At 34.7% G+C, this 68,629-nt stretch overlaps 2 protein-coding genes across 2 annotated transcripts in view; both read right to left on the reverse strand.

Annotated features, from left to right (window-relative positions):
- Window positions 1-6,862, reverse strand: part of LOC123548689 (protein unc-93 homolog A-like) — an 8,678-nt gene extending 1,816 nt beyond the window's left edge. The window contains exons 1-7 of the mRNA XM_045336168.2: window positions 6,342-6,862; window positions 5,987-6,121; window positions 5,265-5,416; window positions 4,730-4,957; window positions 2,763-2,898; window positions 1,206-1,337; window positions 1-735 (exon numbers count right to left, since the gene is read on the reverse strand). The exon at window positions 1-735 is cut by the window's left edge and continues 1,816 nt beyond it. Of these exons, the coding sequence (XP_045192103.2) occupies window positions 476-735; window positions 1,206-1,337; window positions 2,763-2,898; window positions 4,730-4,957; window positions 5,265-5,416; window positions 5,987-6,121; window positions 6,342-6,501 (1,203 nt within the window). The 5' untranslated portion in view covers window positions 6,502-6,862 and the 3' untranslated portion in view covers window positions 1-475. The remainder of the gene's footprint in view (window positions 736-1,205; window positions 1,338-2,762; window positions 2,899-4,729; window positions 4,958-5,264; window positions 5,417-5,986; window positions 6,122-6,341) is intronic.
- Window positions 6,863-22,170: 15,308 nt separating this feature from the next.
- Window positions 22,171-44,407, reverse strand: LOC123550436 (neuroendocrine convertase 2-like). The gene is made up of 13 exons (XM_053546882.1): window positions 44,378-44,407; window positions 43,892-44,002; window positions 43,619-43,753; window positions 34,337-34,431; window positions 32,977-33,065; window positions 31,928-32,118; window positions 30,793-30,993; window positions 29,371-29,471; window positions 28,222-28,328; window positions 24,620-24,773; window positions 23,937-24,244; window positions 23,326-23,483; window positions 22,171-22,254 (listed from the first exon to the last, which is right to left on the reverse strand). The coding sequence occupies exons 1-13, from the start codon at window positions 44,405-44,407 to the stop codon at window positions 22,171-22,173; spliced, it is 1,764 nt and encodes a 587-aa protein (XP_053402857.1).
- Window positions 44,408-68,629: the final 24,222 nt, after the last annotated feature.

The following is a 68,629-nucleotide window of genomic DNA, read 5'->3' on the forward strand; positions in this document are numbered from 1 at the left end:
GAATCTAGGAACATGGATTACGTTAACTCTGCCATTATAAAATTTAAAATACTGTTTTAAATCGGTGGCAGATCCAAAAACAAAATAAACAAATAAAATCATACTGGGTAAGTCAGAAATAAAACGTGTAAACTCTACTTAGAGGCACTAACAATATTTCTAATATCTACAAATGGCAAATATCTTTACAGTAAGACAAATTAGAAATATAAATAAAACATATCTACATTTCTTAATTTGTGTAGAGGCTACAACATGTAAACTGTATCCTGATATCAGATGGAGCAAAATTACCACGATGTCTCTCTAAGAAAGTATAGAATTTTCTTAGATATTATTCCCTATATTATATTCTTTTCTGTGATTAGCCTTACAACACGCTGATGACCGGAGTATATTTATAACAACACTGAATTTAAGCATAGTACACCACATAGCGCAAACGGCACTGTTGTGAAAAGAAAGTATTTCAGACTTATGTCGTAAGTGCAATCAAATTTTCTCCAACCTTTTCCTTTTCCTTTGCATTTTGTCTAAGGTCTCTTTTATGTTTTATATCAAGTGCTATCAAAGTTAAAACGGAGAGCACTAACACACCAATAAGTATATAAATCTTGAATTGCGAACACAACCAGCTACTGTATCCAAACGATATTGCCCATCCTATCGAGGTTAGAAGTCTGTAACTTGACAATGCAATATCTCTAGTCTTATCAAAATAAAGATTGTGCAGGGCTGAAATATATGTAATAAGACACTTACAGAAATACCTAATATCAAATATTCAGACGATGTCTACTGAACAAAGGATGCTGGTATGTACTTCGTTTTGAACTGAAATTTCTACCCAACTTTAATGTAACAGAAAAACAAGAGACAAATAACTATTCACTATTTTCTCCCACAAATTTAAATAGAAGATGCATTTTAACAAAAGGTGGTTTCTCTAGATCCTTAAAACCAAAGTAAGAAGTCTAGCTCTAGTTGTTACTGAGTATTACTACAAATACGGTAGAATACGTATTTACCGATTTAATAGTCAAAATATCAAAAATACATGCCTAGTTGCTGGTTATTTTTGTATTACTTATTAATAGGATTATACTGGTTACTATTCAATGAGTATAAGAAAATGTAAACATTTTGACTATCATCTAAATTACTTTCCCCTAAAAGATTATTTTAAATACAAATGGTGTACATACCTGAAATAACCGGTTCGTTTGCTGCTCCAGCCAAGCCAGACAAGGCTGCAAGTACAAACACTACTGCATACTGAGTTGGAAGTGGATTCCATAGCAGTAAGGTTATGTAACAAGACAGCTGTATGACTGATCCTTCAACAGTAACAGAATCGCTTTAATGATATTCTTAATATTCATGATTAGAGCTCATAGGGTTTTATAGCCTCATGTGACGATATTATTATGCAGTTAAACAACAAAAAGCGTTATATAAACTTTAACCTACCGTATAATGGAACATATGTTGATGTAAAATAGATACATACATACAGTGTTAATATCTAATGGCTATCGCTTCTTACAAAGACCTAACATCAAACGTCGTGGCATAGGAAATGATGTCCAACTGACGAAAAAAGTAAAAACTATTTATATTGTATTTTATGTTTCAAAAACTTAGGCATATTAATCTCATATGTGACACAAAGATTCTGATAAATATCAATATATTTAAACACGGTAATTAGGGGACCTTGTATTTGCTTTTATTTACCCAATAAATTTATTGTTGGGGATGTGATGGGTTTTTTGTCTATGTTTGTGGGACATTTCCAACTTAGTGTTCCGGGAACACCGTTTGAAAATCCTTCCATAGCTTTATCCTGTGAAATATTACTTGGAAATATACTAGATTTAAAGACAGGAAGGGGAGACAATTTTAATGATGACGTCTGATGTCTGAATCTACTCTTAGCCTTTATTTCTTATTAATGTATTTGTTGAAATGGCTGTTCTATATACATACATACAAAAACGTGATACATCTTTCAAACGACATAACATAAACAAATGACATATCAATGATTATTATTCCAATAATTAGTATAATTAACTAAATTTCAATTAATAATCATTGATGTGTTTAACGTGACGTCATGACGTCACATATGACGTCATTGATGATGTAGTCAAATTCCATCAAAATCCAAGATGGCCGCTGAGGCAGAAGTCATAAAATTATATTATGAGTTGAAATCGCCTACATTAGTTAACAAAACATTAATTAAACATTACCTTGGCATGTAGCCATTAACCAGACTACAGATCAACAGATTGGTCAGGAAATTTGAGAAGCATGGATCAGTAAAATCAGTGTTGATACCTACAAGGCGGTAATCGCTAATTTCAGAACCAGAATTTTTATGGTAAAATCGCAAAAAGGGGGACATATAGAACATCTTATGTGAAAAACATGGTGACTGAGATATATACATCCAAAGTATTGTGATAAATTCTGTGATAAATTCTGTGATAAATTCTCTTCTTTGTAAGAAAATATTAGTTTAATATATTGGTTAACAATAAAGTTATACAAGCTCAAAGATGTATCATGTTTTTTGGGACACCCGGTACATACATATATACATACATACGCACGTACATACGCACGTACATACATACATACGCACGCACGCACGTATATTCACGCACACAAACACACGCACGCACGCACGCACGCACGCACGCACACACACATACACACACACTTTCTACGATTATGTGTAGATCAATACTTACCGAAAGTATAAATTGCAATATGTCCTGTATATTGATTAAGCTTCCCATAGACAGCGCTAAACAAAGACTGACTGACTCCATAGCTTATCATTACAAGTCCAACATTATGTATTCCGTAAGGGCAACTGGTGTATGCCTGAAATGTAATAAAATCTGTTAAAAGATCCTTTGGAAGCATAGAATGCAATCAAACAGAATAATCGGTTTGATTGAGTCTGTTCATGAGAGGTAATAAAATGTGCAACACCTCTCACGCCCCCCTAGCACCGGCTTAAGCGGAACTCTGTTACACATATATTGAAAAGATTCCATGATCCCAAAGGAACAGAAAATAGAACAACACTGTTTCCAAGTACGGGGAGACTTTTTACAGCCACCACACGACACTCAAAGATTGCTATTGTGATAGTTAATAAATTGGTTAAAATATCCTTTGGAACCATAAATGCAACCAAACACAATTATAGCAGATTCAGTTTGGTTGAAACGATGAAGATAAAATATTATGAAAGACTTGAGTTAATTTTGTTCCTGTTACTAAATAATATGTACATCACCCCTCATACGCCTTACACAGGTTTACGCGTTACTTTGTTATACAAATACATCTAATGGACTCCATGATCCCAACGGATCGGGAAACATAACGACCTTAAGTCCTGGTACATGAAAACCTGGCATTTTGGACTGCTGTTTTGATAGCTATAAATCCATAAGAGCGTCACGTTGCTAAGAAGTGAATGTTTGTTTACTATTAATCAAGTACGATACGTGCAGTTTTCGTATGCAAATATAAGCGAAAATGATATAAATATTGTCAAGCTAAGTAACGGAATATAACCTGCGGCGAAACTGATCTCAACATTTTCCATTACTCATATCACCCTCAGTGGCATGTGATATTTATTCGTTCTCACCGAATAAAGTTGTAGCTGATACGTCATGTCTCAATCTTCTCAAAGTATTCATCTCTTTGTTTTAATTTATTTATTACATCCTGAAAAAACGGAGATCAGTAGATGTTTTACTGGGTAACATTGAAAATGTAAGCAACGTTAATGTGACAGGTAACAGTTACAATCGCCCAATTATATCCATCGAAGATTAAGATGTTCATTTTGTTTGAACAGCGAAAGGAAAGACGCCAAAGTTAGACAACGCTGCTTAATGATAAAGGACCGCTGTTTTGATGACGTCCGCGAGTAGTCAGAGAGAACGCTCCTTACCTGACGTCGCAGTTGTTCCGTCTGATGAGCAGAATGGCCGGGAAGCTGATTGTAATGTTAGATGCAACAAAATGTATGCAATTTATAATATAAACTTGTGTAGAGATCGAAAGGAAATATAATGTAAATATAGGAAATGAATTAATTTTTCGAAGTTCATGTAGCGCGATTCATGTTTAATCTGCCGATCCTATTCTGTCGTTCATTTCGCATGAACACCAAAACAAATTTCATTTCTTAAATAAGACATATCATATGGCAAATTATCAAATGAAATGCTGACGGAAAATCAAAGCTGGTCAATTGCTAAAACAAAACAAAATGTACACGTTTAAAAATTGAAATTTGTTCATGCGAAATGGACGACAGAATAGGATCAGCAAATCCATGAATCGCGCTGTTTCTGAATAAGACTGATAGGTTGTGTTTTCCAATGAGCATATACAAATTAAACATTTCATTGCTATTCATTAAACGTTAATCAAAGTCTTTGGTATGCAAGGTGGCACATTATCAAGTAAAAATAGCCAGTTAAAATGCGGAGTTCATATCAATAACGAAATATGACAAATTGATTTAAATATGATATATACGTAATATTTAGTGAGCAATTCTTTTTAGCAAAGATAATACTGTTTGGAAAGATCATAAACAACCTGTTATAATTTTGTTGTGATTGTAAAACGCTTTGAAACTATTGTACACTACATGCAACAATTTGCAAAACCTTTGAAAACATACACTGGTAAAGTCTCCTACGACAAAACCATTTGCCAGGCCACTAAATACTGATGATACAACTAGTAGCTGTTGTTCCTTTGAGGTAATCAAGTGAACGGCCACTCTCCGGAATTGCTTACAGATGGAAGAAGATGTATTGATCTCAGAGCCTATGTTTGCTACAAAGGAGATCATCAAAAGTATCGCAACGGCTGTTACTCCTGAACAGAATCCGGTAAATACGTAAACCTACAATAAATTATATTCAACATCAAACCATCAATTACCATGTACGTTTTTTTTATTTAAGATTATACATGAATTTTGAGAGTATTCATGCCACAAATAAGAATAAATTATACTAATGATGTCTTATGAAATGTAGCTAATACAATAAATGATTTAAAAATCATTAAAGGTAAAAGCAGAAGACGCACTGAACGAAACCAGCGCAAGTCTACATCGTCAAAACTTGGCTACATGAAAATCTGTATAAATATAAGTTTTATCACTAAGCATAATCTAAAAACATTACACAAATACATAAATACAGCACCTGTTTTGGCGTTGGCGGTACAATCAAAGACATGTTGAGATCTCTATAAGGACAGTAATTTGGTCCACAAAATTTTTCCAAGTCCTCCGAGGTATTATTTGAATCTTTGTGTCGAAACACAATCGACGAAAATAGGTTTCCCCATATATTACCTATATGTAGAAGCGATAACGTGTCGTATTACATATAGCACAAAAGACAAAACAGTTTATATCCTAGCTCAAAAAACTTATCACACACAAAAAGAACTGCGTGTTCTAGATCCGTGAATAAAAACAAAACAATTCACTTGATCATACATTTTCAAATAAAGACGTTTGCTTTGCAGTTTACCGAATATTTCCAGCGGAAAGCGTGCCTAGTGCTGCGATGTTAGACCGTTTGTTTTTTGCGACTTCATGTTAGTTGATATCTTTGTGTGTGTTTCGGACATCTATATCTTCAAACGTATGTATGCAAAATTGTATGAAGTAAAACAACACAAAAGAAGCAGAAAGCAAATAATATATAATATCGCGGTTGAGTTATCCCCATTTAGGAATGAAATAGTGTTTAAAGTTTGACTTCATCGTACATTGAGCATGTCCATCTATGTTATACTTAAATGTAAACTACTACACCGCAATTTATTTCATAAATGAATCCCACCGAATTGAAACAACAGTCACGGATACTTCAGTAAAGACCTTGTCCCAAATAATCAAATACTATTGTATACTTACTAGAAAATATAAACGCATAAACAATGCCTAAGAATAATGTTACTCTATCTTGAATGACTGTGTCAGTGATGTAAGCATATCTTTTTGCGATGCCGATCACATACGCTGGCATTGCAAGCCAAAAATGGGAAGCTCCTAAGAAAGAAAAGTACAGTATTGGGCTTTAATAATAGCAGTAGATACCATTAATAATAAACTCATCCGAAGCTTAATCAAAGTCAACAATGTTAAGTAAATTAAAGTTATTCTAAATGAAAGCTTTTAAAATGAATATCGATTACGAACTATATACATAAAACTCCCTTTGCAGGGCCAGACTCTGCCTCTATTGATCTTAACATTCTTACATGCTTACCAATGCCAATAATTAGAGACGCTGGAATGACCGTGTACCAAGATGAATAGAATCCTGTTGCCATGTAAATTATGTATGTACACATTGAAAAAATCATGATCCACTTTGCAGAAATTGTTTGCACTGTAATTGGTGCTATAAACAAACTCGTTAGCATCATAACAGTATACAACGATGCAAGGCCAGTTGTGCCAAGTCCTTCCGCTCTATTTAATGAACTTTGTAAATTAGCAAATGAATAGAAAGCACTGAATTGTTACATACTTGCTACACTTACAACAAGTACATTTTTTAATATTACTGCTTTGGACATTTCACCTAAATGTTCATCATGTTTGACACTTGTTCTATCTGTTTCTTTACTTTCTTCTTTTATCATTTTATCCTTAGAATCTTCATATTCCTCCATATTGAAATTATATGTTTCTGTTTAGTTAAATCCACCTTTTATTCACAAGATGAAATATAATTACACAAACCAGTGACTCACCAGCTGTTATACCGTTAGACAAAATAACATACGTCTTCTGTTCACAGCTAGTTCGAAGTGACAGTTTCTTGCACTAGAGAAACAGAATAATACTGCGTTTTCATCATGTACTTTGCACTCAAAGGTCAAAGGATTAAAGAGAACTTATGAGAAAAAGGTATGGATGCACACATTTTAGCTCGGCTATTTGATTAATTCTTTTCTTCAAAACTATAAAGACAAATGCTTTCAATCTTAAAGTAAGTTTTATGCATCGTCCGATAACCCCAAAGGAAAAGTAATATAATTTTTGACATAAAAATATTGGTTAAAGGTTTTATGTAGGCTAGTTTCGCAACAACAACTAAGCCGAATCTTAGTACATAAAACGACTTGAAAAGCTCTAAGAACTGCTAATTGCCGCTCTGGACTACATTTAAGACTTTGGTGTTTCTCCATTGGATCTTTAAGCCTACACGGAAAAGGGACGTGCATTCGATTTAAGCAACTTTAAAGGTCATATGTAATAACGTATGTTTGTTGTTAAACACCAACACGTGTTTATTATAAAGGATATTGTCAAGCTTATAAATATGTAGCGTAATATTTCAGTTTGCAGTGACGTCAATTGAGATATTAGAAACCATTTGTACACTCATCCGTTATTTTAACTTTTACTACCCTGGCAGTAAGTTTTGTAGGAGGAGCCTATCAAATAACAACGCTACTCTAGGCTGTCTGTTGGCTAAAAATAGCTCACTTTAAATGATTCACAGGCAAATGTAAACAATGGTCAGTTGAAGAAGAAATTTGAACTAGTTTGCTTGTTTTGATTGTTAAAAACTATTATTATCCATATTGTGCATCCATATCAGTATCAATCCTATGAAAAATTGAGTCAAGACTAGCATTCCTGATTTTTAATCTTGTTTATATAAATTTAACAATGAAACTCAAAATCAAACATTCATTTAACTAAAATTCTGTCATTGCTGGCTGGTCCATTAATTGAGATAACCTAGCAATAAATGTAGAAATAATAAACTATTTAAGTCTGGGATGCAGAACAATACACACAAATTAGCAAGTGCTGCTGTGATAAGGACTAATAAAAATGATAAGCTATTTGAAATAATATTTATCACTGTATGTCTGTAATTAGTAGTTCCCTATTTCTTTAAAACATTTTTTATGATATGACATATAAAAATATAACTGTAGAAATGACTATGATATTCTATTTGGTTTAAAAATTCAAAATTACTTTCTGGAGAAGTTTTGCAATGCACTCTAGCTAGGTGTTAATTCCATTGATACATATGAAGCCTTCTGATGATCAGGTTTGTTGATAAAATTAACCACGTGGGAATTGTTTACATTCTCTGTTCCTCTAGGGTTCATGACCTCAGTAGCTCCTCCCGGCAAATTCAAATTTTTGGCAGTTAGGTTTAAATAATTTTTTGAAACTATACTTCAACATTTTTTGTTTTAAAAAATAAAAACACCAATTGATAAAGAATATTTCAATGTGTATTTATGCAATTTTTCATAACTTTTTATTCAGTGGTTTATTTAAAATTTTGAAAAAGGGCTCTCTGATGTGAAACATGCATAATTTATATAAAAACCTGCCCCGGCACCATCTTGTGGCTTTTATATGGCAGTTGGGGGTTTAAGATGATTAGTAGCTAGTGGAGAGAGATGCAACGTAACAGTACAGTTACAAAGAAGATAAAACTTTAATACTCACATTAAAGTTTGTATGAAATAAGAATATGTTATAGTTCTGATGTAGCATATTTTAAACACGGAAGTAAATCTACTTTTGGTAATTTAACTTCATATTTACAACTAGAAATGTTATCAATTTGAAGTTGTAAAAACGATTTTCTTATAAAGATAGCTTAAGTAAGCAAACTCCTTAAATTATAATAAATATGAACTAAAGCTGCAGTCATTCATCTATCAAGTAAACAAACCATAAATGATAGGAATGATAAACTATTCGTTATATGAGTGCTACAAAGCTACCTATTGAGTTACGAGTTCAATAAACAAAATTCACGGACAGTAATAAAACTTGAAGGAATTCAACCAACCTGTTTCAAACCTTTTTTTCATCATCAAATTCCTGATCAATCTTGTAAGAACAAAATGACTGCAAATAGTTAATGAATTTCTATTACGCATTTATTAAGTAAGATGTATGTGTATTTATCATGCCCTTTGTTTATGTATCCAAAAGGGTTCAGATTGATATGGGACTATTCCTTATATTGCCTTTGGCACCATTGTGTATAAAATGATAAGGGGAAACTTGTTCTCTCCTGGGGTTTGAAAGACACACGCAGACAGCAAATGTAATAATTTTACAAGAGACAACGAAGATTTCAAGTTTTCTCTTCAAATCTATTATGCCTTTGCGCATTCATTTCATAACAATTCGATAATTACAAAGAAATTGATCAAATGCAGAATGATCATATTTCAACACAACATGCAAATAGTTAACCTGAAAGACATAAGCAGACAGCAAAAGTAATAATTTTACAACAGACAACGAAGATTTCAAGTTTCCACTGCAAAATCTATTCTGGCTGTGCACATGCGTGACGGATATCGACGGTGGTGTCAGTTCATTCAAATTGAGACCCGTCACCATGGTTAAACTACATGTTAGTTAATGTTATCAGAAAATGATATTTATACGGATGTAAAATGAATATGAAATGGAATTATAGGAATGATATATAGGAAAAATGGAAAATGCGTGATGGTAATTCATATAGGATATATACAGACAAATAACCCTGCGACATATGTGTCTGCATAATAGTGTTACGCTTTAGATATTTTTAACGTATTCATACAAAATTAACAGGGTTTATTGTGCAATCTTATTTAGATAATGTCATCGTATAAAACTACTAGATAAAACAAAATTATAAATCTAATCACTATTGACCATGCATGATAACATGTAACTAAAATGCATTAAATCAGGCCATTGACATTGATTAAGAAATAGCAGAATATAACAAAACTACCAAATTTTGAAAAGGTGCATGCTCTCAATACTGCTTCATTTGAATGGAAGTGGTAACTGATATCAAAGAAGTATAAAGTACACCGAATGGCAACGCGTACGCTCTTATCGCCGCGTTATCTTATTGAAGCATTTGTTGATTTGATCATCACTCATGATCAAATCAACAGACGCTTATTAAAATATGACAGACTTCCAATCATAAATTCATTCCTCCCCCGTATAGAACATACTAATAACATTTAATTTAAATATCAGCATTACCGTTATAAACAAACGATCTGATAGAAAGGTTTTCATGAAACAAATTTCTATCCTTCTGCTGTTTGTTTCATACACCGTTAAAACGAGATCTCATTTAGTTCCCACGTAATGTTTGCGGGATTTGCTCTATATGCCGTTCAAGTTGCCGATCTATTTACTTTTTAGCTCTTTGATGATTTAGGTCAGACACTGCTATTAATTTTCCCATAGGCTTACATTGTAAGAAAAGACAGTGTAGGACCCTCTTAAAACTTTCGTTGGCACATAAGGTGTCATTTTTCCTATCAAATAGCCTTCCAGACACAAAAAAATACCATTTTCATATGAGCATGGAGGATCCATTTTTTCCTATTTCCATTCATAGACAACCACCTTCAACTGTGCATGGAATTTAGTGGTGAATTTCCAACTAGTACTTACTTCACTAAATTGCTAATTCCAGAATTAAATATATAGCCAGGCAGCTATAAAATACCTCAAATTGCACAGAAAACATTACATTTCAAGATTTTAAAGATATTTTCATGATCAAAGGCACCACCTTTTTAACCAATCAGCTGATGTCTCATTGACTCTTACGGGTTTCCCTACACACTTTTCAGCCAATCCGAAGCCTTGTTTCTAATAGCATTATCTGACCTAAAGACAACGTTTATCATTTCATTAGTACAAATATATATTATTCAATAAATATAACCTATTGCGAATATAAATATGCATTTTGTTATTCCTTTCACCCTAAATTAAGCCCACAGTTTCAATTTTACTATAAGACATGTAATGCCTGTATTTGCAAGATTTCGCAAAGAAATAATGTCTGAAGAGGTAAAAATCAGCAATAGTAAAAGTCAAATAATTTTTCTTTCTTTAAAAAAAATCCAATCACTTTTGACATATATATATGTTGGTAACTCCCAAATATATATGCAACAAAAAATTCCAATTTATCATTATAGTGACAGTTACAGGGTACTTTGTTGTACCCAACCCACCCATTTCAGGGTAAAGAAAAAAGAAAATTCAGTAATATTTGTTCATTTCTGGAGCCTGAATGTCATCTATACTATATTTTTCTGTTGAATGAGTTGAAACATTAACTATACATGCATGGTGATTTATGTAAAAATTGACCCTGCTTTAAGACCCCTTTAAGAGCTAATTAGTTGCCCTGCAGCCTCCTGCTGATGTGCCATAAGAGAGTTACTGGTCATATATACAATGATAGACACACCTGCATGGCCCTTATATACATAAAAGTTATGCCAAAATACTGCTACAATTTTGATGAAGTGTTGTCACTAGTGTTCTTTTACAAAATTTAAGACTAAAACATTTTTCTCTTCATAAATTGGAACTAAACTTGGAGCTAAACTTTTAAAAAATATAATAAAAATGCCGAAAGGTGAACGAAAACGGTGGCGGAATAAATTCAAAATGGGAAATAATTTGTCTCCAAGGTGCGGTGGTGCCTATTCAAATCAGGAAAAACGAGTTTTCGTTAGACTTGATGAAAAGATGACGCAGCTAGTCAAAGAAGATCCTGTGCCTGCGGAAGCTTTACCGCAAACTGAAAGCCATGAAAGTCAGAAAGCGAAGTATGTACTTCTACGTAGCAAGGCGAGAAAAGCTCCCGACAGTAAATCTAATGCGGAATACAGGTTAGAATATTTTAAATATGTATGCAAAGTAAAGAATCAAACTTTTTTCAAATTTTAGGTCTGTTTTTTGTTAATTTTAACATAAATATGCAATTTTTCCTTCAAAAAAGCACAATTTCAAAGTCATGTCCCCTGTAAACCCTTAAAAAATAATATATAATTATCAAACTTCTCATCTATTATGCATTACAGTACTCTTAAAAGGATATCTAATATACTGAAAGGAATATAAAATGATTTTAAACTTCTCAAAATTATAACAGTTCAAGGGAGACAATTCAAACAACCTTTATAATATTTATGTACTGTCCAGAAATACCAAATTTTAAGTTTTTTATGTTTCTGCTTTTACTAAAATGTTTCAGCTGTCACTAAATTTCTGTTTTTCAGAGAAAATGAAGACTGTTACAAGCTTCTGCACACTGGTAAGCTGTGGGAAATGCGAAACACTGCCATGTGGGACCATAGGCAAAGAAACCCAGAATGACAAGGCAACTTTGGATATGAACCTACATCATCACAGCAGTGGGGCTTTGGCTGGAGGGAATGTGTATACTGTTACCAATGCCGGTACAAGTACCCGCGCTTTAAGCTTTATAAAGAAATTAAAAGTAAAAAGCGGGGACCAAAATCTGCAACAGTGAATCGCGGCATAACAGTAGCTATGACACAAACACCTATTGCAACCAGCAGTATAAGGAAAATTTGCCTCATAGGCAACATACCGGCTCCCTCTGCGAATTGTTTACAAGAAAATGCAAATAAAGTAAACAACATTGTAGTTAATGAAAACCAAAAAGACATAAAAAGAATACGCAGTGAACTACAAGAAATAAATAAGTACCGAAACAGGCCGGCAAATAAAATCAACATCCAAGCCGATGGGATGTACAATAACAATTTATATGGTGGGGTGGGACGGACACCATTTCAGCCAGCAACACAAGCTACTTATACAATTGCAGAGACAATAACAAAAAAAAGCAAATAATTGCTGCAGAAGCAGTGAATAAATTATGTTCAAAGCATGGATTCCATACAAGTTCTGATGATGAATGTGACATGAAATGTGCACCCTGTCCTGCCACTGCTAGTATTGAGACTACCATAGGTGATAAGCACAGATGGGTAAGAAGCTGTCTAGAAGATTTGCATGAAGATGGCCTTGAAGTCAGCTTCTTGACCACTGATGTAGATACTTGAGCCTACCGGGCAGCAGTCGATCTGTACAACGAAAAAATCACGATTGCAGAGCCGTGCCATCAGTTCGATACCTGGCATCTTGCGGAAAATCACAGAAAGCAAATGCGTACCTGCCCAAGGATTTTAAGCATGATGCCTGGGCATGATTCCGCATACAAAAACTATCTTCGCGGCAGGTTTTCCCTTGATTTGAGCAAAAGATGTACTGCAGAATTTGACCCGTTTTCTTAAGGGAGCACGGTGATATTACTAAAATTATTGACAAAATGAAATACTGTGTTAATGCTATCAGGCGGTGTTATGCAGGGGACCACTGAGGCTGCAAAATGCATTTTTTAAACTGCAAAGGTCTACCAAACAATAACTGGTTATTAAACAGCCCATTTCTCACTGAAAATTTCAGAATCAGTTTAAGTAAGCCTGAAAATCATGACACAATGTTAGACTGGATTGAATTCCGCCTTGGTGAAGACATGCTATTGAAAAACAGACTGAATTCTAACACACAAAAGGTGGAAGGTACAAATAGAGCTATTAAAAGAAGCCTACCCAAAAATGTCACATTTACTAGAAATTTCCCAGGCAGACTAAACAGTGCTATCCACTCAGTAAATAATGGACCAGGTCAATCGGTTATAAAACTCTGTCGGGCTGCGGACTGTCCAATTCCAGCAAGCTGTCGTGTGGCTTCACAGCTACAAACTGAACAGCGAAAAGCTGAAACAAAAACAAAGAAGGGAAATGACTTTAAATTTCAAGCACAAAAGGAGGGAAAGAAGGGCAATAATGTATAAATTACATGAAAAATCCAGGGAAAAAAATAAGTACGTGAAATCACAATTACTTAAAGATAGGATGGCTGAGTTGACTAAAAGACGACGACAACTACAAAATTTGCAGAAACCTACCACACCAGTGCCTAGAACCAGCGATCACGAACAATACACACGCCCCTTTCACGCCAAGCGGGTAACTAAACAAGGCGGAGCATGCTGGCATGGAAAAACCTGAGCCCCGAAACAGTGGATTCTGCTCATATTGATGTCGTGCGTTTCCAGTACTAGATGTTGAACATTTACGCAAAGTTTATTATTGCAAAGATGGCTAACATCCAAGGCGGAACCATCCGGACCGTGCCTTAAGATTTCATGATTTAACAATTTCTTATTTAGCATATAAGCCACTCTATGTGCTCTTTCTTCACTACATGTTCCATCTGGCCATTTTACTCTTTTTCTCCCATAGCCATATCTATCAACACCCCCACCCACATTACACACTGATTTTGGTCATTCTGAGCTGTATTTTGAACACTTTTCATAAAATTAAGATGACATTTCTGCCAAAATTTCTCTATTTCAGACATCTTTCCTTCTAAACTATGTTTACTGTTCAAAACATATCAAAACAACAGCTTTTACTTACATCAGAGGCACGAGACAATTCCCACCATTTCAGTCTTTAGGTCAGACACTGCTATTAATTTTCCCATAGGCTTACATTGTACGAAAAGACAGTGTAGGACCCTCTTAAAACTTTCGTTGCCACATAAGGTGTCATTTTTCCTATCAAATAACCTTCCAGACACAAAAAAAATACCATTTTCATATGGGCATGCAGGATCCATTCTTTTCTATTTCCATTCATAGACCGCCACCCTCAATTGTGCATGGAATTTAGTGGTGAATTTCCAACTAGTACTTACTTCACTAAATTGCTAATTTCAGAATTAAATATATAGTCAGGCAGCTATAAAATACCTCAAATTGCACAGAAAACATTACATTTCAAGATTTTAAAGATATTTTCATGATCAAAGGCACCACCTTTTTAACCAATCAGCTGATGTCTCATTGACTCTTACGGGTTTCCCTACACACTTTTCAGCCAATCCGAAGCCTTGTTTCTAATAGCATTATCTGACCTAAAGATAACTTTTATCATTTCATTAGTACAATATATTATATTATTCAATATATATAACCTATTGCGAATATAAATATGCATTTTGTTATTATTTTCACCCTAAATTAAGCCCACAGTTTCAATTTTACTATAAGACATGTAATGCCTGTATTTGCAAGATTTCGCAAAGAAATAATGTCTGAAGAGGTAAAAATCAGCAAAAGTAAAAGTCAAATAATGTTTCTGTCTTTAAAAAAATCCAATCACTTTTGACATATATATATGTTGGTAACTCCCAAATATATAGGCAACAAAACATTCCAATTTATCATTATAGTGACAGTTACAGGGTACTTTTTTGTACCCGACCCACCCATTTCAGGGTAAAAAAAAAGAAGAAAATTCAGTAATATTTGTTCATTTCTTGAGCCTGAATGCCATGTATACTATATTTTTCTGCTGAATGAGTACTTACTTCACTAAATTGCTAATTCCAGAATTAAATATATAACCAGGCAGCTATAAAATACCTCAAATTGCACAGAAAACATTACATTTCAAGATTTTAAAGATATTTTCATGATCAAAGGCAGCACCTTTTTAACCAATCAGCTGATGTCTCATTGACTCTTACGGGTTTCCCTACACACTTTTCAGCCAATCCGAAGCCTTGTTTCTAATAGCATTATCTGACCTTGATATGTAATAACCTGGTAAATGTCTGGTCATCTCCATCTGAGACCGGAAACGAAATCAGGGTTGACATTAAATAAAGGAAGATAGTTCAAACAATTAGACAGGTGGATTACGGTCCATGCAAATTGTACTTCTTCTAAATGTCTTCTATCATTGTGTGTAATTTACATACATTCTCTACAGTAGTTTTAGAGTTATGTCCTGGTCAATAATATTCAATTAAGGGAGGTAATTCAAAAAAGGAGTAAGGATAGAGATACGGTTAATGCACATTACACATCAACATGTCATGCTGATCATTGGTGTCACTTTTTTAATTAAATCCATGTATGACAAATTAACAGATCGGACAGAAAGTCCAAATAGGCATTCAGTAAAGGGAGATAATGCAAAATATAAGCGGGATTGATACAAGATTCTTACACTCGACACATCATCATGTCAAATCATTTATAGACCGGACAAGAAATCGAGATGGACATTCAATAAACGGATATAGTTTAAAAACTAAGACAGGTAGATTATGGTCCATTTACACTGCTCTTTCTCTATCATTGTGTGCAGATTGCGTCCCTGTAGTAGTTCAAGAGTTATGCCCTGAACAGGAACATTCAATTAATGGAGATATGGTTCTTGCACATGACACATTATCATTTCATCATTGGTGCCCCATAAACGACAAAGTTACAGACCAGACACCATCAATAATGTATTTTCAGATTTATGAAAACAATTGATAGATCTAGCATTTAAGTAACAAGACGATATATGGGGTTGAGATTATAAAAATGATGCTGTGAAATCTGGACGTCATAAGTTTTGGCATATTAGCTTATGAAATAATTATTGTGGTACAGTAGTTTGATCATTTAAAGTATAATTTCACAATACATGTATCTTTTTTTCTATCCAATAACTACAAAATAGAATTATCCAGCGTTTGACATATATGTTCTAGTTATATCTGGTAATTGGGCAAGATTATGCCCACTTGTAACTTATTTTAGCTATGAATGTTTGATTGACATTTTGCATACATGCAGGTTTTTCAAACATTACAAAGCCAAATGCTTTCAAACTTCATATATGTCTTTGGCCTTATGAAGTAGCCGCAAAGAGTAAATTACTCAACTTTAGCTTTTATTTGATTGAAATTATGCCCCATTTACATAAAAGTTTTGGCTAAGTTTTACATCTAAGCAGGAAAAAGGCGAATGCTTTCAAATTCGGACCAGGTCGTTGACATTATAAGAAGCCCTCACAGGGCACGTTACATCACTAATAACTTTTATTTTGTTAAATTGGTCAACATAGAAAGTTTGTGGAGGGATTTGCTTGTAAGCATGTATCTCAGTAACTGTTTGCCAAAGTTCTTCAAATATCTTTAGCATCATAAGATTGCAAGTTTTAAAACTGGGTTACAGGTTGACTGAATTATGCCACTTGTTCTCTTACAGAGTTGTACATGAAAGCAGGTTTAAAAAGGAACTTTTGTATTGAATGACTTGAACTTACCATTCTGAGTCAGGTTTTATAATTATCTTAAACTTATATTATTTTGACTGGCGTCCATACGCCGCTTTTCTTGGAATTACACACTATTATCACTAACGGTCCCATGTGCACCGTCATATGAACACATCTGCGGATATCTCTGAATTGTTTTTGATACTTGCAGCATGTGTAAATGTTGATTTCTGCTCAAACCGGGACTAGAGGCCATTGACGGCAGCATGCATTTCCACTACCGTCCATAAACCGGCTCAATCAAACCGAGCCTGCAACTTTTTCATTTTTGTCATTTTGACCTGTGGAGTTTCCACTTTTTCTATTTTACAATTTACAGTTTACAGAATTGTGTCCCTTTTACAACTTGGACTTTTGTGTGTAAGCTAGTATTATGTGGAAGGGCTTCAAATAGGCGATTGCACTGTCATTAGCCAGTTTTCGCTTTTCATGTTTTAAAAATGATCAAAATTTGCTCAAGGGACATTATCTTATTTATATTGTCTCGTCCCATAGTTAAGGAAGGTGCAAGACTGATTTACAAAAAAGTGTTGGAACCCTCACCTTTCTTTACTAAAGTTGTTTACAGTTCCAATGTACATTTCCTTTTTATTGTAAGTGTAGTATCTTTTTCCTTGTTTCTTTGTCAGATATATACATTCACTGTTTTTCACATGTATGCATATGTTGAAGCAAACATTTTCTTTCAGTTTCATTGATGTGTTTCCGTATACTTTTAACATATGGGTAGATTAACATAATGAATTACATCAATTTAACGGTTACGATTACCACTGCGTCAGTTATGTATTGTTAATGTTGACACTTTAGTGTCTGGGCGGGCGGGCGGTGGGATGGGGAGCGGTTGCGGGATGTCCAACATTTCATTACCCATCACAAACAGACACAATTAATAGTATATTTTGCTGGGTTGCGTTGTATATGTTTCCAAAGGATCGTCTTATAGATTTTGCTGCCATTCAGGGATCCAGAATACACATGCAGCGTATTTCAAAATAATAATGAATTTGCAACTTCCCCGATCCTACAGAAACAACAGTTATTGTCCAGTCAGTATCTCCTATCATCGTATGGATATTGCTTGTGCCAGTAATGAGGTACTGTGCTGGTTTAAAATTATCGAAAACTTATCTTTTGATAAAATTCCAAACTGATGATTCATCTCTTGATTTAAAATGTTGTGAAATATGTTAGAAAAATTATCAAAAGAAGATACATAGCAAAAATCGTAAATCACTGTATATGTATGGCGAATAGCTCCTACACAGTAAGACGCTAAGCGTTCCTTTTTGATGTTTCGAAGACTTATAAAATGTAAAATTTCCCTAAAGCCTTAAAAAAACGGACGGAGGGAATGGAAATATGTCTTGCAACTTGCTTAGTCTTGTCCTTAATGGTAGAACCTTTTCCAGAGGGCAGTTAATTTAAACTGTCTATCGTGTTGAAAATAAGATGTGAGACTGGCAACGCGCTCGATTTGATTGAGCCTGTTCATGGACGGTAGTAGAAGTGCAAGCTACCGTCTACGCCCTCTAGCCCCGGGTTGAGCAGAACTCAACATTTACACATGTTATAAGTACCAGAATATAATTTAGAGACATCCGCAGATGTATTCATACGGCGGTGCATATGGAACCTTCTATGATGCACAGAGTGCCATTCCATGAAAGGTGGCGTATAGTCCCCAGATAAAATAATGGCTGTGTCCTAAACAAGAAAACAATGGACAGAACTAAACAAACTGGAATTTAGAGAGGGGACCTGTGGTTATGGAGCCTGCATATCACAGAAACTGCTAAAAGACAACATTAAAAAGCAGGCACCATATCCAAGGGGTGATTAAACAATACCTAAAGGTTTTAAAGCTTGAGTATTGGAACCACCCAGGCCGAAATGATCGGGCTGAAAAATTAAGCAGTATACTAACACAACATAAATGCCGTGCTGAACGATCTGAAGAGATCAAAATATAACAGCTCTGATTAAGCCCCCTCCTTCGTACAGGAATTGATTACATGTTATGTTGCATATATTGTCTTAATTTTCATACCGGTATTTAACATCCCAACATCTTACGCCCCTTTTCTTTTTACTATGAGTAAGATTTAATATCCGCAATATATTGGCACGTGTACGTGTATGTGTGCGTGTGTGTTGGTCTTGTGCGCGACCATACTTCCGCACCGCTGTTTATTGTGAACCTGGGAGGCGGCGGTATTTGGAGTTTAGCTCCCCCTTCTTTATATGCATCCTTGTTTTTCCCTTGCCCAGGCATCCACTCCAATACCCCATACCCATTTTGGTATCTTGCATATAATTCAAATGGTCTTGTGGTCAGATTTGAAGCAACCGGTCTGCCATATTTTCTACTAATGTTTCTATTTGTGGCGGGCCTACAATGCGATTTATGGCTTTGGCTGTGTTTGCTGTGCTCTAAGCTTCCGAAAAATCTACCCTCATCTTTTAATTTATATGGTGATACTTTCATCGGTTATGTCAAAACCACTGAAATATTGAAGCAAACCCGCCAAGAAATGATTTCATGCGTGCTGTTTCAAGAGTCACTACTGCATATAGCAGTTCAAATTGCGCTAGAGAATTCTCAATTCTCGATGTCGTGACGGGAATTACTGGGAGATTGAAAAACTTGGTAAATGTATTTTGTAAATACCAAAAAGCTGTACACTGTATAATGAGTCCGACAAGGCTGTCCTTTGTCTCATTATATAATCGTTTTAGCTATTGAACTACCCTCCATAGTCATAAGAAAATATAGAAATATTACAGGTTCTGATATATTTGATACGGAAGTAAAAACATCATCTTTGCAGAAGACGGTTCCAATAGCTGTTTTATAGAAATGGTATATTCATTTGTACACTTTTCGTTTATCACAGACCTTAAACTTAACTATAACAAGTTACATTTCCTAGGATAGTCTCACTCCGAAACTTACACGACTTAGTATAGAAATATATAAACATTTCATGGACCACAAAATGTACATTTAGTAAACTGGGAGTTATTTTTCATTCAAAGGTGAAATACTTGAAATAAATTATCCCCAGGTACCCACTCGTTAAGAAATAATGCACAGAGGGGCACCTGAGGTCTTCCTCCGCCATCAAAGCTCGAATGTCGCCATATGACCTTTGTTTCGGTGCGACGTTAAATCCAATAATTTATATAAAAATAAAATAAAATAAAAAATATAATGACAGATAATCCCAATTTCAAACGAATGGAATTAGATGGAAATTTAATGGTATTGAAATCACTTATACTTTTCAGAGTTCTGAAAATTATGAATTTATATGGAACTCAAAAAAGGGAAAAAGTTAAAAGGGATATATTTATAAAATAATTTGAAAACAAGGGCTTGAATAATATTGATTAGCCAAAACTTTAACTAAAAAACTGAATTAAAAGAATATCAAGCGAATGAAATTGTGGAAGGAAGTAATAACGAAGGACATACAACATTTAGGAGGAACATCACTAAATGCAATATAAATTCAAAAGATATATTGAAATTCAAGCTTAAAAACAAATTCATAAATAACATATTTGATGCATTTTGCAAACTGAAAAAATAAAACATAAACAAAGAAAAGGAGAATCATTCAAAATGTAAACCTAAATCCCAATTAAATGGGAGAAACATTCAAGAGTAAATATTTTAACTGGCATGAAATATAAGATAATTAATTAAAGAATGCGTTTGTTAGCTGTAAAGATAACAGAACAGAACAAAACAGAATGTTTATTAAATAACGTATACAACACTGTGTACATAGTTATTGGTAAACAATTTTACAGCTTACATGGCTGGTCACATAAAGGTTGTTATAATTCATTCTACTGAAAAAGTGTAAAAAAGAAAATAAATACAGGTAGATAAGGTACTGTTAACAGGAGAATGAGATTACACATGTACATTGATGAAAATAAAGGAAAATAATGATATTACTATGATATTACTGTTAGCAACATAGACATACATTGAAACATGTATGCTTCAAATAAGCTACCAAAATAAGCCTTACACAAAATTAAGAATCAGTAAGTGTACATTGTACATGTTACACATGCACATAAAGGTAAAAATGCGGGAAAATAAGGCTTAATTGTTAGCAACATGAATATATCTAAAGTTATCAAAATATGTCTTACACAAATTAAACAACCAAAAAGTGACATTGTACATGTTCTGCATTTAAAGACATATTATGTTAGCATCATCAATATACAATATAATTAAGGAATTAAGGTGTATCAAAACGTGTTTTGAGTTGACATTAGATTATTTCTTCGTGTTGAGGCAAGTTTTAAGAATTTAGCGAGTCTGATTATGGGGGATTTTTTATCACATTTAAGTACGTCCACAAATTTGAACATGCTCGGATATACTCGATAATATTTTTCTATATGTTCTCGGAGAAGATTTCACATTTGAGCACAAAATGAAATTCGTCTTCTATATCGTTAGTATTGCATAAAACATATATACGTTCATTTCTTGGGAAAATCATGTAGGCATAATTCATTATAGATCCAACAAAAGTATCAAATAGTTGTAGTGCGATACGCGTGTTTACTTCGTATTTTTAAACATTTATAAGCAACAGGTTCACTGCGCGTAGAGCTTTACCAACGATATACTGATTACTCTTCAAATTTGCGTAACCGTTTTTGCACAAAAATATTGAAACAAGCAAACTTCTTTTAAATTGCAGGTTAAAGTGACGTTTATACAATGGAAATAGGGAGTATAGAACTTATGTTTTGGAGATACGTGACAATTACATATATGGAGTGCTTGAATTCTGGGTATCATTATATGCAAACAAATAACAGAAATAATAAATATTCAATGATAAATTTAAAACATATAAACCAATCACAGTCCTTAGGCAGATTCTGACTTTTCAATTATGAAATATTTACAAGTCAAAGGAAAAGTATTATACCCGTTTTAAGAAATGGTATCTATATCATAGTCTTAAGCGTCATTTTGTAAAGTATAGATCTTATTGCCGGACAATCACATACAAACATCACTCACTCTTTTCGTGGACTTGTCATAGCAGTCACTGCTCGTAGCTGCACCAGGTTAAAAACTGATTCATCCCAACAGGTTATCCTCTTTAAGACATTAAATACTATGTAAGAATATGTTAATTACCTATAAAAGTATACATAAATTTTAAAATACGATTGAACAAAGTATGTTGTCAAGTCTATATCGCCTTGAAAGAAAAACTCTATTGACTTAACATCACAGAAAAGCTGAAAACAGATCATTCTTGACGTTAAAATTCTAGTAACAGCTCAAATATGAAATTGCACTGGCCGAAAATTGCACAAACATTCTAAATGTTAAATGTAAATCTTACTGGGTTTGAACTTAGGAATCATTCATACAAAAAATGTTTAAAGTGATCCGAAGGCTTATAACGTACCTTAAAATACCTACGATTAATGTACTTTAAGGCAATAGTCGTTTGAAAATTTTGTCCGATGACTGGTCTATACTCATTCATGTAACTAACTATGATCACACAATAAGTTCAATGGTTTTGAACGAAATAATTATTCCGTGATAGCTGCAAATTGACGTCCAGTCAATATCTGAAAATTAGCTTACAGCAGCGAATTTTGATTTGCGCTTCAACAAGTACTCGATAAACATTGATAGGAAATCATATATTATCCTTGAAGGCATTGTGACGTTTAAACCTGATTATCGCTAAACAGTCTTAAACGTGATGTTCAATATACACGCAAACCGTGATCTGTTTCCGGTAAAGTATTAGCATCCTAGTATTTGCGGGAAGATATATATATATATATATATACCAAGCAAACATTTATTACTTCCGTTGTGATGTATTTATAGTTTTTCTGTTCATTAAGTATTGCCTGACTGAACAACAGAAATATACAAAACAATAAATGCTTTTTTAAAGACATCAATACAACAATATATAAATAAACAAATACATATGTATATATAGAACTGGTTAAAAATTTGGCGTATTCTATATCTAATGCACCTGTAAAAAAATAATTGTTATGACAAAATTGGGGTTACAGCAAATCATAAAAATAGTGACATATCACAAAAGCATTCCAGAATATGAGCAATCCATTTAATGTATATTGTGATAAAAGTCGATTCGCATAATTTTTTGCTTTCTTCTTCCCACTTTTTACTTCATGTGATTTCATCGTTGTTGACGTTTGACTAACACTGTTTCTGTTTTTCTGAGTTGTCGTAGTTTGCTGTGTGGGTAATACACATTTCCATGTTCTTTTACTTTCGTCGAAGGCTCCGTACACAGTCAAAGAGACCAATTCGAGTTGGTATTCATCTGCAATGAAAAACTATAATTTATCATTTGTATGTTTCCTAAATATGATATAACCTATCACTATATTTATATTATTTCAATCTAATAGATGTATTATTACTCCTATATATCTCTCCTATCCTTTGTTATAAGCATACTAGCATCATTGATAACATTCATGTGCTGGCAAAGCAATACCTGTTAAAACACTGATAGTTATTAAAGAAGACGAAATGTGCAATATTTGACTAAAGCTATGAAATCTTGTAGAAATGCATGGCAGTATGTAGTACATGTAGTGGCATCGATCTGCAATTGAGCTATTGTTTTCTTTCAAATACGTCAGTGTTGTTCAAAATAGCACAAATAATAACAATCATTGTCATGAAACAAATCAAAACCTTAACTGTAGTAAAGATTCCATATTACTTTTTAAAGTTTTATCAACACTTTTATATATGTTAAAGTACAAACTTTGAGAACAGTACGTGCCTGTAGTATGTGCAAGTTGTATTCGAACCTTCCAACGCCCAAAGGGGTTTTCTCCCCAAAAATGTACACTTGTCAAGTTTCTAGGAGTGGTATCCTTACTGAAACTATCAGCATCTCCATTATCCACAACGATAGAGACTGTATTGCTTGGAGAAATGATTTTCAATATCATGTTTCTTTGAGTTACAATAACATGACTAATGTACAAGACAACATGTTCTATTGTATTAACATGCGGCTGGCATCTATTCTCTTCCATCTTGAATTCTATTTCATACGTAATTCTCTCTCTGAAATAAATATTGAATTTAGTTTCTGTCATACAGTTTTAACATTTATACATAAGGTTTTCCAACAAATTGTGAATCCTTCCGTATAAAGGCCTATAATCTAATGTTGTTTGTAGGTATAGTACAAATTTTTATCTTTTTACATTGCTATTTTCCTTATCTGTGTTGTTTAGTTTCTTGATATGACTGATAATTAAAAATGTAATGAATAAAGAAAAACACTTTAAATTTGAAAAGCAGCATTTGAAAAAGTCTTTCTTAACATTTAAGCGAAATTATACCTGACAACTTATACATATGTCACTATCGATTTAGATAAATATGTTTAAAACAAAATGCAATATTTTGGAAACATTTTTTGAATATATTCATTACGTTTTCGAGTCATACTGATGTTTGTCTATCCGCTTTAAACTGATGTTTTTGTAACGTAACGTGCTGCTGTAAATGTTTCCAACGAGAGGCCATGTTTTTGAAAGGGATACCATTTTGTCAGCATCAATTAATCCGAACCCAAGAAAAGGGTTAACTGAAAATAAAGAAAATCTTTCTCTGAAATTAATTAGTTTAAAATACTTATTTCTATTTTAATCCTGTCAAGACAATAACTGTTTCATTTCGAAGGTGTTTGGAAATATACGATAAAATGTATATCATAGCATATTATCACGTGGCTCACATGACCCAGAGCTATAAATTTCATTTCCTGAGAACAAGTCTGGTATAGATGTTTACCAGAAACCAGGTCTTAAGCACTTTCAAAGATAAAGCTCACAGTAAGAAAAAATGCGAAACTGGCGCTTGCGATTCAGCAAGTAGGCATAGAAACGTATCAAGGGTTGTAACTACATTGACAACAGGGATTATAGATTTGTAGTACGGCATTTGAACCTAGTTTCTTTCTCAGTCAGTAAATCAGTAATGTCCATCACGATCTAAAAGTTCACTAATCCTTTTGGAAGTAAGTCTGTTCTTAGATATTCGTGACAAGGTTGATCCCAGACAGATTCCTATGCGCAGCAGAGGGGTAAATTATCTGCAGAACGGACAGATACAATTAAATTCTGTTCCCAAGTCCATTCATTAATTCCTGTTATCTGATTTATAAAGCAGTAGCACATCGCTACCAACTATCAAATGGAAACATTAAGTAGGTTTAATTAAGACCAGCCTTCAATGAATATTCATGTGCATACTTTTAGGAAAAACAAAAGTCGCTGTACTTTTCGGCAGTATTTTATTTGATAACATCTTTTTCCAGAGGAAACTGAAATCACTGTGCTAAATGTTGATATGACTTATGAATCTCGAATGCATTAATATTGTCTGTTTGTGATAAAAGTAAAAATATTTTGGGGAAATGATATATGATAATACTTTTATATGTTACTTTTCGCAAAATCTGGTCAGGGCACGGACTAGTACATGCCAGTTGAAACGAAGAATGAATCTATATTGTTTTGTAAAGATAATTTGTTAGGAGCTACAGAAAAATAAGAAATGCTGAAATAAGTAACTGAAAATTAAGAAAAACATGACTCAATTAAATTATAACAGTTCAACTCTTTGAAAGAGATTTAGATTCATACATACGCAAATGTATATCAAGATAGTATGAAATACGTAAAGAGGATCTTTTGAAAACAAAATGACATTTTGAAGTTTAATCTTTATTAACGAGTCGTTAACCAGAAATCTATCAATATTTTGTTATGTTATAATTTATGTTGCTCTACATGTGATAACAAAAAATATTCATTACTCACGATTATTCGATAACTAAACAGTGGGAATGAAATATCATCTCGACACACTAATGAGAACGGGATATTATCTCGTGGCCACGAGTTATTCATCTCTTGAACACGAAAAATAAAAACACACTTTTCACCTCGGTGCTTCCGTTTTCTTGTACATTTGTTCTTTTTCGAACTGAAGTGCACCTGCTAATATAATTTAGAGAACAAGAGATCACAGAGTGATCTTGGCGCCCACCAATGTACCAATTTTGAGTGTTCCAAATTTCAAGACTTAATGACTAGCTCAAGGTTAAATTTCATTTCCATACACAACATTGTGCATGTGGTCCAAATTTGAAAGCTGTAGCTTGAGAAATGTGAAGGTAGGTCACTAGATCAATTTCACAAACAAAGTTCTTTGTACACAAAACTATATGCATGTGCATCAAGTTTGAAGGCTGTAGTTTGAGAAATGTGAAAGTAGGTCACTAGGTCAATCTTAAGGTCAAAGTTTATTTCGGTACACAAAACTATGCAAGTGGTCCAAATTTGAAGGCTGTAGCTTGAGAAATGTGAAAGTTGGTCACTAGGTCAAAATCAAGGTCAAATTTTATTTCAGAACACAGAACTATGCATGTGGTCCAAATTTGAAGCCTGTACCTTCAAAAATGTGAAAGTAGGTCACCAGGTCAATGTCAAGGTCAAAGTTTGTTTCGGTACACATTCCTATGCATGTGTTCTAAATTTGAAGCCTGTAGCTACAGAAATGTGAAAGTAGGTCATTAGGTCAATCTTAAGGTCAAAGTTCATTTCGGTACACAAAACTATGCAAGTTGTCCAAATTTGAAGGCTGTAGCTCGAGAAATGTGAAAGTAGGTCACTAGGTCAAAATCAAGGTCAAATTTTATTTTAGAACACAGAACTATGCATGTGGTCCAAATTTGAAGCCTGTACCTTCAAAACTGTGGAAGTAGGTCACAAGGTCAATCTTAAGGTCAAAGTTCATTTCTGTACACAAAACTATGCATGTGGTCTAAATTTGAAGGCTGTAGCTTGAGAAATGTGAAACTAGGTCATTAGGTCAAAATCAAGGTCAAATTTCATTTCAGAACACGAAACTATGCATGTGGTCCAAATTTGAAGCCTGTACCTTCAAAAATGTAAAAGTAGGTCACTAGGTCAATGTCAAGATCAAAGTTTTTTTCAGTGCACAAAACTATGCATGTGGTCCAAAATTGAAGGCTGTAGCTACAGAAATATGAAAGTAGGTCACTAGGTCAAAATCAAGGTCAACTCATGTCAAGGTTCATCTTGCCACTCAAAACCATACACGTGGTCCAAATCTGAATGTTGTAGTTTATTGACAAGACTTTAAAAGCTTTTCCCTATACAAGTCTATATGAACTATATGACCCCCAAGGCGGGGCCATATTTGACCCTAGGGGGATAATTTGAACAAACTTGGTAGAGAACCGCTAGATGATGCTACATTACAAATGCCAAAGCCCTAGGCTTTGTGGTTTGGACCAGAAGATTTTCAAAGTTTTTCCCTATATAAGTCTATGTAAATCATGTGACCCCCGGGGCGGGGCCATATTTGACCCTAGGGGGATAATTTGAACAATCTTAGTAGAAGACCATTAGATGATATCACATACAAAATATCAAAGCCCTAGGCCCTGTGGTTTTGAACAAGAGATTTTTCAAAGTTTTTCCCTATATAAGTCTATATAAACCATGTGACCCCAGAGGCGGGGCCATATTAGACTCAAGGGTAATAATTTGAATCATCTTGGTAGAGGACCACTAGATGATGCTTCATATCAAATATCAAAGCCCTAGGCTCTGTGGTTTTGGACAAGAAGATTTTCAAAGTTTTTCCCTATATAAATCTATGTAAATTATAGAAATAAACAAAGGGCCATAACTTATTCAAAAGTTGTTGAACCAGTCTGATTTTCAGGGGGACACAACAAGGGTACCAATACATCATTCTGACAAAGTTTGGTCAAAATCCCCATGGTAGTTTCTGAGGAGATGCGATAACCAGAAATTGTTAACGGAAGGACGGACGGAATGACGGACGGACGGACGGACGGAAGGACGACGGACCACGGACGCAGATTGATTTGAATAGCCTACCATCTGATGATGGTGGGCTAATGATACAAGAGAGAGAGAGAGAGAGAGAGAGGGAGAGACAGAACATTTTCGAATAATAAAATCTGAATGACTTACATAGTTTCCCAGCTGCATTTTCTTTGAGTTCATTTGTTTTTGCCAGTTGTTGCTGATCCGATGATTCGACGAGTAAATATTGAATGTCCCTCACCGATAAAAGTGGCCTAAGAATATTATAAAATATTTCAACATTTAAATATATTTTCTGTCTTTCTTTATTTGTTCGCTTAAGGATTCTGTGTTCTTGGCACGTAGCTTTTTCTATTTGATATTTATTTGGTTTTTATCAATGCAATTGTTGATTTCATTGCTATATCCTGAATCTCTTGTAAAAGACCTATTATATCTGCTTTTTAATACTTCTTATCCGCAGAGGTCAACAATATATGAAATAAATGTTACACTTGCATTAACAATGATTGGTACTTTTAAATGTTGTTACAGATCGCGGGGTAGCGGGGTCGCGAGTTCGATCCCCGGGCGGGCGTATGTTCTCCGTGACGATTTAATAAAAGACACTGTGCTGAAATAATTCGTCCTCCACCTCTGATAATTCATGTGGGGAAGTTGGCAGTTACTTGTGGAGAACAGGTTAGCACTGGGTCAGAATTCAGGAACACTGGTTAGGTTAACTGCCCGCCGTTGCATAACTGAAACACTGTTAAAAAACTGCGTTAAACCCAAAACAAACATGATCTATCTGGACAAGACAACTATTCTATTGATCATAATTGTAAAATATATGCATTTAATTATTCAAATGTAGGTGATGTCATGTGTCGTAATTTGTTTCGTTATTTATTTTTAAATGTACCAAATCACATTTAAGATATTGATTTTGATGCATTGCAAAAATTTTCAAGAAAATTTGTGTGCAATGGTATCGTCATGGAAAGCTGATTCTAATGCAAAAATAGTTTAGACAAAAACATCTATCAATTCTCGTATGAATGTCTATAAATCCAGTATACACATATCTTTTCTTCATTTAACTTAACAGAAGAGCATTTACCAAGCGAATCTATGTTAACAATTTATAACATTTACTTTATCAGATATCGGATCTAGGTATATTTAGTTCTGGCATACAAGATGTTTGGCTGAGATTTTTTTTCAAAGATTTGAAAAACCCATTTATAGTCTCAGAAGCATCACTAGCAGTCTGTATATTTTTAACACTTGAACACTGGAAGGGATTGATACTACCTTGCTTGTAAGGCAAGCGCAATTATTGCTGAAACTTCTGCAACAGCGGCTGAAACGCCTTTGAATGATCTGATACATCTATTGTTGAATGAAGATGTCAGCTGAAATATGTAATGAAAAGACCTTACTAAAAGTATTTCCCGTGCTTTGATTTTGCTATTGGATATCCATATATACATGCAACGGTAACGAGTAAAAATAAACAGTTGGAAGCCTGGCCATAGATTCATTCAGTGTAATTATATTTTCTGGTATTTCTGGATCATTCAAGGTCATTCAATAACTCTGCTAAGCCGGTGCTAGATGTTGCATTTTTCATTACCTCTCATCAAAACTTTGTTTTAGTTAATTTAATGTAGTCAGGTAGAGTATAAAAGTGAACATACACTGCCTAGCTATAGAAACTGCTGTGTGGTAAAGTTACGCCTGAAGTTCCGTTAAGAAGGTAACTCGTGAGCAAACAATGACCAAGTTCCTTAAACGTGTTTCTGACCTAAATTCCTCGTCGACAGAAAATTAGCACTATCATTAATACCGCTTTGTATAATTGTGTAATTACCTCCTGTAATAAAATGCTAATAGAGCGGAGAAAATTTTATTTGAATATAATTTCTAGTCTTATATTTTCATTTGATATATATTAAGATATTTCAATAATCGGAATCTTACTGAGGTAAGTTTTAAACCCGAATGTAGCTTCCTAATTCATTTATTTCTAGTCTATCTTGGTTTCTTAAGCAAGATAGGCAAAGGAGTTTACAATCTTGTATTTGATATGGTGCCTGCTTGTAAGTTTGTAGCTCAGATCCCCTTTCTAAATTTCAGTTTGCTTAGTTCTGTCCATTGTTTTCTCGTTTAGGGCAACCCCGTTATTTTTAACTGGGGACCATACGCCGCTTTTCATGGAATTACACGCTACTAAGTGTATCTTTGAAGGTTCCATGTGCACCGCCGTATGAATATTTTTGCGGATGTTTCTAAATTGTTTTTTTGTACTTGTATCATGTATAAATGTTCTGCTCAACCCGGTGCTAGAGGGCGTGGACGGTAGCATGCCCTTTCACTGGCTCAATCAAACTGAGCCTGCAACATTTTTGTTTTTGTCGTGTTGAGCGCCCTGTGGAGTTTCCACCTTTTTTAGTTTTTTCCAACAAACTCAGCTAATAAATACAAATTGTCAGTGCAGATATTCGTTAAATATAGTACCATTTCCTTAATAAAGTTCACTTATCAAATTCAAACCTATGTTAATATAAATATATTTTGGTTTGGCAACCAGGATAGAAAAATCAAATTCAAAAATATCTCCTGTAGAAATAGAAAACAATGACTGAAAATGATCAGTTGTCAAACTTTAAAACAAAATCATTGCTTGACCAAAATCGGATTAACCACCTGCCGCAATGGCGTGTAAACACTTACCATGTAGTTTGTGTTTAGTCTATTTCCTTCTCCAAGACCTGAAGTCAACACACATGCACTGACTTGCGGTCTTCTTGGCAATACGCCATTGACACCAACACTGTTAACAGTGATAGTGTGTATGTTGTTTGCAAGACCACTGCCAGATACACCATCCGACCCATCAGGTACAACATAAATTGCCCCAAGTTTGTTTCGGCCCTGAAATAATGGTTACATACACATTAGTAAACAATTTGGTCTATGTAACAGTATCATGCTCACGTAAACTGTAATATACTGGTAATTAATTTCATCTCTTATTGAATCAATTTCATTCTTTTTTATATAGTTAAGAATATGTTAAAGCAGGTTAATCACGTTGTCTATTTAGAACGGTTCAGTCAAATAGCACGCCTGGTAATCAGTTTTACGTTCAAACCATTTTAGGTACATATCTTATTTCCAAATGCATTGTATACTTTACAGCTATCTCACGCCTACTCGATGTGCTTCTTAATATCAGTTAAAATGTAAATGTTTGACAACGAAAGTGCTTTTTTGACAAAACGGACACATTTACCGCTAAATCAGTTTGCTGGAAAACACCGCCATGACCACAAATCAACAATAAATCAGCAAATTTTAAGTTCTATGTAAAGATAAATCATATCTATATCGCCTACCATTCCCCGATTGTTTTGATATTTGATACAATGCTTGTAAAAATACAAAAAATATGATGACACTCGTCTTTGTTTACGTTCTTTTATCGCGACATGCACTGGCTCGGAAGTTGCGACAGAGCGATTTGCCGTATTCCTCTGAAAGAGGTAGCTCTGTTGTTTACCAGGCGTGCATAGTTACACTAAAATAGAAAATCTGGTTTGTCTTTCATTCATTTGCCCCATTCAAAACCTAAACATTTATAGTAACAAATAGAGAATTGTCGACGTTCTGAATACTATGAAAATGATTTTCATACCTTTTAGAAAATTTAATGCAACGCGTTTGTTGTACAGAATATTTCTGGATTTCTAAGCTGCGTGCTCATTTCTTCAAATTAACGTGTTTGCTATTCGCCCGAAATAATCATTAGGTCAAAAGACTAAGGAAATTTGTATATATGTCTTCACCAACACAACCTACAACCTACCTTTGTTACTCCGTACAGGATAGCCTCTCTTATCGCCATGTCGAGTGGTTCAAACTTTTCAGGTGGCGACCAGCTGTTTGAGTAAACATGAATATGCTGTAAACCATACGCAAGAGCCCTTCCAATAATATCAGATATAGTGTTTGCCTTAAATTTATGGTATTTATGCTCCACCGAAATAATCTTCAAAGCTTAAATACAAATACTGAGTATTATTATTTTGAAGACGTGTGAAATTCATGTAATAAGAAACTTGCATTTAAGTTAAGGCTTGAAAAAAAAACACAATGATAATAAGTATGTTATTCCACGTTAGATTCGATGTGATACACCAATATCTTGTTATTATAAAATAATTATTCCGGGTTATCGCTTGTAGGCGAAAATATACATCATCTTGTAATTCACATGCAATAGAGCTTGGTGTAATTGAATTTGTTCCTGCTATTTGGCTTCTGAAATTCATCAGTGCTGGATTTAACTATTTTATTGATATCAATGTTGTCAGCATAAGGATGCTAGACTTCAAAGTTATTATCTATTTTTTCATTAATGTAAACTAAATCATAAATCACGCACTTAGTTGTGAAATTTTATATAATCAATTTTTCCTTTGTAAAGTTATTTCCTATATCTATTACGTCAACAAGTCCTAAAATATATCCAGCCAATTATGTTGGATGTTTCAAAACTCGAAGAATACATCCGCAATGTGTAATTGGTACCAGGTCTTAACAGGAATAAAAAATAAACCATATGCAACTTTTTCGCGGATAGATTAGGTGTTGAAATGTTCAACATTCTCACATTCGTAGGAAAACCATGAGCGAAGTCATATTAGTCATAAATATCAAATGATCTCCAGGTCTTGCCCGGAAATTGACGGAAAATATTTACATCCTTAGGCAATAAACTTACTGAAAAAAGTAAATGTATGTGGAGTTATTTATCGCCATCAGTCAGCCATTGAAAACACTGTTATGAAAGAATCAGTAAAGCAAGTTTAACAATAGTTCTAAATGTCTGTCTATGATTGTAACCATACTCACGAACAACTTTTGCTTCATATGCAATACCAGCACCGCACACACCATTCCCTTTTTCAGCAGCTATTATACTAGCACATCTATTTCCGTGGCTGCAATACAGTTTTTTATATGAAACAGCGGATTTACTGATAACTTCACAGTTTTAAAATTTGAGATTTTCAAATATAACTTTAATGTTTTTGTACGAGGTAGAATATTAATAAATAATGATCGGGATTCTTTTCAAAAGTATACTGAAAGAAATACATACTGTGGTGGAACCTCATATTTAACAAAATAGCCTCCGTGGCCGAGTGGTTAAGGCCGCTGACTTCAAATCACTTGCCCCTCATTGATGTGGGTTCGAGCCTCACTCGGGGCGTTGAATTCTTCATGTGAGGAAGCCATCCAGCTTGCTTACGGAAGATCGGTGGTTCTACCCAGGTGACCCCTCGTGATGAAATAATGCACGGAGGGGCACCTGGGGTCTTCCTCCAGCATTAAAGCTGGAAAGTCTCCATATGACCTATCATGTGTCGGTGCGACGTTAGACCGCCCCCCCCCCCCACACCAAAAAAAACTATGTAATACCTATTAAGTGTTTATTTCACATCTATACGAATTTAACCAATTGGTTATGTTTCTTCCAAATTGATGATGTATTAGAAACCAGTATTGTAATGTGTGGTTTAAAAACCATTCCTTTACAGTCTTTTAAGAATATACAGCGATATCCGAAACGTGCAATCCAAACACACCATATACTAGTGTCGAACCGAAACACCGTAGGACATCCTCATACTATGTCTCAAAACAACTAATTTTATAATAACTGTTAAACAACCTCATACTATATGTCTAACAATTAATCCTTTTGTCAACACTGTTAATCAACCTCATAGTATATGTCTTAAAACAAATCCTTTTGTCATAACCGTTAGACAACCTCATGCTATACGTCTCAAAACAAAGTCAAATTTCCCATATTTGTTCTTTAAGGTATGATTCTACTGACTGGCAATGTCACAAATCAACTTGAATGTTTGCGTCTACAATAAAATAGAGAAAAGTGGAAACTTTACAGGTCGCTGAACACGACAAAAACGAAAATGTTGCAGGCTCGGTTTGATTAAGCCTGTTCATAATCATGTTCTTAAATTATAAAAGACCTTACATTTTTTTCCGTAGTGATTCGATTTTGAAAATACTTTCTTGGACAATGGCTTTCAAATAATATTCAATTTATGGTTATTAAGCATTTTCGTCTCAAGTGTAAGGCCATTGCTTTCAAAATAATGGTACAGCATTCTCTTTTATCCCCTTAATATGAGAAATAAGTTTATAATTATTATCATATTTATATGAATTAACATTTACTTACTCGACAAACCGCAAGGAGTCGGTCCTATAGCTAGGGAAGTTTTCTGGGGTCACATTGGTTGTATTATCTATGAAGTTGAACGCCAGCACCTTGTTCTGAAATAAACTCAAATATAAATATCTAAAGAAATTGCAATGACGATGAAATAATGACAAGATTATATTTATATTGAAACATCATCTAATATGAATTGTTTCTGATCTAGCAATTTTCATGTAGGTATAAACCGCATTTGTTATGTTTACGTTTTTTGTATTTAGTTTGTTTTGATCTCTTGAATTAATCGTCGTATTGCAACAGCGTATGAGTTCCCTTAACACGTGTTCCTGAATTCCTTTTCAAAATGAACATGTCCGCCACAAGAAACTGACGCCTTCCGAAACATGTATCAGAGATTGCGGTCTGAACCGGTCATAATTTCGATAAAAAGTTATGTACTGTCGGGTTAAGTCCTTAAGATCCATATTTTGAAATAATAATGTGTTGTACTAGTTTTCTTAAAGCAATGACTACACTTGAGAAGAAATTTGATATCGATAATACTAAGTCAGACTCACCTAAGTTTGGACATATGAGGATGTAAATTTTCAAATATGGCGTTACTGTCAACAGAAAGTTAATATCTCTTGATGGGGCGTCCACTCAAAAGCGATTTAGGTGTTTGCGCACAGTTGGCGACGTCTGATATATTTATTGTTGAATATCAGACATGAAAGAATAAAACAAACTTCCTTTACGCTATTTTAAGTGAACCTTCAATCTTGGTAAAAAGTCATGTAAGTACAATGCAGTTAGTGTTTTGAAACTGTACTGTCTCGATCCATGCCATCCTCACTCGTTTGATTCTCTCTACTTCTTTCAAAATAGTACTGGTAGACATGATAGTTTAGAAATGACTTGTTGAAGGGCTATTGATTTATTCATGCTTAAGTGAGTCAGTTATTTTCATTAGAGCGGTATGAAACATACAGGCGGTTTTCCCGCTAAAAAGCACGAATACCAACAATTCTGATTCCATTGTGCGATGAGGGAAAGAGATAGTTATATTGAAAATGCTGCAAACAACGCGATGACAGCAATGGTGTTACCGTTCATAATGATTAACTTCGCATATACTACAAGTCGAACATGTAGTAATTGCAGCAAGCTTTACAATATTTTGTAAATAAACGACCAATTAAATACTGGTACATTTACCAATTTCATTCAAATAAACTCGGCATATATGACAAAATTATTGTATTGTTATTTGTTGCTTGTTTACTTCAATTTTATCCATGAGATTAGGCTCGCACCATGGAAAACTAATTGACTTTACCTAATTAGATTTCTCATTGAGCTTCAGTAAACATTAAGCTTTGCGTATTAGCTCACACATCGTGCTATCCGTGACCTCACACTCACTCGAGATATTTTAGCCATGCCATAAATTGTATGATATAATTCAAATTTGTTGGTATCATTGTTGTAAAGCAGGCTGGAGTTAGATATTTTTAAAACTGAAGAATGATTGCAGGTTTTGTATGGTTTTTCTTGAATTATGCATTTGAGAAACACAGTAATTAAAAGAATCTTTCATTTGCATAGTTCACTCATCTTACTGTCACATATCAACTAGATCAATTTTTCGGATGATAGATTTTCTATATGAAACTTCTGATTAAAGAAATTTAAAACAGTGAATAATTAGCGACGTGATTCTTTCGTGCACAGTTTACCTTTTTTTTCTTGTCATAATTTTTCTAATTTTGTGTCTGTTTCTGACAGATAGATAGATAGATACCGTTTATTCCTCCATTATTGAAGAGCATAACATATTTACAGTATGACAACAACAAACATATAAACAAAGACAAAAATAAACAAGATAATATTAAGCATTTAAACACATACATGTAATAAATGAGTATTCTTAAATAATATGCTATTAAAATGCTTAGATAGCGAGATATCTTACATCAGGAAAAGATTGTACGCTCAGCAATTACATCTCACTGTTAATGCAAATCTAAAGCTAAGTCAGAAGAGAAGTCTTTATTATGAAATAGTGTTATTCATTATTAATGCTTATTACTGTGCGATTTCAATTCATTGATAAATAGAATATCAACAATTTTATAAGCAAAATTAAATTGATGTATCCTGGGTTGCCCCCAATGTATGAAAGAATGTGCCCGGTCTTGCGATTAAAATCGAAAGGGGAAAAAAACGAAATGCAAAACTCCGGAACAGAATCCAAATATAGGGACAAAACAGTTGTTTTATCAATCAGACCAAAATATAGATAGTCTAGGAATCGAAAACGAAAGTGCTAGACCACCGGCAATGTGGAGATTGATTCAATAAAAAAGTCTATATTCAATATTCATAATTAAACAGATCAGAATTGTTTCATGGTCACGTGATAAACACATACAGTGTTTAAATAAAAAAGAGGCATATAACAAATTGTAGTCATAGTTTGCGAATGGAGAAACATGTTGTTCTATAATAACTGCACGACATGATAATCATAGATTATACGTTGTTGATATTTTACAAGTTATACAGAACAATACAACCCACTGACAAACTTTTTACAAATATCTTATACATGCATTAAGACTAACCACTAAAGACATTTGCAAACAGTCATAAATATATAACAATATTGGCCGAGGTATACAAGTGAAATGTGAATTGAATAAAATGTAAAATGAACCGTATGTACCACATATGCGGAAGTGCCAAGCCGCCAAGAGAGGGTCGCATCAGACCATCTTCATGGCAGCACACTCTGTGTTGCGCAATGACCAACGCACGAGTGCACCCTACCCCACGGCGGTGTCCACCGCAGGTGTCGGTTCCCCATGTTTGACAAAAGCAATTAAACAAATGACTTAAATGCAAAATATACATATTTCTTTTTTAAACATTATTGACAAAATGAACATGTAACTTCATAATTCGAACTTGGATCAGTAGAGCTTTTTGAAATTCAAAACATAATATATATATTATATATATTATAGGCATGTATTATCTAGATGCGGAAACTATTTTCAATCGTGAATATAACTCAGCCGACCAATGCGTTAATGCTCACAAAGTCGAAACTAAACAACTTTTACTTACCAAGTAAAACGAGTGTATACATAATAGCATATTACGAGCGTAAAAGATATGACCTCACGAGATGCTGTACACAACACAAATCTCGAGATTCACAAACTCCAAACTTTCCAAAATTCAATTCAAGTAACGTTACCTCTTATATTACATTAATGCCAATGAGACAGACGGCATAGCACTCAAGAGTAGGGTCCTTCCGTAACGTCAAACCCTCCTCTATCTTATTACTCTATAGAGAGACTTTGCCACTCTGTAATTGTGTAGAACCAGCCCGTCATTATCCACCGCTAGCTCGACTATACACCAACACTGGGCCTCCGGGGATAATGCGAGAAGACTTTTAAAAACGTCAATGCCGCAAACCTCAATAATAGAGTCCCAAACACACGTGAGGTTCTTATCGTTTGCTGCGCAAAAACACATCAAATGTATTATTTGATTGTAACACAATAGTCCACATCTTTTACACTTTACAACGTAGGATGAGGAAAGAAAATGTCCTACTGTATCCATCAGAAATGAGCATATATATGCCGTTTTCGGATTGTTTTTTGACACGGACCACAGTGTCGCCGGATTGTTACATTTGATGACTTTATTCAGCTCTTGTTTTGAAGAAACCAATTTCTCAACACGTTCTGTGTTCGCCTTGTGAGTAATCACCGCTTGTAATGTTGCTTTCCAAGAATATTTCGATGGAAAGATACCTGACTCTTTATACAATTCTAAAGTGCCTTCCAAATTGTATTATCGAAGAAGTCTGTATGCATCAGGTATGAATCCACATCTCTGATTGTCAAACAGAAGAAATTTTGTTAATCTGTTAATATAAATGTGTTTTGCCAGATAATTACATGGTAGACGACATAACTGACCAAAGAACTGCAGTTTTCTATAATCTATGATATTCTCAATACTGTCAAGATTTATGGCACTTAATGCAAAGTCTGTAACTGTATTACGTCTGAATTTTTGCATGAACTTTACACAAAACCTATGAGCTTTTTCTAGGCTAAGAATATCTGATGACGAATACATGTTCCATAATTCGCAACCGTAAAGAGCTTTAGGTAACACGATTGCACAGTAGATAGTTCTTGAAGTAATTGGGTTCAATTGCATGGGATGTATACCGCTATTTACAATGTTCAAAACTGTCCCTCTTAACTTGTTACCGGAATCATAAATTTGTTTTTGTGTCGACAAATGCTTATCACATTCAACATCCAGATGTGTGTAATATTCAGTCTCGTTTATGATTTCCTGTCCCATGTTAAACACACAATTTACAGCCTCTCTAGGATCTTTTTCGTTAAAAACAATAACTCCACATTTTTTAGCATTGTACCTGTATCTCCATTGGCGTGAGTATTCATAGCATATTTCTAGCATTTTGTCCATGCCGTATTTTGAAAAGGAAACAAGGACCATATCATCTGCTACAGTTGGAGAGCATACGTTCATATTGTACATGCAAAACCCATGTCCACATTCTTCTAATTGTTTAATTAAACTGTTGATGAAAACGAGATAAAATAGCGGTGAGCTTTTTCCTCCCTGTCTTGTTCCTTGCAAAATCGGAAAGCTGCTCGAGGTTAAGCCTTGGTATCTGACACAACTGGTAGCGTTTCTGTACAATTCACGTATCGCAATTAGCGTCGTATGGTCAATGTTACTTTCCATCAGTTTATAGAATAAGCCTTTGTGCCATACGTTATCGAACGCTTGCTTTCCGTCCAGGAAGCACACATAGAGTTTCGAGGAATTTTCACGGGCAAAGTAGATACTCTCACGTAGAACAAATGACGTCATTAAACATCCTAACTGCTCCTGGAATCCTCCCTGTTGAGCACTTAAAGTATCAAGCAATACATCTTTACATCTTGACAGCAATACTAATTCATAAACTTTAAGTATCACAGATGACAAAGTTATTGCGCGGTAGTTGTTTGGGTCGTCTTTTCTTTTGTTTCCGCCTTTATGTAAAGTGATGATAATACCACGCTTTAAATTATCCGGAATATAACCAAGACGAAGCATGAATGTATAAATATTAGCCAAGATATTTGACGTCATGTCCTTTGCAAAAAGTAAATGTTCATAAACGATATAATCTTCACCACAGGCTTTCCCCTTTGGTAATGATGCAATAGCACCGGACACATCTTCTGGTAACACCCTTACACTTTCATCTGTTGCAATGTTAGAAAATGTTTCCTCAACCACAATGGACACCATCTGTTTGAAAGTTTCATCATAATCGGCAGATTCGTTAGGTGAGTATAGGGATTTAAAATATAAACCCCAGTGTTCCGTAAGTCGTTCACGATCACGTACTACCTCATTTTCAAATCTAATTCCGGAACTCATTTTACACTGTGACTTTCTTTTCCTTGAATTTACAAGTTTCCAGAACTGATTGGAATCTAATTCGGCTGTCCTGTCCAATTCTTGGTTCATTTCCATTTGATACTCTTCAGTACACTTTCTTAGCATTCGTCTGAATATACACTTTGCAGATTTATAGTTAACATAGCTTACATTATCAGCATTACGTGGTCGTCCTTCGCGGCACCAGATTTCACGCATCAACATCATTTTCTTATGATAATTTGACAACTCTTCGTTCCAGAACGGCTTTAAGTGTTTTTTAAAACATTTCTTAGGTATTGCTTGACATGCATTTTCCAAAAGTTTTATTGAGAATAATGTACACGTTTGATCGACGCCTTCCCTGTCAAGGTCACAATGTGCTAAATTCATAAAGTCTACGTCAGAGAACAGCAAAGACTGATACTGCTCAATGTGATCGTATGTTGCCTTTTTCCAGTTAACATTAAACATATTACAGTTGTTCTCTACATAACAATGTTGGTCAATGTACAGATTTAAGGAAGTGATGATAGGCCTATGCCTAGACACATTTAAACAATCATCATCTACAATTTCACAGTATGATATAAGATCTAACATTTCAATCGGCATACATATTTAGTCTATTAGTTTGTGGTAACGGTCATCATATGACACATACGAATTATTGGCACCTAAACAATTTGAAAGCGTGTTTACAGCACATAAATTACAGTCATTCAAAAAGCGCAACATTAATGCTTGACGATTAGTCATTTGCACTACTTTCCATTGCGTGTTATAGTCTCCAATAAATATGGTTGTACTCCACTGCGAGTACATATTATACAAGTCATATAATTTGTCAATATAATTAGAAAACGCTAGCATTGAATGATTCGTACATGGCAGATATATTTGGAATATAAATATATATTGGTTAGGTGCTATCTGCATTTGAATACCTACTATTCGGTCATCATCAATACAAAGAGGAGTAACAATATTGTTAAATCGTCTATGCCATACAATTGCAACACCACCTTTACCATGCCTTAACCTGGTATAATTTCCATCATTGTTGCAAACTGCATGATAATTGTAATCCTTTTCAATACTGTCGATAAAATGCATATTATGGGGCATTAACCAATGCTCTGAAATACCACATAAGTCAATGTGTCTATGTATAAGTATGCCCGCAAGATAAGAAGCGCTTGACATCAAACCCGTTACATTCCATGTCATTATATTTAATTCCATATTAAATAGGATATTACATGATTTACTGTTATACAGAATAGTACAGATAATTGACAATTTTGCACACTTAATCTAACTGTTCAGACAGTAAGTTGAAACGATTTCCGTGCACAGACATGTCCCTTTGGTGATAGGGTACTCTCCACTCGTTTCCTTGTGTGTGAATGTCACACGCGTCTGAAATATTGACACGTGCTTTCAAACTGCCAGATCTACGACGAGCATCTCGGGACATCCATGGAAAGCACTTGATGTGAGAAGGCCAGAAACCTTCACTTGTAACAAGATTAACGTATTCATCATTCGCAATATTCAGACTAACAAGAAGTTTATTGCGAGAATTCCGCATGGGAAACGTGCGTATTGTAAATACTTTTGGACCACACCCGGGATCAATCTCCCGGAAACGGAAACCACCCTTAGAAACAAATGTATTCAGTCTGCTAACGTTTAGAGTATCTTTGAATCCTATGACACACAAACTCTTTGTGCGTTTCCGTGTTGGAAAATGGAATGCATCATTAGATTTGCCCCCCCCCCCCCTTGTTTCCCTCGTTTCTGTGTGTAATTCTTACTGTTATTGGCTTAAATTCTGGCACATTAGTTATCATTATTGGCTCGTTTACATTGCCGGAACTGTGATGACCTTTCATTATAGGATCATCCGCTGAGTCTGAATTAGAGAGCACAGAGGGAGTCGTTGCTGGGACGTTCTGGGATTCTGTTGTAAGTTGTAAAGGTTCTCGGGGCGTATTAACTGGTAACAAGGTAGGGTGGTCTTGTGTTCTAGAACTAGGTTGCACATTGTTGGCCCACTGTACAAATGATTTATCCTCCTCAGTTTCCGGATCACGTGCGATTCCGAGGCTACACTGCATTGTGAAATTATCAGGTTCGGATGTATTAGATAAGGCAGGGGATTTTTGATTAACATTTTCCGATTGTTGGTCGCCATAATTTATCTGATATTTCGAAATGGACACCAGTTCATTTGTGTCTATAAAGTGTTCCAATCCGTATAGACGGTCATCTATTGTTTGCAAGTGTTGCTCGATTTCCTGGGTACGCTTACCGTCAGACGTCTTAAAATCAAACTCGTGAATGCACCTGCGTACACTCTGTCCACATTGAAGAACGTCTATTTTGATGCTTTTCATAGACGCTTTAACATAGTCCATTTGACATGTTCTTAATTTATCACTGGCATGTAATGATTCTTTAAGCAGGTGAAACCCGGCCTGTAACGTCGATACAGTGTCCTTCAGCAAAGCCAATTCATTCGCACACTGACACGAAACAGGAGTACGGTTAGGCACTGTATTTCCCCGTGCGGGTCTGGGCGTTACGACGGAAGGAGCTCGAGGTTTTGACGCACTTATCATATCACGTAACAATCCATAGTCTTCACCTTCGGCCACTGCAATGATGTTATAAATGTCTTGAGCAAGTTTGCTCGCCACAGGATCGCCTTTTCGCGTAAAAACACGACGTTTGAGTTCAGCGTTAAGACCGAAGGGGAACTCCTCGCTCTCCTGCTTTATAATCTCAAAATATTGCATCCGAACTCTTTCTAAGTCCGGTTCGCTTGAAGCATATTCCCGTAACACTTGAGCGATAAACATATCTTTAGGAATGCCCCGATACAAAGTTACAAGTTTATGGAATTCACTGATATCATCAGAATCATTTTTTTCAGCCGGCTGTTCAGGGAACGGAATGACAGGGTACTCGGGTATGTAGGGTTGGTCCGCTGTTACGGGTGAATTTGATATGAAAGGAACTTTTACTTCTGTCTCTTCATTCATCATTACAGGTTCAAACTCAATGTTTATGTTATTGTCAATGCTCGTTGCCATTTTGGATTAGAAGATCAACACAAAGATTAACACAAGTCAGGTAGCTCGTAGCCGGAGGCACGAAGGTTTTTATAGAGCTGAACAAAGGATTACCTTGTATTGTTCTCCGTTTTTTGTTAATTACGTCCAATATACACTTATTCACATAAAATCAACTTTACTATCCAGTCTAGCAAAAGTTTATCTCCAGTTTGATATGAAAAACACCACTTTTGTTTAACCAGAATTAGTAAAAAATTCAGTTTTTATGAGAGGTCAGTTACTCGACGTCTGACCATTTTTCACACTACCTATTAACACGGACGAAAAATACAATACCTAAATGTGAAATACAAAATAAGTATGAAAATTTCCCGAGGAATGTGTGTGCTTTTTAGAAACTTAATACATGAACTTTCCCGTAAATCTCTAAACTAGAAAGTAAACGGCTATGGCGACTAGAAATAAACAAAGGCGAATTTACATAAAGAAAACAAAATTCAGTTGCACGAGAAAACTGAACGACTGATGCAAAAATCCTTGATATTCCCGACGGGGAGTTTTTTTTTTTAAATTCAAAACAAAGCGTTTTTGTCCTTTAATCTCGTTCCATATTTTCATATCAGCTCAAAGTTAGGGTCCAAAATGAGATGAGGCAGACGAAAGTATGTTAGTTCCATTTTTCCATATTCTAATAACTAAGAAGAAAAATGACATTTACTATATTTTTGCTGAGGTCTCCGATGTTTGTATTAATGCCAACATCTAACACCGCAGCATTTATATCCTTCCCGCTGTATCCACGATTCCAGACATTCTCGACATTCATTCCAAAATAGGTCTCATTTTCCTTGTTCTGTAGTAAAATTGAAATTAAAATAAAATAATATATGTAATGATATATGCGGGCAATTCTAATTGTTTTGATTAGTTTTAATCATACAATCGTTAACTTAATATTCAAGTTAAGTCAGTTGTGTATTTAACTACTTGCCGAAACCTCTTCATCAGTTCCATTGTCAGGTCCCGCAACAACTGGCATTACATCTACGTGATCCACGGGAATGTAGTTGATACATTCCTTAGCTTGTTCAATCTCAATGATCTGAAATGAAACGGAATATTTTTTTTATTTCATCGCATTTTTGTTCAGTTAAAAAGGTATTAATCATGAATTGGGCATACAAACATGAGGCATTTACTATTATAACAACTTCATACTATATGTCTAAACACGTTTGATTGAATGATTATGATAAACTTCAAGATGACCCTGTAATAACATTGGTGTGTTAATGGTCATTAGTATTTTCATTTTTTATTTTAACTATAAAATTACTTTACACATACATATTACTGTTTTAACAGGTAGGTTTAAACATAGAATAAGGTCAAATCCAACTCTTGATATTACATGTAATGGTACAACTATTGAACCAACTTCTACTGTCAAATATCTTGGTGCATCCCTTGATCAGACCCTATCTTTCGATTCAATGGCTCGCTCCATATTAAAAAAGGCTAACGCAAGGTTAAAATATCTATATCGGAAGAAACGTTATCTTAATCAACACACCAAGAAACTTCTTGTCATGGCCCTAATCCAATGTCATTTTGATTATGCCTGTTCTATATGGTACCATAGTCTGACTCGGTTACTTAAATCCAAGCTCCAAACCACACAGAATAAGTTAATGAGGTTTGTTCTAGACCTTGATGCTAGGTTGCACATTGGACCAGAGCACTTTAAATCTCTCAACTGGTTACCAGTCAACAAACGTGTAGACCAGATTATCCTGTGTCATGTTTTTAAGATAAAAAATGGGTTAGCCCCGGACTACATGGGAGACAATTTTATCCCACAGGATACTGTTCATTTATATAGGATAAGGTTAAGTCACAAAGGTGCTTTTGCTGTTCCAAAGGTCAAAGGTTTTGGGTTAAAGTCCTTTTTCTTTTCTGGTATTTCCCTATGGAATAAGTTGCCTGCTAGTAAAGCACAGACTGAGAAATTACCTGTTTTTAAAACGTTAGTAAAGAATTACTTACTAGACAGTTTAGCATAATTACTTTAATGTGTTTTAATAACTATTTTAATGTGTTTTAATAACTATTCTTATGGCCTTCGATGTATAAACATTTTAATTTAAGCTCGCATTTTACTTTTTGATATAGTTATGCAATTTCCATCTAGTCACATAATTCTTTATTTGATATAGCTGTGTAATTTCCATCTAGTCACATACTTCAATATACATCTAGTCACATAATTCTGTAAACTCTGTTATTCCTCTCTATGTCATGCTACCAACACAAAGGACCACAATGGAAATAAGAGTTTTCTCTTTTTTAGGTAATCCTAAGTGACGGTGTGCCTGTCATGGCTATTTTTAATTTCATGTATGCATTATGTTTTTATGTTGTAATTACAATACATGTTGTTTTTATTGTCCATGTATGTGCACTCCTTACCGAAATAAATCTATCTATCTAACGATATAACATTGTTGAAAACGTGTAATTATTAAAACTGTTACCCTATCGCTGTATGATCGTTTGACTTCTGATAAGACATGTTCTATATGTGATGTACTGATTGATCCAGCGTATTTGAAACTATAGACTTTGGGCGTAATCTGAAACAGGAAACAAATGATTTAAATGAATATGCCAACACATTTATTTCAGAAGCCTTCAAAATTTAATGCATGATTTTATATACAAAGTGCTTAGTAGAAACCTGGACACGGATGACTTATGAAAGGCATTTTATAAAGCTATTCCTGCAAACAAGCATCATCCCACAGTGACTAAAATGTGATGTATTCATGATTCCGGAACTTTACAATTTGGTCGTGATTGGTAAGGATCACGTAACTGGTGCGCATTAAAAAGCAGCTATACAAAATACAGGTATTCAATTTTTTAAACGAGAAGTTTTATTTCTCAAATTTCAAATATATCATGAACAGTAAAGGAACATATTTAACAAATAATTTATAGTAAAAGAGAGTTTTAGCACTATTTATGCACGATGGGCGGTTATACGTCGGGGGTAATAATTGCACGAGGGCGCAGCCCGAGGGAAATTATTTGTACGACGTATTACCACCCGAGTGTATAAATAGTGTTAAAACACTCTTTTGCTATAAATTATTTCGATTTTAATATGCCCTTAATCTAAACAGTACATAAAATATAGAAGCGCTCTTTCCTGGTCGCAACAAAGACTTTGTCGTCACCGCACGTTAACGTGACGTCATTCTAACGTAAAGGTGTTTTAGCAAAGACAAGCATATTAGAATGTTTAATAATATGATATAAGGCATTGCCTCAATCGGGAATCGATCCGACTTCAACTCGCCCCAATAACATTTCAAAATAACTGCCTAATGACGACAATATAAAACCCTTCCACCTCAAACTAGCTTACAAGCAAAAGGTGTATACCATTGAAATTGAAGTCGAAGTTCAGTGTGTGTGCGTGCGTGCGCGCGCATGTGTGTGTGTGTTCGGTTTTGTCAACAATGTTTCAGTCATATAAACGACGGTGTCTACTTGTAGCACTGAGCAAAATGCCCAACTTTATAGTGCTGCCTCACTTGAGTATCACGCCGTAGACACGTGATATGATACCCCACTCATTCACATTAAACTGACTCTGGGCTGATCAGTCCTAGCACTACCCTCTTAATGCTGAGCGCCAAGCGAGGGAGCTACTAGTACCATTTTTACGTCTTTGGTTTGACGCGGCCGGGGATCGAACCCACGACCTCCCGCACTCGAAGTCCAGAGAGAGAAAAGCATTTTGTAAGATTACATGCAGATAAACATTCTGACAATGATTTATGATGATGAAGTTGAAAAAGCAGCCTCTAAAGTGTTTACAAATCTTTCCTGTGAATTGAACTAACGACCCTGTTCTTTTAAGCTACAGTCACACATACGGATATGTCCGTGCGTTGAGGTACGGTGCGGATAGGATTAGTCTGTGAGTGTATATCTACGGAGCAGTACATCTTAGTACGGGAAAAATAGTGAGAAACAGGAAACAAACAAAACAATACAGGACGCGAATAAGTACGGATAGGTACGAGTTACTACGTTGAATTACCTTTTACTGCGCCTTGCAACTTGCCCAGCGCACGGACGGGTCTGTGGTAAACTACGTTGAACTATGCTTAAGTACGATCAGCCTTGGATAACTACGTTTAGCTACGGCGAGGTACGTAACATCACGGATAACTACGTTTAAGTACGTTTAACTACGAATGAATAAGTTTCAGCCAAGTTAGACTAAAGTCACGCTCAAATGGCTACGGTTCGCTCAAACTTTTGTGCATGTTCAAAAGTTGGAGAAACTTGCAAGTTTGGAATAAGTTTTGAATACGTTTTGACCCCAAGTTTTGGTAGGGATTAATACAAATGACTACTCTGAGGTACGGCTCAGGTACGGATCGATACGGATTACTAGGTTTCTGTCCGTAGCTAGACGTAGCTATCCGCGCCGTTTGTGTGGCTGGGGTATTAAAGAGATCCAAGTACACGTTTATCCTAACTTTTTAACGGACAAACAAACTAAGATTCATCAAGATCAGGTAAAGCATATGACATTGTGCATGTTAACAGTATATTCTTATGATATGGGCTAGTTTTTGACCTAGATAACCCAGTTTTGATTTCAAAGATATAAACGTTATACAAAGTTTTAAGATCAAACTTAGATTTCATAGACAACACTCTGACAAAGTTTAAGAAAATCAAACCAAAGTTTTGACCTAATGACCTAGTTTTTTACCTCAGGAAATCCAGTTTTTAAGAACAAATTGAAAATGCGGCTCTAGAGTGTTTACAAGGTTTTCTTTTATTATTTAATCTAATGATCTATTTTTAACCTCTAGTAACACAGACCTAGATTACAGAGAGACAAATATTCTGACTAGTTTTCAAATGATCAAACTGAAAAAGAGACCTCTAGAGTGTTGAAAAGGTTCTTCCATGACTTGCCCTAGTGAACTCAGTTAACCCAGTTTCAGAGTTGACCTAGGGTATTAACACAGCTTTCAGAAAGCAGGCAAACTAAAACAATAAAATCAACATAAAATTTCCAATACAAATTGAACATAATTCTGAACAATTTGAAATATTTACATTTTTTTCAATACAAAGTTGGCCTGTTCCTGCCAGCCATCTTATGACAAATTGAGTTGTCTTTACATGAAAATCAGACAAATTGCTTTTGAGAAAGAGATTTGCTAAATTTTCTTTACAGTGATATATGAATAACCAGTATTATCCACATTTGGCCTGTATATGTAATCAACTAAGAATGGTTTAGGGTGGCAATGTTTATGTGACCAACCAAGTAGCTTTGTAGAGGGTCACCTGATGCTCAGATCAATTCAATGATTCAGCCTAATGGCCTGGTTTATTACCTCAGTTAATTTGACTTAAAACTTCTGTAAATATATATAAAACACTAGGCAGAACATGTAGCCTCTGAATAGTTAAAAGTGTGTCTAGAACTTGACTAAGTGACATAGTTGTTGACTCAGAATGACCGAGTAAATTGAAGTAATGGTCTGTTTGATAATTTTATGAGACAAATATACTGACTAAGCTCAATTAAAATTAGATAAAATTCTGTCCTGAAGTGGTTACAACTTAACAATAAAATAGGTGACGATATATTACGATAATGACATACACCATGCAATAACAATCGCTTACCGGTGTAAAACAATAATTGTTTTAATTTTCATGTATAAAATTTTGTGGTTTTTGCTCGAAAATGCTTTTTTCATTCAGATATGATACCAAGCTAATGAATGGGGACTAAACTTGTTCATTGGGATTTGATTTTGTGAACTGATACAACCACAAACTGTATCCACTTAAATACTAATGATTTTACAGTATACCGTGCTCTTTGAATGATTGAAACTGCTTCCAACAACCACAAATTTAGAAAAAGAAAGACGGAAATACATACATTATGAACTGCAAGCAATTTGTTTCAGTCTGTCTACAAGCACATTGGAGCAGTACAACAATACTCTGAAACCATGTCTACAGACCGAGTGTTCATTTTAGGGAAATATCACTCTGTGACTAAGATGCCTGAAAATACTGAAAAGTGTGCAAATTTAGAAATATGGACTGTTTTGAAATTTCTATGGTCTAAGGGCTAACGTCTTTTTGGCAAGTGTTGTTTTTTGAAACTATAGTCATTAGTAGATAGTTAAATTTATGGCCATCAAAACATTTTTAGTATCTCTTTTTGAAAACAAGAGGGTCATGATGACCCTTGATAGCTCACCTGAATAATGTGTGTTACATGTTTCAAATGACAATCTGATGCTAAAATATAAAGTAGGTCACATTCATGGTCACTGAAAGTCAGTTTTAAGATCGGTGTGTACACCTGTATATGACATTCAAAGTTCAAGGCTGTATCTTAAAAAATTAGAAAGTAGGTCGAGCACATTCAAGTACCCCCTATCTACTTGGGGTCATCAGGTTATTATAATTAAACAGTCTTAATATGATCAGATAATTTTACCAATATAATTCGTATAACAAGTGACCCCCGTTGCAGGGCCTTTTTTTCACCCCAGGTGCAAAATTTGAACAATTTTGATAGAGAACCACTACTAAGGCAAAGCTACATACCAAATATCAAAGCCCTAGGTCTTGAACTTTCAGACAAGTAGATTTTTAAAGTGTTTTTTTTTTTCCATTTAATTATATGTATGTGGCAGTCCTGATTTTAAGGGTTTGGATAGCAGTATTTAAAAATCAGAGTTACCTCCCTTTGTCAGTTTTATTGTGTTTTGTGTGCATTCATGTGCATTGACCCTGGGTCACTATTTTTCCCTCTGAAATGCTTTAATTTCATTGGATTAGCCTCTGATAAGATATCTGGTCATTGTCTAGATTGTCATGTATCTGAAAACATGTATTGAGCTTTTATTTTAAGAATAGTTGAATTTATATTGGATTATTACAGGTTTGTTGATTTCACTCATTACAGTTTGTAATTATCAATTCAAAGGTCTCATAAAGTGCTCAGTAATGATTTTATCTTTTATGCTTTTGGCTCATTCTGTTTAGACAGTTTGTTTATAGATTGAGTAAAGTCTATGTTTCTTAAATGGCAGTCTTTCTTACATCACTGTCTTATTCTCTATTTGCACTATAAACCATTTAATCATTTACAGACCTAAACAGATCACAGTGTGTTTGTGTGTGTTTTTCTGGACTGAGTACTGCTGTAACATATGGTGCATTTAGGTCCACAACCTGGTAAGCATAATTTGTATTTGTAACCTGTAATTAATTGTATAACTATATATGTATATGTATGTTTATACACTACCTAAGTATATGTATTTTTAGCTGTAATATGCCACTACACACACATGTATATGTTTGATCCTGAAATGTTATTATTTGATTTAAAGAGATATGCTTATTATGAACTGTACGGTATTTTGTGCAACGATTATGTATTTTACATGATTGTAAGTATTTATAGCTTATTGTAAGTATTGTTCATATTATGTAATTTCAGGATGTGTTTTTACCATACATTATGGAGACAGATCTACCAATATTAAAATAGTAAACTGTATACAATGGTATGGCTCATTGACCCACAAAGGAATAACAAGAAGAACCCATCCCCATAAACGATAAACACTTATTAGTTATACTGCCAATTATTACGGCAAAACAGTACAAACTAACAGAGTGACAATTGGCGCCCAACATGAATTTTGTGATAACGAGCCATTGTTACATAACAGTGATGAACTCAGCCAGCAACCAGGAGATAGGAACTTTTAATCAGTGATTTTGAATTTTACCTTGGATTTTAAATAAATTTATGGAAATTTGTGGTATTTCCATTAATACGGATATTTTAATTCAGAATGTTTTCTGGATTCACAAACGGATTTTAGCAAACCATAGTTTTACCTAAATAACAGTATAAAACAGTGAAATAAAAACAGTTACGGAACAGTGGAATAAAAACAGTTACAGAACAGTGGAATAAAAACAGTTAAATTTCAGACAGTGATTTAGATTTATAAATTGTTACGTTTTGGCGTTTGAAAAGTGTTACAACTTTTCATTTCGACAGCCGGAGGAGAGAACAGTGATAGGGATAATTGACAGTGAGATTTATTTGAAAAACAGTGAGAACAGTGACAGTTACAGTGGAATAAATGAAAACTTAAATTTAGAACCTGAAACAAGGAGCTAAGTGAAATTTACAATTTAAGACAGTGGATAGTTTTGTGGTGATAGTGGCATAGACATTTTACAGTATTTTACAGTTAAGTCAAGATTTTTACAGTAAAGTACAGTTATCAACTGACTGGTGAGTTATAAATATTTCATATGCAGAAATTGCAGTTAGCCAGTAATTGTTAAAGTCAGTGTTGACATTTCAACACATTAGTAATATATATAGTTTGCACAGATTAAGTTTGTGCATTAAATTGGAATAACTGCAGTTTTTGTATATACATGCGGAAGTGCCTATTGTCAGTGAGAGTGCTGTCACATTGCACAATAACAGATCTTTCTTGGTAAAATGCTCTCTATTTAATCATCCTTTATTCTAGTCTTCTATAACTAGTGTTTCTAATAATAATAGTCTAACTAATATCTCAATTCTCTTTGAAACTGCCATTTAGAGACATTTCTAAAGGATTTGATTTGTAAACATTTTATGAGACCAGGTTGAACTCAATTTTGACCCCAGCTGATTTTGTGTACTGGAACTATTTTCATACCCAGATCTGTTAGGATTTTGAAGTTGAACTGTCAAGGTTGAGCAGTTTCTTTAAACTTGGTGTAGAAATTGAACAGAGGTCAGTAAAACCTGTTTTGTCACAGCTATTGATGTGTTCTGCATAGGAGCTACTTTTGTTGACATTACACATTCAGATCATGTGACCATTTTTACCTGTTACATTAGTTTACCTCCAGGTGATCACAATTTTCATTGGCTGATTTGGTTGACATTGCCACTTTACAGACTACATGACAGGTCATGTGACATGGTTGCCTAGTAACCTAGTACTAGAATGTAGATAGTAAAAATAGTAGTGAACTGTGAAAGGCTATTTTAGGGTTTAAAACAGTAAATATAGGTCAGTTTCTATATTGGTATTTGATATTGGTGACATTTGTATTAAATAAATCTTAAATTAGAATTTCATATATGAATACTGTGTCCAGAGTGGGATAAAGCAAATAAACTGAATTACTTAGTACAAATACTTGAAAAAGTTTGAGATTAAATTTAATTTCTTTCTTTTTCAATACAATTTTCTGAAATTGATTTAATAAAAATTAAATTGATGGCAGAAAGAAAAACAAACTTGAGCTCAAGCATTTAAAAATCTATATATTGTTAGTATGATCAGACATTTGTTATATCTATTGTAATAGCATATTTGATATAGATTTAAAAAGAAAGCCTTATAATTACAAATATTGATTTAATTGAATATTGATAAATGTATTGATGTGCATATATGGAATTGTGAAAGGTATTAAGGTGCAATAGAACAGAACAGAACAGAACAGGGTGCAATAGAGTGGAAAACAATAATTGATTGAAATATATTGTTGAATTTGACACTTTGAAAAAAAAAATTTGATTTTGATGAAAGTGGTTATTGGTTTTTCACAGTTGAGTGAACAATAGATTGAAGGGATTAGTAACTGAATAGAATACTGCTATAGATAGACAGAATTATTGTTGATGAATTATAATTGATGAGTATTGAGGTCAAAGACTAATTGTGTATTGTGTTGTGAATTGAAAGTGAAAGTGAAAGTTGGCATACTTATTGAAAGTGGAAATAGACTTGACTGGATAGACTTAAGTACTTGAGTACTTGAATACTTTAAATTTGGTCAGTTGATAGTTAGTGCATAAAGGTTTTAAGCAAACACTACAGTCAGTACAAAAGTGAATTAACTTTAATAAATGAGTAGTCACTACCACTAGTGCAGAAAGGCTTGAACTTAAGTAATTCAATAAACTTAAGCAATATCATATGATATTTGACTTCTTGATTTTTCAGTGATACTGAATATTATAATTTTGAACTTGATGAAGTGATTTGAGTTTCACGTGGAGTTGAATTGAGATGTAAGATGTTATAACTTGCATGTATTACACTTAATACATACAGAGTTAACTAGTTGTGTTGAAACTTGAACTTGAACTTGATTTAGCGTTAAAAGAAAGTAACTGAATCAGAAGTTCAAAGGCATATTGAATTAAGTTGCTGAAATTGACTTGTGCTATTATTAGTTAGACTAAGCGTAATAGTCAAAGATTAGTGAATTAAAGGGAATGAAGCTTAGTAATACAAAGTGAATTATTAAAGTAATGTTGTGAAGTGAATGCAAAAGTGAATTAAGTCAATGATATAGAGAATTGAACTGAATTGAACTGATTTTGCTTCGGATAAGTGAAGGCTTTTGATGAAGTTAAACTTAATTGAATGTATTGATAGTGAAGAACAGAACTGATTAAGTGGAGTATAGACAGAATTATATTGAAAGCTGATTGATTGAATAAGTTTGGTTATTGGAGACTGAATATTTAACACAAACTGATAGTAGTGAAAAAAGGTGTTATCTATTGAAAGGTGGATGCAGAACTGAATTATCTGAAGAAAGTGGACATATTTATGTGAAATAGTCTGAATATTTGACAGATATTATTGAAATTACATAAATTTACAGTGTTCTATTGATATAAGGAATACATAGTCAAAATGAGTGAGACAGAAGGAGCTGAAGGAGGAAAAGTGGAAGTCTCAGCCGAGGATCTAAAGATACTGGAAGCTTTTCATGCATTAAGGGTAAAGCCGCCAAAAATAGAAAAGCCTGAAGACCTAGTGTCATATATGAAACATATGGGAGAGGAGATTAAAAAGGAAACTGAAACATCTTCTGTAGAAAAGAAACCCAGTACTATGGATTTAGGAGCAAGACCTAAAATGACTTCTACGAGTACCAGTCACCATTACCCGAAACTATCAACATTTTATGGTGAGGACAATAAAGGGGAAGTGAACTGGCAAACATTTAAATTTGAAGTAGAATCTTTGTTGGAGGAGAAAGTCTTTAGTCATGAACAGATTTTACTAGGACTAAGAAGAGCAGTTAAGGGGGATGCAAGTGATATAGTGAGACGTTTAGGTACTGGAGTTGATATAACCCAAGTCATGAAAAAACTTGAAGGAACATTCGGGAATGTAGAGACACAAGAAAGTCTACTTGAGAAATTCTATTCAAGTCATCAGAAAGTAAATGAAAGCATCACCAACTATGCTTCTAGATTGGAAGAAATATTCACCCAAGCTGTCGCATTAGGTGGAATGAACAAAAGTGATGAATCAAAATTAAAGAGTGTTTTATACAGGGGTTTAAGAACAGAACTTAAACAACAGGCTGGATACAAATATGATACAATCTCGGACTATGATAGATTTAAAATAGAATTAAGAAAGATAGAAGCCAACATGAAAACTGAACAAGTAGAAACTAAAAAGTGCCATGCTGCAGTGAATTTAGAGAAAAGTACAAATGATGAATTACTGAAGAAACTAAACAGGACTGAAGAATTACTTTTAAAACTGAATGATAGAATAGACAAGTTAGAGAAAGAAAAAAGTGAAAAGTCAGATAGTCAGTTCCATCAGTCATATAACAGAGGTTACAGAGACAGAGGATTATTTAGAGGCAACAGAGGAGGTAGAAGGTACTTTAGAGGAAATATTAATGGCGGAGCGCAGCGACCTACAGGTACTGGTACATTCCAGCCAACATGCTTCAACTGTAATGAGAAAGGACACATTGCAAGAAATTGCCCAAAAGAATAAGTGCCTCTGTTGTTGGGTCGAACAAAGGCACTCACAGTCAGAAACAAGATCCAAAATTAATAGGAGAAACAAATGAAGTTAATGTCACAGTGGGAAATACAGCAACTACAGCATTATTAGATAGTGGCAGCTGCATCAGTGCTATCTCTGAGTCATTTTGGAAACAGAATATATCAAATACAGCACCACTTAAACCTCTGCAAGATATAGTACACTTAAGAATAGAATGTGCAGATGGGCAGAAGCTTCCTTATATTGGCTACATAGAAACTGAACTAAGCATCACACATGGTCTACCCAAAGCTTCACCACATCAATGCCTGTTTTTGATTACACCTGATACAAATTACTCATACAGAACTCCAGTCATCATTGGTACAAACATATTAACAGAACTACTTCAAGAATGTAAAGACAATTTTGGTCAACAATTTATACAGAAGGCAGAGTTACATACCCCTTGGTTCTTGGCATTTCGGTGTATCACATACAGAGAAAAAGAATTAAAGCGAAATAAGAATAAGGTTGCAGTAGTAAGGTGTGCGGAATCATCAAAGATAATATTGGGTCCAAATGAATCAAAAGACATACTAGCTGAGACAGATAAAGAACTTGAATATGGACAGACTACAGCTATCATACATGAATCAGAAGACAGTATATTGCCTGATTACATTGAAATTACACCTGGAATTGTGAATTATGAATATGAGAAGAACAGACAGCTTGTTGTGACTTTATCAAACTTAACTACAAATAGTGTGGTCATATCTCCCAAAGCAGTCATTTGTGAATTACAGCCAGTTAAAATAGAACAAGAACTGATGGACCATATAGACAAATTGAATGCTGAAGAAGAAATTATGAATAAGATAAACATAGATGACAACAATAACCTGACAGAAAAACAAAATGTACAACTTAGAGACTTACTACACAAACATATAGATATTTTTTCAAAAGATGATACTGACATTGGAAATTGTCCCAAGATTAAACACCGAATAGACTTAATTGATGACGTCCCATTCAAGCAACGACACAGAAGAATACCACCAAATATGATAGAAGAAGTTAGAAAACACATTGAACAGTTATTATCTGCAGGAGTTATTCAGAAATCCAAGTCACCATGGGCATCAAATATCGTATTGGTCAGAAAGAAAAATAATTCTCTTAGAATTTGTGTAGATTATAGGCAGTTGAACCTTAAGTCAGTTCGAGATTCATATGCTCTACCCAGAATCGAAGAAGTCTTTGATGTATTAAATGGCTCAAGATATTTTTCTACATTAGATATGAAAGCTGGATACCATCAGGTTGAAATTAAAGAGACACATAGAGAGCGAACTGCATTTACAGTAGGACCACTTGGATTTTACGAATGGGTCAAAATGCCATTTGGTTTAGCAAACTCACCAGCGACATACCAAAGGTTGATGGAAGAGTGTCTTGGTGACTACAACATGACCATATGCGTGATCTATTTGGACGACCTGATTATTTTCGCCAATACCTTCGAAGAACATCTGGACCGACTCGATAAAGTTCTAACTAGACTTAAAGAATGTCAGCTTAAATTGTCACCAGAAAAGTGTTATTTCATACAAGAGAAAGTGAATTTCCTTGGGCATGTTATTAGCAAAGATGGAATAGAAACAGATCGATCCTATAAAGATAGAAAAGATTAGGAATTGGCCTACACCGAAAAATCCTGACGAATTAAAATCCTTCGTTTCTTTCGCGAGCTACTATCGCAGATTCATAAAAGACTTTTCGAAGATTACCAAACCGCTAACTGATTTAATTCCTGGAACACCAACAAAGAAACACTCTAAGAAAGAACATAAAGAATGGACTTGGACAGGTGCAGAACAGTACATATTCGAAGAACTGAAAAAGAAGTTGACATCACCTCCAATACTTGCCTTCCCAGATTTTTCGAAAGAGTTTGAACTTCACACGGATGCGTCTACTAAAGCCCTTGGTGCAGTCTTATACCAAGACAAGAGAGTAATAGCATATGCCAGTAGATCACTTACCAAGTCTGAAAGAAATTACTCTGCATACAAATTAGAATTTCTAGCTTTAAAATGGGCCGTTACAGAGAAGTTTGCAGATTACCTTGCGCTCAATCATTTTACTGTGTTAACCGACAACAACCCGTTAACTTATATACTAACTTCAGCGAAATTAGACGCAACCGGACAGCGATGGGCTTCCGCGTTAGGTGAATTCAACTTTGACATTTTATACAGGCCAGGTTTACGTAACACAGATGCAGACGCTATGTCCAGATACCCCTATGAAAGACTTCAAGATGGAGAAGAAGATGTAATCAAGATAGAAGATAGTACTGTTAAAGCTATATGTAGCAGTATCTCAGTGCCACCATATATAGAGGTAATACCAGCAGCCAACATCAACATAGTAGAGGCAACAGAATCCCCAGGCATTCCTATGGCACAACTTGAAATAAGAGAGATAAGAAGAAGTCAGCGACAAGATAGATTGATCGAAAGATGGCGACGAGCAGTTATCGACAAGTACCTTCCAGACAGAAACCAATGTAGAACAAAAGAAGACCTGTTTATGAGAAAGAATTTCAACAACTTTAAGTTAGTGAGAGGGATATTATACAGAGAGGTGAAAGGAGAAAATACCATCAACCAGCTTGTCATACCTGAATGTTATAGGGAAATGTTACTTCAAGGATTGCATAACGACATTGGACACCCCGGGCGTGACCGAACATTATCTCTGCTTAGAGAAAGATACTTCTGGCCTGGCATGTCGTCAGATGTGGAAAATTGGGTTTCCAACTGTGAGAGATGTATCAGAAGGAAGTCATCCACAAACATAAAAACAGAATTAGTCAACATTTTGACAACATACCCATTGGAATTGGTACCTAACTCTTGAACCATCTAGAGGACATGGCAATATTCTAGTCATCACAGACCATTTTACTAAATATGCTCTTGCAGTACCAACCAGAAATCAGACAGCCAAAACAACAGCAGAAGCTTTTTACAACAACTTTATAGTAAATTATGGGATACCAACAAAACTACATACAGACCAGGGTACCAACTTTGAATCAGACCTTATCAAAGAACTGTGTAATATAATGGGGATGAAGAAAACAAGGACAACATCATATCACGCCATGGGTAACGGATGTACTGAAAGATGGAACAGAACATTATTGAATATGTTAGGTACTTTAGAGCCATCTAAGAAAGCAGATTGGAAGAACTACATACCATCACTAGTGTATGCATATAACTGTACAAGACATGAGAGCACGAAAATATCCCCATTTGAACTCATGTTTGGTAGAAAACCCAAACTACCAATAGATTCCTTGTTCGAGACATCTGAAATAGAAGAACCAACAAATAAAACAGCAAGAGAGTATATACAAGATTTGAAGAATAGAATGAAAACAACACAAGACATTGCAAAGAAATACACAGATAAGGCCAGAGAAAAGCAAAAGAAACAGTATGATAAGAAAGCAACAGCATCAAGAATAGTAGTAGGCGACAAGGTACTAGTTAAGATACTTGCGTTCGAAGGAAAACATAAAATAGCAGATAAATTTGAAGAGGATGTGTATGAGGTGATTGAACAGCCACGAGATGAAATACCAGTATTCAAACTTAGATCGACATCTGGAGTGGTGAGAACACTACATAGAAACCATCTGTTACCAATAGGGACACTAGAAATTAGAAATGAGACAGATAAGGTCATGATTAAGAGATCAGTAGACAAACAGAGAAAAGATATATCCAGTGAAGCAAAAGGTGAAACTACAGTTATACCTAAAGAGAAAAAAGGAATAGAGATAGAAACAGGTGACGTCACAAATGAAATAAAGAAGGTAGATGAAAAGATAACTACCAGTGATGGAGATATACTTCATTCTGAAGAGGCAGATGTAAGAGAAAAGATAGAAGAAGATGACCAAGAAGATAAAATACCAACTGTTCAAGAAGAAGATAAAGGAGACAAAGCAGAAGGTGGTCAAACAGACGATCTTGAACTAGCTACAATAGAAGAACCTCCAGAAGAAATCATAACAGATGTTTCTACACATACTGGTACAGATACAGGAAATACAAAAGAAAATAAGATAGAAGAAGAGGAAGTGGCTGATACTACTGAAAGTATAAACCCTAAAGAGATAAATTCAGAACATACAGAAAGAGGAGAAATTGATAAAGAAGTCGGACTCAGAGAAGGAGCCATTAGAAAGAAACTTACAAAAAAGTCAATACATGTGATTGATTCCAAGGAATCAAACAATGAAAAGGATACAAATAATGAAACAGAAGAGAATAAACTAGAACAAACTAGAGGGAAAAAAAAGGGAAAGGTTGAAACAAGTTCAAAAGGAACCTCTACGGAAGTCAGTAAGAGACAAAAAGCTCCCACCAAAATTTAAAGACTATGAAATGAACATGATAGTGACACAGCCTTCAGATTACAGACTGAAAGCATTAGATGTTTTAGTAAATTCTGGAGTTTTCAATGACATGAATTCAGAAGTTGTGAAAAAAGTTATAAATGCTGTAATGCAATAAGTTTGAATTAACTACAGATTGATGTACTAGTATCTTTAGAATGAAATTTAATGTATAAGGGTACTGAACTACTGATATACAGATTAAAGGTACTGTAAATTTTAAATTGAAACGAAAGTATATGCACCTTTATTGTATAGTAACATATCAATTGTAATATTGTGTTTTTATTGTTTTAACAAAGATATTTTGCTGTTTTTCGTGTTCATGGATCTGGACAATTGTGAGGCCACAAAGTTTTGAGAGGGGGAGACAACTCCGTAAATTAAACTAATTTTGCATAATTTTGTTTGAGAAACAAGTATATAATTGCTTTATCATTTAGAAATGGGAAATTTGAGGGTTATTTTGAAGATAGCCTTTGTCAGTTTTGTAGGAGTATGTAGTGTCTGTATATTACAGATAGTAGTACGTTAGTGTAAGGATAGCATAAGGTTTGACAGACGATTGACGGGACGTCATTTCTCAGGCAGGGGAAGTGTGTGGCAGTCCTGATTTTAAGGGTTTGGATAGCAGTATTTAAAAATCAGAGTTACCTCCCTTTGTCAGTTTTATTGTGTTTTGTGTGCATTCATGTGCATTGACCCTGGGTCACTATTTTTCCCTCTGAAATGCTTTAATTTCATTGGATTAGCCTCTGATAAGATATCTGGTCATTGTCTAGATTGTCATGTATCTGAAAACATGTATTGAGCTTTTATTTTAAGAATAGTTGAATTTATATTGGATTATTACAGGTTTGTTGATTTCACTCATTACAGTTTGTAATTATCAATTCAAAGGTCTCATAAAGTGCTCAGTAATGATTTTATCTTTTATGCTTTTGGCTCATTCTGTTTAGACAGTTTGTTTATAGATTGAGTAAAGTCTATGTTTCTTAAATGGCAGTCTTTCTTACATCACTGTCTTATTCTCTATTTGCACTATAAACCATTTAATCATTTACAGACCTAAACAGATCACAGTGTGTCTGTGTGTGTTTTTCTGGACTGAGTACTGCTGTAACATATGGTGCATTTAGGTCCACAACCTGGTAAGCATAATTTGTATTTGTAACCTGTAATTAATTGTATAACTATATATGTATATGTATGTTTATACACTACCTAAGTATATGTATTTTTAGCTGTAATATGCCACTACACACACATGTATATGTTTGATCCTGAAATGTTATTATTTGATTTAAAGAGATATGCTTAATATGAACTGTACGGTATTTTGTGCAACGATTATGTGTTTTACATGATTGTAAGTATTTATAGCTTATTGTAAGTATTGTTCATATTATGTAATTTCAGGATGTGTTTTTACCATACATTATGGAGACAGATCTACCAATATTAAAATAGTAAACTGTATACAATGGTATGGCTCATTGACCCACAAAGGAATAACAAGAAGAACCCATCCCCATAAACGATAAACACTTATTAGTTATACTGCCAATTATTACGGCAAAACAGTACAAACTAACAGAGTGACATGTAAAACTTAGAACCCCCTTCGCAAAAAGCCGGTCATGTGAGTGCGGTCAATATTGGTTAAAATTAGTCAATAGTGGTTGATTCAATACTATGGTGGTCAATACTAGTTTAGGCAACATTCTTGTGGGTTTTTGTAAGAAGATCGTTTTAAGTTTTTCGTTTTGATTGCCATAGCAACCAGAGTTCTGTTTAGAATTCAATTCTTTGAGCAATTTTGAAAGGAGACCAAAAAGGGTCATTGCTGTGAAGTTTGGTGTAAATCTGCCAAGTGATTTTGAAGAAGATTTTTCAGAAACTGTTGAAGTATGCATGACGGACTACGGACATCGAGCGGTCACAAAAGTTCACAGTGAGCCTTTGGCATAGGTGAGCTAAAAACACATAAAACGAGGATTTAGAAAATGTACCTGTTTCATAACGCAAGAGATCAGCGAACAATACCACAATTTGACCATTTGACACAAAAGCAAATAAAGAAGAAAAAAGTGCTCATAAGTTTTAAAATGCGGCATAAACTAATGAATAACAGCAAAGACCAGCATTACAAACAGAAGATATAATCCGCCGTGATAATTTATTCAAAGGAACAGTTGACGCTGATATATTATGAAGGAAATTACATGTATGTTCCGATTCTTTGTCGCCAGGCAACATCAATAATACTTCATCGCATTTCAGGTTAGAGACCACCAAGTGTTTTTCAAAAGAGTTCTGTAATAACATTACGGCATGTTTTACCTTCCGTGAATCAAAACATAAAGTTCTTCAAGAACTATCTTAGTTCCATCAAAATATTGGACGAAAAACATGAATATTGAGACTTTATCTAAGTTATTTTCCGTGAATGAGATAACCCCGTTTACATCGTTGGCATGGCGGGAGAAATTTTGTTTGATAATTTCTTTCAATATAGTCTAACCAATCTTAAGCAGCCAGCCAGGGCGAACAGACAATTTGGCTGCTTAAGTCAGGTGACCGCTGATCGGAGCGGAAGCTAGTATATATATATTTCAGACTTCTGACCAGTGTTCAATCATGACTTTAGGCCAGTTTCTTTTTCATTTTACTCTTATCATTTTACCAGGATACATTCACGTGCATTTAATTTCGCAAACGACAACTCCTGCATGTGTTTGCAACAAAAAAAAATTATTGTCGTTTTCGCCATTTTGGTAAAGGGAAACTACTTTACTCTCCATGCTTATTGTCTACGCTATGATCTAAGATTGCTGTTACGTTCAATAAAAGATTGAGTGATTTTATTTCTTTCAAACAAAACAGATTTCATATAAATTTGATTAAGAAGTAATTAGTTCCCAAACGTGGTTTATTGCAGAATAACCCGCGTTTTGAGTTCTTGTGCGTAAGAAAATATTACGAAGGCCGTAGGCCTGAGTGCTATATTGTTTCGCTTAAGAACGAAAAACTTGAGTTATTCTACGATAAATCACACTTGGGAACTTTTTGTTTCTATTCTAACACGACATACTAGTATCAACAGTGTTTAAAAAATGGAAACCACATTTTTCGACCGTGCTACGCGCCTAGATCGAATAACGTCATTGCACGCGCGTGGGTTATTGCAGAATAACTGTAGATAAATTTTGCTCTACACGTATGTAGGTTATTTGCTAGTCGTATTAGAATAGTATTTTGATGAAAGAAATAATAATATTCATAATCAATTATACATGATAATATCTCAGGTCACACATAGGGCGCGGATAGCTACGTCTAGCCACGGATAGAGACGTAGAAATCCGTATCGATCCGTACCTGAGCCGTACCTTAAAGTAGTGATGCGTATCTGTCCGTACCAATCCGTACGGCTCAGGTACGGATCGATACGAATCATTACGTTTCTATCCGTGGCTAGACGTAGCTGTCCGCACCGTATGTGTGACTGGGGTATTAGACGAAAACAAATACGTTTAACCTACGGCACTAGTAAAAAAATTCTGCGGTCATTATTAACGCAATTTAAGGGTGATCGCCAAATGCATATTTACTTGCCTTTGAAACTGCTTTGATAGGAATGTGTAACTATATGACAGAACTTTTAATAAGATTGCTACAGAAAAATGCTGGTAACAAGTTTTGCCTATATATACACACTACATAGACAACACGTGCTATATTTATAAAGTCCAACCAAGAGAATATTTTTCATCTAAACTCATTCTTTGTAGTAACTTTTTAAGTTTTACCCACAGGTGCCAGTAGCGTACCTATGACACAGTGTGGGTCCATGAGCCATATACACTTAAATAATTATGTTTTCTAAAGAAAAAAAATGCCAAAATGTAATTTTGAAAATTGTTTGCCCCTGTGACAATGAGCCAGGAGAAAGGTAGCTATGAGCATTTTGACATGTATATTACTTCCAGGTCCGTATTTTTTTCGAAAATAAAATAGTTCTTTACAATTGTTGATAAAATAATATATCAGTGCTTGTAGATGCAGATAGGAACCTCCAGTTCGAGACCCACTGCAGCCTCATTACTGCCAAAACTGTTACCCACAGAGACGCATCAAAGTCTTCCCCCTAAATCACATCAAGTACACAGTGGCAGTTAAAAGTAGCATTATAAGCGGTCAGAATAGGCTAAATGTAAACTAACAAGACTAAAAATAATTTTCAATCCTACTTTGTTACTTAGCAGTTGCAATTTAATTTGAATTTGGTAAATAATCTTCCTATACCATAGCTGCTTGTTTGATTCGGGTACTGTTCGGATTTTATCGCTACGTTTGAAATACGCACACTGTCTCCGCCAATGAAAACGATCTTTACAACTACCGCCTTGTCATCGATAATCTTGGAAGGCGAAGGTAATTTGCGAAAGCAAAAAGTTAAATAGCGAATCTGTAAGTAACAAAGTAGAACTGAACCTTATTTTCGGTCTTGTAAGTTTTGTATTTAGCCTGTTTTGAACGGTTGAAACGTTATTTGAAACTGGCACTGTGTGCTTGGTGTGTTTTAAGGGGAAGACTTTGAAAGTGTGTGGAATTTATTCGGATAGAGAAAACACTACCGTTTTTACGCCGTTGCTCGCTCGTTGTGTGTAAACATTTCGCAACTGGGTTTTAAGTAAATTTTTTCTGAAAGGGTATTCACTTGCCCAAAAGACGGCAACATTTGTAAAGAAATATTCTTTTTGAAAAAAAAAAAAACAATGACGAATCTGAAAGCAATGTACATGTCAAAATGCTCATATATACCTTTCTCATGGCTCATTGTCACAGGGGTAAAAAAAATCAAAATATCTTTTTGGCATTTTTTTCTTTAGAAAACACAATAATTGTTATATATATTAAAGTGTATATGTCTCACGGACCCAAACTGTATCCTAGGTACGCTACTGTCACCTTTGGTTTTACCGTGTATACATGCGCAAGCGATAAAACCAGTACCTTTACATGACTGTGCAATGTGATTCATCCTCCATTATTTTGGTCCTTCAAAGTTTTGACGTTTACACAGCACATTGGCAGAACCATTAGCTTTAATTACTGGCTATGGTCATGCAGATGACCGTAAGAAATAGAAATCTAATAAGCCAATTTGAAATTTATAGATAAAAACAAATCTTTGTGTCTTCTAAATGGGTTGGGTATTTGTTTACATTTGAAAATTAGTTACTCATGTTTCTATAAATATCAACTGGTTCAAGCACATGCTGTACCGGAGCGCCGAACATTTTCGTATATGAAAGTAGAGTTATTCCATCCATCAGTCATGCCTACAAGTATAATCACGGATTTCGTAAGTTAAAAATTTGTATGCAAATTGCCAATTTTCATTTTCGAGTAACAGAGAAGAATCAAGAAAATAAAGTACCGAAAAGGAATTAAAATACAAATTGAAAAGCGGCACAAAGGTGAAACTATGAACTGAAGAACTCATAGGAGAAAGTTTTTTTCTCAAATATTCAAAATGTCGGCGCCAGTGTATCAGTAAATCAGTGTAAAATAGAGCAATACTGTACTAAAAATAAAAAAATGTTCAAGACATGTGCGCCGTTTAAAAGATACTAACGAATAGAACATGTTTGAATCACAATACCAGTGTAGTCATGTTAGTGGCTGATTAGGTTGTGACTCAACAAACTTAACAGCTTACTTCAAATGTCTTTCGTGACGCAGCCCGCCCGCTAAGTTCAGTCAGGAGCGTGTTGGTCTACAGATCGCGGGGTCGCGAGTTCGATCCTTGGGTAGGGCTGTGACGATTTGATAAAAGACATTGTGTCTGAAATCATTCGTCCTCCGACTCTGATTTTTCATGTGGGGAAGTTGGCAGTTACTTGCGGAGAACATGTTTGTACTGGTACAGAATCCAGGAAAAATAGTTAACTGCCCGCCGTTACATGACTGAAATACTGTTGAAAAACAGCGTTAAAGCTAATACAAACAAATAAACTTTCGTGTCGCAGACATCTTATTGTGCGGATATTGCGTTTGCCCTACTGATCCGATGGAAGCTTATTGACATTAACGACCAGCGGCGACGGAAGTGATATCCCGAATTTCATCGGGGTCCTCGCACGCCCATGGTCTAAACCGGAAATCTGTATTTTCTATCGCATAGTATGTGTTGTTTGGAATACCTCGCATGTTACCGTAGTGGAATCAATAGGATCGATTCCCTATTATATAAGTAAAAATGACAAGAGCTGTTGACATGCTCCTTAAATTGAAACGAAACTCCATGTTGTGAATCATTAAAATGTCATTACTCAATTTTTGTTTACGGAAGTTAATTTCCCGTGTCTTGTTCGAATACCTTATGGTAAGAAGGAGTATAAAGAAAGTTTTTTTGTTTTTTTCGTTTTACTTTATTTTTTTATAATTTGTAAATAACTGTTTGCAAGAGAAAAAAATCTATCACGGAAAGTGGATGCACATGGGAATATTCGTCTCTAGGGTAAATGTTTTGGCAGTAATGAGGCTGCAGTTGTTCTCGAACCGGAGATTCCTATCTGCATCTACAAGCACTGACATAATAGGGTTATTATAACAGTAGATTGATCTGGGATGCAGTAGTCGGCTCTAGTGGATTTTGCCAGATCGGATCTCAAGAGATGCGCAAGCGCCGAGTGTGATCCGACCTTGCAAAATCCACGAGAGCCGAATACAAAGTTCCCTGTTATAATGACCCTTTTATTATATACCTTTACCATTTTGATTCTTGTTTTGTTCTTGAACGAAATCTTCAATGTTTATCGATATTAAATGGAACTTAGTGAAGTATTTATGTGCACTATTTATAAAAATGTGTCGGGTCATGCATTTTTATGAAAATAGTTCGGCAGCATACAATACGGAAGGTACAATACGGAATTTTTGTCTGTCTGTTCATATTTGATTTTGAAATACAAGCCGATTTTTTACGGAATTTATATAGGTATATAATAAATTATTATATTCTGGCGTAACGTTCGGAAAACAAAATAGTAAGAGTAATACCCCAGTCACACATACGGCACAGATAGCTACGGACAGAAACGTAGTAATCCGTATCGATCCGTACCTCAGAGTAGTCATTCGTATTAATCCGTACCAAAACGTGGTCAAAATGTATTCAAAAGATAATAGGTAAGGGTAGATTTCTCGGAAGCACAGAGCACCAAAAACACAGCCCCAGAGCCACGCATTTGCCAATAACAAAAAGAAGCTGTAATGGAAAAATATTTCCGACGGGTTGCTTCAAACATCCAACAAGTACATACTAATTCATGCTAAATATTGGTGGAGGGGAAGGAAATATAACACTTATTCCAAACTTGCAAGTTTCTCCAACTTTTGAAGATGCACAAAAGTTTGAGCGAACCGTAGCCATTTGAGCGTGACTTTAGTCCTACTTAGCTGAAACTTCTTCATCCGTAGTTAAACGTACTTAAACGTAGTTATCCGTTCTGTTACGTACCTCGCCGTAGCTGAACGTAGTTATCCGAGGCTGCTCGTACTTAAGCATAGTTCAACGTAGTTTACCGTATACCCGTCCGTGCGCTGGGCATGTTGCAAGGCGCAGTAAAACGTAATTCAACGTAGTACCTCGTACCTATCCGTATTTATTCGCGTCCTGTATTGTTTTGTTTGTTTCCTGTTTCTCACCATTTTCCCGTACTAAGACATACTGCTCCGTAATTATACACCCATAGACTAATCCTATCCGCACCGTACCTCAACGCACAGACATACCCGTATGTGTGACTGATGCTTAAGTGAGTAAACACATACCTAGGGCAGATGTAAGTCGTAGGATGGCATTGCGCTAGAGTTGGTAGGTACAGGTAATATAGCATACCGGTGTGGAGAGGATTTAATTGTTCGTGCCACAAAATATGAGACTGATGTCAAATACTGATTATTTACTTGTAAACGTTTGTGTAAGAAGAAATATTCGGCCCTGGCATTGCATTTAAAAACACAGAACGTGCATTAATAGCACTTGACTTGCCATGCCTTGTGAATATATGTTTTTCTACCGTTAATACATGCCCGGATTTAAAGAATGAAGTTGTATGCATGAAACAAATGAAATATTCTACGCCATAAAACAAGATACACTATTTCAATGTTTTAAATGAACGCAATCAACTTTACGTTGATCTGAATGTTTACTTATTGAAAATAGCCAGTTATTTCAATACTAGTGTTATTTTTATACAGTGTCTGATAGATACAAAACACAAGGATGAATATCCAACAGGTAAAGTAACGCAAATCCCTAAACCGTAACCCACAACATATGGACGTGTACGCGGCTATAGTACACCTACACAAACACAGACACAGACTTGTTTTATGTAACACTGGTATAGAGACCGGGTATCATCTTATTTTAGTTTGCCAAAATATATTACATGCTAGAGAAAATGTATAAATAAGAAATATTGTGAAATTATGAATATGCATAAGTTTAATATGTTAATGTGCTGTGAATGTCATTCAAATTTAGCTAAAGAACGTAGAGCATTTTTGGAGACTCATCAGAATGTTTTATTCAGTGTATAATTGTAATACAACCTTGTTATGAGTTGTTGGCCATTAACAAATAAATACATGACCATTGCCATAATCAATTGACTTTCGTATGTCATTCTTAAGAATAGTTTGATCTAATACATAAATAAAAAGGGAAATGCTTGCGTTATAAAACATAACAATCATTTCAGATCCATTTTAAACTACACATCCAAGTTATGTTTACAATTACAGGATTGAATGTACTACCTGCTCATAGACAGACACATATTTTAAATAATTAAATTGAACTTCATACGTCGACATAATATCCATTTAGTTTAAAATAAAATTCAATATTATCAACTTAAATTTCTCTTACATTTCTGTTAATTCATGACCTTTAAACTAAGAGGGCTCAAATGAATTCAAAGTTCGCAATGATTTGTCAGAAGTAGTTACTTGTTATTGATTTGTGCGTAATTAACACGAGTACTTCAACGTTATGAACCGGTTTGGCGCATAGTCAGATAAGATTGTAGCTTTTAAGTTCATTCAGTATGTTCAGTTTGCAACCAAATACTAAAACATGAGATAAAACACATTTTGCATGACCTGGTCCATTTATATAAAGGCTTATCATATGCAATCTCAAATACAACTGACGACAACATATTAATTTTATTTAGTATTAAACATTTTACACGTTTCTCGCTACAAAAGTTGAAAAGAACACAAAGCGGAAGAGCATATTACACATAGTAGTACA

The sequence above is a fragment of the Mercenaria mercenaria genome, chromosome 6 (assembly GCF_021730395.1).
Source record: "Mercenaria mercenaria strain notata chromosome 6, MADL_Memer_1, whole genome shotgun sequence".
Taxonomy (NCBI): Eukaryota; Metazoa; Mollusca; class Bivalvia; order Venerida; family Veneridae; genus Mercenaria; species Mercenaria mercenaria.

Coding starts and splice junctions, on each gene's coding strand:
- LOC123550436 (XM_053546882.1), bottom strand. CDS start 44,407: ATGGAGCGAGCCATTGAATCGAAAGATAGG. Junction 30,994..31,927: donor TCCTGTACGGAGTAACAAAG/GTAGGTTGTAGG, acceptor CCATTATTTCAG/GGCCGAAACAAACTTGGGGC. Junction 29,472..30,792: donor GACTAAACACAAACTACATG/GTAAGTGTTTAC, acceptor TACATATTTCAG/CTGACATCTTCATTCAACAA.